The sequence below is a fragment of the Onychostruthus taczanowskii genome, unplaced genomic scaffold (genome assembly GCF_017590055.1).
Source record: "Onychostruthus taczanowskii isolate IOZ18803 unplaced genomic scaffold, ASM1759005v1 scaffold30, whole genome shotgun sequence".
Lineage (NCBI taxonomy): Eukaryota > Metazoa > Chordata > Aves > Passeriformes > Passeridae > Onychostruthus > Onychostruthus taczanowskii.
This window is the reverse complement of record NW_024500350.1, coordinates 6,531,023-6,601,511: the sequence shown is the minus strand read 5'-3', so window position 1 is coordinate 6,601,511 and position 70,489 is coordinate 6,531,023. Positions and strand designations below refer to the sequence as shown.

The 70,489-nt window shown below is 48.0% G+C and overlaps 2 protein-coding genes across 3 annotated transcripts; one reads left to right on the top strand and one right to left on the bottom strand.

Moving 5' to 3' along the window:
* Nucleotides 1-16,458: 16,458 nt before the first annotated feature.
* FAM20A (FAM20A golgi associated secretory pathway pseudokinase) lies at nucleotides 16,459-39,059 on the top strand. Its single transcript, XM_041409386.1, has 12 exons — nucleotides 16,459-16,489; nucleotides 20,966-21,161; nucleotides 27,230-27,414; nucleotides 28,944-28,994; nucleotides 29,834-29,912; nucleotides 30,961-31,053; nucleotides 32,498-32,613; nucleotides 34,496-34,676; nucleotides 34,971-35,080; nucleotides 35,331-35,412; nucleotides 35,491-35,550; nucleotides 38,422-39,059. Exons 1-12 carry the CDS (start codon nucleotides 16,459-16,461, stop codon nucleotides 38,684-38,686), a joined length of 1,449 nt encoding a protein of 482 aa, XP_041265320.1. The 3' UTR covers nucleotides 38,687-39,059.
* Nucleotides 39,060-42,671: 3,612 nt separating this feature from the next.
* PRKAR1A (protein kinase cAMP-dependent type I regulatory subunit alpha) lies at nucleotides 42,672-59,312 on the bottom strand. 2 transcript variants are annotated; one of them, XM_041409124.1, is made up of 12 exons: nucleotides 59,193-59,312; nucleotides 58,195-58,258; nucleotides 55,911-56,089; nucleotides 50,662-50,835; nucleotides 49,948-50,039; nucleotides 49,702-49,763; nucleotides 49,164-49,210; nucleotides 48,481-48,639; nucleotides 47,990-48,050; nucleotides 47,604-47,725; nucleotides 46,941-47,022; nucleotides 42,672-45,174 (listed from the first exon to the last, which is right to left on the bottom strand). In XM_041409124.1, the coding sequence occupies exons 3-12, from the start codon at nucleotides 56,085-56,087 to the stop codon at nucleotides 45,002-45,004; spliced, it is 1,149 nt and encodes a 382-aa protein (XP_041265058.1). In that variant the 5' UTR covers nucleotides 56,088-56,089; nucleotides 58,195-58,258; nucleotides 59,193-59,312; the 3' UTR covers nucleotides 42,672-45,001. The 2 variants fall into 2 exon arrangements, with proteins under 2 accessions (XP_041265058.1, XP_041265059.1); XM_041409125.1 differs by lacking the exon at nucleotides 58,195-58,258 and having other exon boundaries at nucleotides 59,193-59,282.
* Between the last annotated feature and the right edge of the window lie 11,177 nt (nucleotides 59,313-70,489).

Sequence of the window (70,489 nt, the reverse complement as noted above, 5' to 3'; positions counted from 1 at the left end):
GAGGCCACAGGACCATGGCATGATCGTGTCCATCAACAGCTTTACACCCCTCCCACAAGGAGCTGGTGGTTTCCTTGGTAGGACATATGAGCATGTTGCACCTCTGTTTCATTTCCTGCTGGGTGAATATGACCTGTTTTGTGGCTGGGCAAAGTAAATAAACTCATTATTCAATCCAACTTGCCTGGATTTTTATTTTCCCTTTCTCCAGTGAGCCCTGGGGACACTGGGAGGAGTCCAGGCAGGAGAGGGCCAGTGGGCTGCAGACCCCAGGCAGGATGATGTCCATGGGGACTGTTGTTGTGTTTGAGGGTCCCCAGGACGAGGGAAGAGATGAGAATCTTGACTCCATGTTTCAGAAGGCTGATATATTATATTATATTATATTATATTATATTATATTATATTACATTATATTACATTATATTACATTATATTACATTATATTACATTATATTGTTATACTAAAACTATACTAAAAAGAATAGAGAGAAAGGACTATTATATTATATTATATTATATTGTATTACATTATATTACATTATATTACATTATATTACATTATATTGCTATACTAAAACTATACTAAAAAGAATAGAGAGAAAGGACCCATCAGAAAGCTAGAAAGGAATGGAATGAATAATAAAAACCTGTGACTCTCAGATAGTCCAACACAGCTGGACCGTGGTTGGTCATTAAGTAGAAACAACTCACATGGACCAATCAAAGATGCACCTGTTGCATTCCACAGCAGCGGATAGTTATTGTTTTTCTTTTCCTCTGAGGCTTCTCAGCTTCTCAGGAGAAAAAAATCCTGGCAAATGGATTTTCATAAAATATCATGGTGACAGGAGACAGTGCCAAAGCCCACAAAACAGAACAGGGAGAGCATCAGCCAGGTGAGGATTTATCAGCTTTCCAAGGCTAATGCAGGTATTTTCCACTGGACAAGTCTCTCCATGCGTCCCCAAAGAATCCAGCCCACGAGTCCTGGTCCTGGTATAAACCCGGGGTTTCTGGCTGCTTGTTGGAGATAACACATCCCAGAGTAACCAAATGCAGGGCAAGCAAGGATATTGCCCTTGGATCTCTCCTTTTCAAGAAGAAAACAAGTTCATGGTGATGTAACCAGAACGTGGCCATTATTTGCCATTGAGCTTCGTAAAAATGTGAGGAAAGATTCCTGCATTTCAATTAAGTCCTGGGAGCAGAAAAAAGTGTACCTGGCTAGACTGCAGAGAGATGAACTCATTACTTGATCCATGTCTCAGGCTTTTGCCTGTTTTCCTCTGCAACAGAACCATCAGCTTGGGCTGCAGACAAGGGCTTTAAAAAGCAAATAATCCTTTCCAGAGGGCCAGGCCAGCACAATTCCCACATGGCTGGACTGGGAGCCCTGAAGCAACCACGTTTCTAGGGAGATTGATGGGCAAACACTCCCAAATCCAAAAGGGCAGAGCTCCCCAGCCCGGGGTGTCAGGAGGGAGCTCACTCCAGGCTCTTCCAGACAGCTCCAGCAGCTGCCAGACTTTTCCATGGATTGTCCAGGTCAGATTTTCTGCTGAGAGACATCCCCAGCCTGAGCTGCCCTTTTCATCCCAGGAATGCACAGCTGGGAGAGTGAGGCCGAGCTTCCTCTTGCAGGACGTGGCTCCAGAAGTGGGGATTTGTGCCCAGGCCATGGAGGCCAGGCTGGGATCACATTTTGGGGTCATTTTGGGGTCACATTTTGGGATCACATTTTGGGGTCACACTTTGGGGTCACATTTTGAGATCACATTTTTGGGATCACTATAGTGGATATTTTTGCCTACAAAGGAGAGGACTGATGAGGACTCCATTTTATCAGAAGGCTAATTAATTACTTTATTATACTATATTATTCTGTACTATATTACATTATATTACATTACATCTAAACTGAATCTGCCAAGCACTTCATTGTATTTTTTTGTACTGAATTTTGTGACTGTCTGCTGACAGTTCCAACATACACACATGGATTTAATTGGTTAGTGAATCAAAACACTCACACTAGAACTTAATTATTAATTTTTTAGGTAAACATTCTTCTACAATGTATTTTACTTGTGAACAAACACAGGTACAGTAAATGAGATAAGAATTGTTTTTCTTTTCTCTGCGGTTCAGAGAATGTGAAACCCAGAAATATTCTTGGGAAGAATTGCGCCTTGCTTTTCTCTGTGAAGAGAAATGTGGCTGCAGATCACATTTTGGGGTAATTTTGGGATCACATTTTGGGATCACATTTTAGGATCACATTTTGGGGTCACATTTGGACTCAGGCTACACAGGATGAGAGGGATGGGCAGGTGGGAGGTGCAGACACCTTGAAGAATTGTGCCTTGCTTTTCTCTGTGAAGAGAAATGTGGCTACAGATCACATTTTGGGGTCACATTTTGGGGTCACACTTTGATAGATTTTAGGACATAAAAAACAGAAGAGGTGCAGACACCTTTGGGAAAAAAAAATACAACAAAACCCATCTGGAGTTTGAACACTGAAGTAAAAACAACCTAAAGCCTTGATCTAGAAAGATTTTAGGACATTAAAAAAAAAAAAAGAGAGAGCAGTCACCATCAGCCTCCTCTCCCCCAGGCCCAGCTGAGCAACTTTCCACAGTGGGAAATATTCTCAAACCCTCATTCTGTGAGCATCAATGTCCCTCTCACAGTCAGATTCTGTGACTTTGGGCTTGACAAAGACTCAAAAATCCGTGTGCTGCCATTGCTCCCTGTATGATGGGGCTGCAGCAGGCAGATCTCATGCCTTCAGGTGCCAGCTGATAATCCCAGGTGCTGGGAGGAAATTCCACGTGCTTCCTGCTATCATCACACAGGCAGATCCACGAAGACCCCTCCCCAGCCAAATGGGTTTAATCCCCAGTGAAAGATATCTAAAGCCTTAAAGTTAAGCATTTTCTCATTGTTTTTTTCCTCAGCATTTTTAACTTAATAACTAATTACTTGAAGTTTGCAATGTAGCCTTTTTTATCTAATTACTAATCCCAGGTGCTGGGAGGAAATTCCACGTGCTTCCTGCTGGCATCACACAGGCAGATCCACCAAGACCCCTCCCCGGCCAAATGGATTTAATCTTCAGTGAAAGATATCTAAAGCCTTAAAGTTAAGCATTTTCTCATTGTTTTTTTCCTCAGCATTTTTAACTTAATAACTAATTACTTGAAGTTTGCAATGTAGCCTTTTTTATCTAATTACAAAATATTACTTAAACTTATGAAAAAGAAGGAAGAAGGATTAGTTTTTGTTTTAACAGTTTTGTTTTATATACATTATTACATTTTAAAACTAAACCCTAAGTTTTCTATTTTGTGATATTATACATTCTAATTAACTACACGCTTGTAATTTTAGTGCTATTAATCAATTTTGAAAGTTTATTTATGGTTTTAGGTTAAATGGGAGTCTGTCAGCACAGAAAGTTTAAAATTCTCAGCATTTAGAACCCTAACTTTTTGTCAGAATTTCGTGGAGTGAGGCACAAAGGTGGCCTAGGATGGCCCAGCATGGGGCAAAACACAAGGAGCTGACAAATCTGGGCAGTGACATAGTTCTTGCAGGGAAAACTCCCTGGAAGCTGGAATAGCCACGAGCACAGCTCTGGGAGCCACAGAGGCTCAGCCTCACCCAGCGCTGCCAGGGCTCCCTGCCTTCCCCATCCTGCTGGGGAGAGCCTGGCTCCAGCCCCATGGGCTGGCCACAAACCCTGTCTGCAGGAAGAGATGTGTTCACAGAATCACAGAATTCACAGAATCACAGAGTCACCAGGATGGAAGAATCTTCAAGACCATGGAGTCCAACCCAGCCCCAACCCCTCAGCTGAACCCTGGCCCCCAGTGCCACATCCAGGCTTTGTTAAACACACCAGGGATGGTGACTGCACCACCTCCCCGGGCAGCCATTCCAGAACTGTATCCCCCTTCCTGTGAAACACTTTTTCCTGATATCCAACCTGTATTCCCTTGGTGCAGCTGCAGGCTGTGTGCTCTGGTTGTGTCAGTGCTGCTGGAGACAGAGCCCAGCCCCAGCTGAGCACAGGCACCTTTCAGGAGCTGTGCAGAGTGAGGAGGGCACCCCTGAGTCTCCTTTTCTCCAGGTGAGCACCCCCAGCTCCCTCAGTGGTTCCCCACAGGGTTTGTGTTCCCAGCCCCTCTCCAGCCTCCTTGCCTCCTCTGTTCAAACCCTCATTCACACTGCAGCCACAGCACACAGATCAGGCTTTTTGTCAAACAAATCCCATTCCAAGTGGCTGGCAGCACAGGGAAATCTGCCATGGTGCTGCTTTGAAGGGTTTACAGTTCACTGCAGCACTTTATAGCTGCTGTTGTTTCCATGAGCGAGGCCAAGAGAGGCTGTGAACAGGAAGGAATTAGGCACTCATGCAAAGACCATTAAAGTCAAGGGGAATCTTTCCATTGACTCGAGAGGGTTTGGCTGCCAGCCCTGGATACCAGGGTCTGTTGTGGGGGATTTGGAGCAGGAAATGGGAGCAGGACTTTCCAGGTTTTCTCAGCATTTCTTATGGAGTTTAGCACAGAAGGTCTCTGTGCCCATTTTCCTGCATGTAAATTAAGAAGTGACTGTTCCTCCAAGGTGCAAGACCCTCACTGACCATCCTGGGCACCTCCTCTGCCATTCCTGGGGTGGCAGATCTAATACCAGATGGATGGGAGGAGCACATTCCTATGGGAATTCAGATTTCTTTATGGGTCCTGACACATCAGCCCCTGATGCACAACCCACATTTGGTGTGTCAGTCCAAGAGGCAAAAATGCCATGAACCCAAAGCTTCAGCAGATCTGAAAATCTTGTTAATCCCAAACTCAAATTCCCACTGGGGATGAAGCCCCCACTGGCATCCAGAGTCACTGATTCCAGCCCTGCCTGCTCACCAACAGCCAAAGCTCTGCACAGGTGGGTTCTGTCTTTGGATAGAGACCAGGAAAGGCACCAAAAGGACAGAAGATCTGAGCTGCCTCCACTGCTACAGGCATGATTGCCTCAGGTTTGTTCCAGCTCAGCCTTCTCAAGGCTTCAGGCAGAGAAACAGGGATCTGACCTGCACCTCTGGCAAAGGATGCTTTCCAAGGAATGTCTTCCCAGGCACTCAAAACTGCCAGCACAGGAACCACAGCACACTCCAGGAAACTTCAGACACTTACAAAATACACGTGGGACCCGAATTTCCTGCTCAGAGGAGCAGTGGTGCTTCTGTGGGCTGGCAGGAGGAGAAGTGGTCAGGTGAGCTCAGTGCTGTGCCAGGTGCAAGTGTCTGCAAGCCAGGGCAGGGGGGAATTGGCACTTGTGAAGTGCTGGGTCATTTTCTGCCTCAGCCACTCCCTCATTCCAGTGCTGGTGAAAGCAGGGAGAACATTTCTCCACCCCTCATGCCATGGGAAAGGTCAGAGCACAGCTCCAGGAAGAGCAAAACAAGGAGGGTTTGAAGCTGGCCAGCCCTGCTTTCCCATCAGCCTGGGCTGTGGGTGCACAGGAGAAAACATCCAGGGGCTGGAATTGTGCTTCCCACTCCTCCTGGCCTGGGAGTGTGCCTGGGAGCAGAGCAAGGCTGCAGAGGAGGAGTTATTCCAGCCACAGGCTTAGGAAAACCTCTGCTCCTGGCAGCTGCTCCTTACCTGGGCTGGGTTTAGGGAAACAGGGGTGAGCAAGCCCTGCTGCAGCCTTCAGTGGGAAATGGAGGGACAAGGGGGTGCTTGGATGCAAGAAACCCCATCACACAGTGGGGAGAAGGGAGGGTGGAGGAGGAAATTCATCCTAAACCCAAACCAGCTTGGTGACCCAAACCAGCTCTGCAGAGCCGAGCTCTGGCAGCAGACTCCTGGAGCCAGAGAGGACAGGAACAACCAAAAAACTGATTTTGGTGCCTGAAAACTGATTATGAGAAAAGCCACAGCTTTTCTCCTTCCTGGAGCCAGAGCTTTTCTTCCTCTTGGAGCCAGAGAGAGCAGGAACATCCAAAAACCAATGGTTTTGGTGCTGTCAGTGTCCATCCAGTGGGCTGTGGACAGGGAGTGTCACCTTTCTGAGATGACACCCAGGAGTTCCCCCCAGCCTGGAGGGAAAGGCCAGGAGGGGCCTTTTGCTTCCAGAGGGATGTGGGTTTAGGAAATGAGCTTTTCTCCCACCTGGAGCCAGAGAGGACAAGAACATCCAAAAAATTTATTTTGGTGGCTGAAAACTGATTTTGGTGGCTGAAAATTGATTTTGGTGCTGTCAGTGCCACATCCAATGGGCTGTGGGCAGGGAGTGTCACCTTTCTGAGGTGACAGTGATTGACTCAAGAGCCATGTGCTGACCCAAATGCCCTCTCTGGAGGGGAGTGCTCCCTTGGGAACATCCATCCCCACCCCAGGAGTCCCCACCAGCCTGCAGGGAGAGGCCATGGGAGGCCAGGAGGGGCTTCCAGAGGGATGTGGGTTTGGGAAATGAGCTTTTGTCCCACCTGCTGGGAGTTCACCAGTTGAGAGGGCTGAGCTGCCCAGTCTGGCAGGAACTGGGGGCTCATTACACAGCTGAGGTTTGGCACCAGGAGGTTTCTCCAGCTCCATGTGCAGGACACTGAGAGGCCGTGGCAGCAGTTCAAGGAGGGCGGTTTTGCACACTGCATTACCAAGTCTAGACAGTGCTGGAGCCCTGGAGAATCCCTCTTCCCTGCTCTTCAGCAGCCAGCAGCATTCCTGAAGCTGGGGAGTGTTTCATTCCCCCATTCACACAGACCCTTCTGCACCATGGTGTCCCTCCAAAAGCTCCAAAGCTGTGCCTGGAAAGCAGAACTGCCAGCCCTGCTGACCACGTGCCAGCATCACCTCCTCTTGCACCAAACCCTGCCAGGCTGCTTGGAGGAAGGAAATAGGGAAGAAAAAAAAATTTAACTGCCTAAATCCTATATTTTCATTCCTACCTGGAATGAAAGCAGCAGCTTTGGAGAAATTTTTGAAATATTTGCTTTTAGCTGGTTTTATTCCTCTCTTTTTCCCACTGGAAACCCAGCAGGCAGGACTCCCTTCTCCATTAACTGAAGCCCAAGAGCTGCTCATCAATATCTGCCACCAGCCCAAAGGGAGCAGGAGACCTTCTGAACCTAACCAAACACTAGAAGTGATTTTAATCTATTCAAAGATTTCTTTTGAATAGAAAGAAATAGAAATTCAGGGCTGTGAATTCAATTTGCAGAGAGCACCTGTGAGAGAGGGGGGATGGTTTGGTTTTGGTTTTTTTTTTTCCCCAGGAATTAATATTGCTTGTTTGAAACATCTTTAACTGTGAAATGCACTTCCATGAGTTGAGGGACAATTTGTGCTGGGATAACATTCCAGCAGCTCCCAAAACACAGCCTGGGGCAAGGCTGGGGGAACTGGGATAGTGGTTTTTTGGAAATGGGGGTGAAATCTGGGCAATTATTCAACTGAGCAGGCTGCAGGAGGTGCAATGGTGAGGTCTCAGTCATTCAGCAGCAATTCAAAAGAAGAAAAATAGGAATATAAGAATTATAATTATAAAATGAGAAAATTCTAAGAATTATAAGAATGTATAAGAATTACAATATATAATAGGAAAATTATAAGAATTATAAGAAATTATAATAATTATAATTATGTAATAGGAAAAATACAAGAATTGCAAAAATTAGAATTATAGGAAATTATAATAATTATAATTATGTAATAGGAAAAATAGAATTCCCAGGCTGCCTGTGGCAGCACAGGGAGCAGGCTGTGCTCTCCCTAAGTGGAGTGATAAGTGCCCAGGATCAGTGTGAACACATGCCAGCTGCTGGGGAATCATCTCCCACTTACAGCAATTACCAGGGTGTCCCAGAATCCAATAACGCAGCTGAGAAGAGGAGCATCTGGTGGTGCTTGTCAGGCACAGGGAGATGAATCTGGGTAATAAAGAAGGGTGATTTTTATCCCTTGAGTCATCATACACCGTTTGGCACTGGCTGTGTGTGATTCCTCCTGCCTTGGTGGTTTTCCTGGGAGGAGATGAGCTGAGCATCCTTCCCCAGCAGGGATGAGGAGCTGCTCCATTCCATGAGCTCAGCATCCTTCCCCAGCAGGGAGAAGGGGCTGCTCTGTCACCGTCATGTTTTTTGGAAAAATCCCTTCACCAGGATTTCTCTCCTGGGAAGCTGAGAAGCCTCAGATAAAAATGAAAACAAGAATTATCTGATTTGCTTCTCCTGTGTTTTGCTGCTTTGGAATGTGGTTTGGACATTGTTTACCAACAGGTAACTGTTTCATTGGTGGCAAGTGAATTGTTTTTACTTATTGGCCAGTTGCAGCCAGATGTGTTGGACTCTGGGGAGAGAGTCAGGAGTTTTTATTATTATATTTTAGCTTTCTGTCTGTACCCTTTCTGTATTCTTTGGTACAGCATTCTTTAATATAATACAGTAACATAATAATAAATCAGCCTTCTGAGAACATGAAATCAGATTCAATCATTTCCTCCCTTTGATGGGGGACCCTGAAAATACCACACTGCTCCCTTCCATGAGCTCAGCATCCTTCCCCAGCAGGAGGAGGAGCTGCTCCCTTCCCCTGCCCTTTCTCTGCTGATGCAGATCCCAGGTGCTGGTGCCCCAATGCACCCCCAGACACAAATCAACACTTCACAGCCCCCAGCAGCTCCTCCAGCCTGAGAAATCACCAGGTGAGCCCTTCCCCCAGCACTGAGCTCATCCCCTCCATGCTGCCAGCCCTGGGAAAAGCTCCACAGCTCCAGGTAAGAGAATCAAAAAGTCCTGGAAGGATTTGGGTTGGAAGAGACCTCAAAGATCACCTCAAAGATCACCCCTGCCATGGCAGGGACACCTTTCATTGTCCCAGGCTGCTCCAAGTCCTTCCAACCTGGCCTTGGGCATTCCAGGGATCCAGGGGCAGCTACAGCTGCCTGAGAATTCAATCCCAGCCCCTCACCACTCTCAAGGGAGAATTTATTCTTAATATCCCATCTAGACCTGATGTCTTTCAGTGTGAGCCCATTCCCCCTGCAATTCCTGAAGAAGGGTCCCTGCAGTCTCCACACTCCTCTCCAAAAAATCCACCCCAATTTCAGATTTAAAAGACAAGCAAGGTGGTGAAGCAGGGAAGGTTCCTTCCCACTTAAAGCAACCAAAAAATAATCCCAGTGCAGAGGGAACACTGGATTACACAGCACTGATCCCATCTAGCACAAACACACGGCTGAACAGCTCCTTAAAAACACTCCATGGATGATTCCTGGAAGTAATCGCCAGCAAATTTTATTCATGGGAAAGCACAGCAGAGCTGAGCTATATTTAATAGTGGAAAGAAGATAAAAGTAATCTCCAAAGGTCTGAAAATGCAGACTCTGTGCTTGGATAAACTTCAGTGCATCCTCATGCAGTAAATGCCAGCACAGCTCAGGGATGTTTTCCTTGTGTGGGCAGCAATTCAGGGAATATTTGGTTTTCAGATCAGAAGCAGCCATTAAAGCATCTTTCCTGAGCTTCTTTTCACCACAAGCTGAAATATTTCATGCCATAACTGGAGAGGGCTGGAGGTTTGACAATTCAGAGCTGTGCAAGGGGTGGCAGTCCCCAGGCCAGGGCCCTTCCCCACAGAGCTGCTCTTCATTCACAAACGAGTTCTGCTCGCGTTTTCCTTCTCAGAGGTTTCTCAGACAGCGCTGGGAACATGAGCTGAGGGAGAGCAGCATGAAGAAAAGTCAGTGAGCAAACACTGGGGACCCTCAGTGCCACCAGATGTCACTCACTGGGACCACGTGCACAGGGAGCATCCCAAACCTCCCACCCTCCTCAAATCCCCTGCCAGGAAAACTTCCAGAAATCTCCTTGGAGAATCTGCTCCTTCTTTCCCTTCCATTTGCCTTTGGGGTTTTTCCTAAAGCAGAGCTTTTTCTCCCCAAGTAACTTTTCCTACAAAGCTCTGAAAAGAACCACGGCCAGCATCTCTTGCGGCAGCAGCACCCACCTAGAAAGCCCTGAGTGGCCCCATAGTCACCCCAAACACTCAGAGTGTCACAATGTTAGCACTGAATCATTTCACACGTCGATTTTTATGTAAATTGGTGCTCACTGTTTACTTCTGGTAAGATTAAAATGCTTGGCATCAGCTCTGGCTTTTCAGGGCTGGGAATTCAATTTGCAGAGGGCACCTGTGAGAGAGAGGGGTGTGGTTTGGGTTTTTTTTCTCCAGGAATTAATATTGCTTGTTTGGAATATCTTAGAGGCTATGAAGCAGTCATTCTGGATCATAGCTTATTGAAAGACAAAGGGTTTTTTTTAGAAAAAATATATTTAGAGTCAAACTCACCTTATGCCTTTCAAGAAGCTGCTGCTTTTCTTCTTAAACCTTTAACTTTGACCCTTTCTGTGTTTAAAATCTGCCTGTTTTTGTCCCCAGCTCCTGAGTCCTCCTTCTAGTGCTTGTAGCACAGAGCTACAGTTCTATCAACTCCACAAAATGTTCTTTTAATGTCCCCACGGGGACACATTAAAAATGGGCTTTAAAGTATGAATTTAATGACTTGGGATAAAATTGAGTTTGTGTGCAATATCTGACTCTGAAAGTCTGTAAATATTTAATTAATTCATGCAGGGAAAGAGGGAGGAATCCAGGCCTTCCTTGGGCACCCCCAGAGACTGGACTCCACCTCCTCCCAGGACAGCCCCTTCCAATGCCTGACCCCCCATTCCTTGGAGAAATTCCTCCTGATGTCCAACCCGAACCTCCCCTGGGGCTGCTCAAGGCCATTCCCTCTTGTCCTGTCTTTCTGATGTCCCTTTCTGTCACTGTTAACACGAGAAGCTGCTGATGTGAGATCCCCCCAAGAGCAGAGAGGAAGGAATTCCCAGCCTCCCACCCTGGCCATGTCCAGCCCTTCCTCTCCACCATCACCACGTCCCAGCAGGCTCCTGAACACCACAGGGCTGTGGCCAAGCCCAGAGCTATTTTTGCACTGCTGAAGCCCCTTGGAGCCTGTGCCAGCTCCCACAAGAACATCCAGGATATAATGGGACAAGCTCAGGCCAGGCAAAGAAAAGTCAGTTGTCACCTTGTTTTCAAGGACATTTTGCAGCTTTCTCCTACTTAACTGTGTCTCCAGCTAAAGCCAAACGTTGCCACATGAGCAGAAAATTCCAGCCCTCAGGAGATGTGGATCCTCAGGGACCCAGCAGAATGACAGCAACCTCAGCTGTAATTATTGCCCTGCAATCTGCATGTCATGAATAAATTGGGAATTCAGCAATAGCTGCAATCACTACTCACAGTTTGATGGGGAAGATGGGCAGCAATTGAGTGTGCTGGGTAAATATTCATTTTTGATCTTTCCTTGACAACAGACCCTTCACATTTGTCCTGTGGAGGCCCCACACAATAAAAAGAGGGATGGAGTGCAGGGCCTGTCCTCTGCACCCCCCAAAACTTCTGCACTCATCAGCTGTGCTGGGCAGAAAGGTGGGTAATTTAGAAAATGAGAAAAAACTTTAACCACAACTAAAACTGAGGCTTTTCTCCTCCTGTTCTTTGAGCCATTTGGTTCACAGATGTTTTTAAGAGCTCTCAGAGAGTGGCAGTCAGAGCCAACAGGACAGCCACACCATAGCCAAGAGGAAAACTTGCTGTTCTGAGCTCATTTTGGGTGCATGGACTGAATTTTGTGCAGTGAAAAACACCAAAAATGGTGATTTGGAAACTGCAAGAGGCCCCATCCAACCCACACAGCGCAGTGCCAGGCTGGAGGAGGAGAACAAACACCCCTGGCACCTCCAGATCTGATGGAGAAGGTGATCACTTCCAGCTATCCAAGAGATTTCTGCTCATCAGCTGATTCTCTCTGTAATTTATTTTTGATTCTGGAAGTGCTGGAGCCAGCTGGTGCCTTCCCTGAGCTTGATGCCTTGTGCAGGCTGGCCTAGAACAGAGGTTGGACAGAGTTACAGAATAAAGCAGGGATTTATTCAAAGGATCTCCTCCATGGATCCACCTTGGGCAGCACAAGAGCCCAGCCAGAGCTGCACCCAAGATGAACCCAAATGGTCCCAAAATGCACGAGCGCTCACGGGGTCTCTCCCTGGGATCAGCTCTGCTCCATGTGCACATTGCAGTTCATTGTCCAATTCCAGCTTTAGCCCATCCAGTCCCATCCTGCTTGTTTTTCTCTCTCCAGCCCACGTTGTTTGTGCTCTTGGGCTGAGATTTGGATCATTTGTCCTTGGTGCCCAGCTGGAGCAGGAATTGTTTTGTCTCCCTGCTCTGTGCACAGAGCTCACCATCCCCTGATGTGAACCCAGACCCACAGACTAAAGCAGCACAGAACCTGAAACACAGAAAATCTAAACCTGAGGCATCAAGCTGAGGCAGCTCAAATCCCATGAGGGAGGTGCAGACCAACCTCAGAGCCTCCAAAGAGACTCTTCCCATGGCAGAGACAGGATCCCACTCTGCTGAGCAGGTTTGGGGCACAGCGAGAGCCAGGGGAGGTGAGCCCAGCAGCCCTGCCAAGGGCAGCTGCCTCGCCCCTGTGAGCCCAACCTGTCCCTCTCCCACCCCTCTGTGACCTTCAGAGATGGCCCAGGGTGACCCAGAGGAGCACCTGGAGCAGCAGAAAGCCAAGAGACAACTCCAGCAGTTTGCAGGAACAGCTGGGCCTTCTCTCACTGCCAATCCAAGAGTTTCCCTGATGGATTCTTATATAAATATTACATTTAATATTCAATATTAAATAAACATCCCCACACATCAACAGCTCCACCAGGCAGGACACAAATGACGAGGGTTCCTCAGCTTTTTGCTTCCCACCATCACAGAAGCCAAGGGCAGCCTGAACAAATCCTTCTCTGTGGTTTTTGCACTCAGCAAATGACCAAAGGCACCCCATTGGCATTGCCTCTGGGTGAGCAGCAAGGGCAGGGGATGAAAAACACAAGGACAAGCACAAACCCCCCCTCAAGAGCCCTTGGAGCTCACTGCAGAAATGGGATTCTTTGGAAATGGCTTGAGCTCCAGCTGAATCCACGTGTGAACAGGAATTGAGTGGAATAATTCACTGTGCACTGACTTTCACCACAGGCCCCAGGACTCAAATCCATGTTCTTTCCAAATGACTGTAATTTCCAGCCCATCTCCTCTGATGAGGAACACAGCCAGCCTGAAATTCCCCCACGGCACTTGAATAAATACTTTAACCTGAGATATAATTTACTAAGATTTAAATGTGAGCTCAGGAAGATCTATTTCTGCTGCAGGAACTTGTGCTAAAATTGGCACCAGCTCTCTCCAAGGCTTTCTCCATCCAGCACACTGGGTTTGGGGGGAGAAGTCTACCTGTGTCCTTCTCCATGGACTACAGAGGCTTGAAAATGTGGAGAGAAACAAGGTCAGAGATGTTTTCCACTCCTGGAGGTGCCAGGAGAGGAGATCAGGGATTAAACAGCAGGACCTGCAGCCCAGGATCCCCCAGGTCTCACTCGTTGGTGGCAAAGGTTCAATAAGGAAGGACAGAGCTGAAAAACAGCTGAATTTTCTGCTGAAAAGAGACCCCCTCCTTCTGAGCCCCATTAAAACTATCCTGTTTTATTGCTTCAAAAGGAGTTTCCTGGTGTGAAATGAGATGAACCAAGCAGAACTGACCCCTAGAGCAGCACTGGAGGGCAGCTTCAGCCCAAGATCATTGCTCTGGCACAGGAATTCATGTTTAACATGCTGGGGGGGTGGATTTTACACAAAGATATTTGAACCTCCATGGGGTCTCAGCGCCATAATTCCATTTAAATTTGATCTGGACACAGGACTGTGCTGAAAACAGATATAGAATACTCCCAGGCTCAGCAAGAATTCTGTTGCTAATCCAAGGGATTCATGGATTCTCCTTGGTTTATGTTCTACTGGTGATAAAAACCTCAACATTGGTGCTGCTTCCCAATGAAGTGAGAAAACAGGAAGGAAAGTTGCTGAGCAGTTGAAGTCTGAGTGGTTTGGTGGTCAGAGAGCCAGAGGAGGTGGCAGGTGATCAGTCTGTGTGATCAGCCCCATCCTGCACCACATCCAGCCCAGCACCTTCAGGAATGGAGCTGTTGCTCCCTCAAGGTCCTTCCCAGCTCCTCCATTGTTTTTATTGTTTTCTTTCTTAGTTAATGCCACATTTATTGCAGAATAAGCTGTTGGACAATCCCCTACATGAGCACTGTGCTCCAAAATCGTTACTTTTATTACCCAATCCTGTGTGCACAGAGACAACCCCCAGAAGAGTTATTGCCACCACTTCTGTGGCCAGCACAGAGCTAAGGCTAAGGTGACCCTGGTGACAGCAGAGATTAATAGGGGCAGGAAAGGGAAAAACAAACACACACTATAAAAAAAAAAAAAAAAAAAAACAACAAACCTCTGGAAAAGCTGAGCAGGACAGTGGTATCCCAAAAGCTGCCTGGGAAGTGGAAGGATCTTCCCCTTTGGCTGACATTGTGCTCACACACACCTGACCACTCTCCAGTTTGCTTTTGACCATCCCAATTTATGTGTTGATTAACAATTTCCACTCTGGACTGAGGATGAAAGGGCTTTTCCCCTCCCCTCAGTACAACAAACACTGAAAAACAGTTTGGGATTGACACGTCCACTTCCTTTTCTTTCCCTGGAAGTTCTGATACATGAGGGCCTTTCCCAAAAATCAGGGTGTACAGAGGTGCTGGAATACAACAGTGGAGGAGGAGGAGGAGAAGGGGAAGGGCAAGAGAAAAGAGAAAAGAGAAAGAAGAGAAAAGAGAAAAGAGAAAAGAGAAAGAAGAGAAAAGGAAGAAGGAGAGGGAAAGGGAAAGGGAAAGGGAAAGGGAAAGGGAAAGGGAAAGGGAAGAGGAGGAAGAGGAGGAAGAGGAGGTAGAGGAAGGTGCTTTCTCCTTCATCTCATAACTGACTGACCCCTTGGCACTTCCAGTGCCATCCAAGGTCCTTCCCAAACCCTGATCTCACCCACAACGTGCCCCAGGATGCACAACATCCATTCCTCCCTCCTTCAGCAGTTCCACTTTATGTTCCCACCAAAATTCTCATTTCCCAGCCTGGGTGTGCCTGTGCTTTCCCCTGGGATGAGATGGGCCCTTGTAAGAGCAAACAGCACCCAGGATTGTAGAATTTCTCCCTCTAAATCATTGAAATCATTGTTCCTGCAGACACAGAGGAGTCAGGCAGCCTCCTCCATGGAGGGACACAATGTTCAATTAACCCCTGAGGCAACTCTTAGCTACTGGAAATTAATGCTGCTCTTCTCTTTGGAGGATTTGCTTTTGAGGACAAAGGTGTCCCAATGTCCATCACAGCCTGCCATGCCCCAAAACTGGAGATTGGCTGTTTTCTTTTGTGGTCTGGATGAACTGGTGCTGGGCTGAGAGCTGGAAGTTTGGGATCCATCTGTGATTTTCCCATCACTGGAAGGAAGCACAAAGCCCTTCATTTTCTCGTGCTTGTACACAATCCTTGTCTCATCCACTGTCCAGATTTTAAATTATTATATAGGGAGTCCCACCCCAGCCCTCAGTGGTTTTACTGAGAAAGTGGTGGTCAGAGGAGTCGTTTCAAGATTTGGAAAATGTTACAGCAGCTTCAGAGAGAGGTTCAAACCCTCTGCCCTGGGTTTGGGACCTGGCCCAGCCAACAGTAAAGGGAACATCTGTGCCTCTTCCCAGCCCTTCTGCCTGCTAACAATAGACAAATAAAATAATAAAAGCTCCTCTCTTCTTTATTTTTTAGAATAAAATAAAAACCCTCTGCAAACAATCTGCATTTTATCTTCTTAATGGCTCCAAAGCCTCCACTTGTCTACAAAAACAATGTCACTCAGCAAGGGTTGAGGAATATTCCTTTCAAATGGTGCACCAGCTGTCCCACAGAGACTACACCACAGTCAACTACCAATAAAAGCAATTCCACAAACTAAATACTCATTAAATAACGTGTGCGCGGAGCCCGGGTCGTTCGCCAACGAGGGATGGGATTTGCTGTAATTTAACCTTTAACGGCACCAGAGGGCTGTTCCCGTCTCCATGGCAGGGCTGGCTCCAGCCAGGAGTCCATTGGAGAGGGATTGTTTTGTTTGTGCTATCTTGGAAATCAGATCCTATAAACTCAGCACAGGCTGAGCTCCTGCCCTGCTGGCCAAAACCCCCTGGAGTTGCTCAAGAGGTCGGCGCTGCTTTCCGGTCAATCCCAGCGTGTCCAAGACAAACAGCCCTGTGTCATCTGGGCTCCATGTCATCCCAGCTCTTCAGGGACTTGCAGGTCACCCTTTTCCACCAGCTCTGCCTGCACAGAGCTTCTACAGGCTCCCGGGGTTGGTGTCCACCCGTTGGATTTCAGACAGGAGCGCTGGGAGCGCGGCAGAGCCTTCCCAGCCCCACACACCACACAAGGGCTCATGACTCGCCCCATCCTCCTGGAAGAGGATGGTTGGTGTTGAGATTGACCATGGAAAGCTGCCATAGCTCCCCAGGATTTTGCTCAAAGCCAGCTCTAGGGATGCTCAGAGGGAAAGAGGGAGGGGGGACGCAAAGGCGTGCTGGAGGCCCCGGCACACAAGAGCAGCTCGCTTGGACCATTAAGGTGCTTTTCTCTTGTTTGTGCTTAGCTGTGCAAGTTCACTGCCAAGAGGGAGAGGATCCACCCAGATTCCCCAGCCCTGAGCAGCTGGGAGCTCGCTGAGGCCAAGGGATGAGCGTGGAAGAGCAGCCAGGAGAGGTGGATGGGAGGAGGGAAATGAAACCACTGATGACAGCTGCTGCCAGGGATGGGGAAGTGTTAGAGGTGTCATGTCTGGGGCACCTCTTCCCTTCTGCCTTCCCTGTCCTGTGGTGAAGGAGCCTCCTGACTCATTCCCTCTTTGCTTCTAAACATTTCCTTTTATACCCTATAATTGCATTTTTGTACCAAAAACCCTCTGGAGTGAACATGCTTCTTCTCTCAAGACTCCTCTCCAATGTGAGTGGAGAGACACTAATTGCTCTGTCAGGGTCTCCAGGGCTCTCCTCAGTGTTGTTAGCTATCAAAAATGTGTTCTTAATTTGAGCACTTGGTCCAAATATTTCATTTTTAATTACAAGCTGAGACAGAGCATGAGACAGCCCAGAGCAACAACGAGAGCTCCTCCCACCAAGCCAGCAGAGACTGGGGGGCTCTCACACTGTCCTGGGGGATAAAGCCCCAGCCCTGGGGGGGGTCAGGCAGAGGGGAACCCCCTGTGAGAGGGGGAAACAACCCCAGCCCTGGCATGAGGCTGTGCCCAGGGTGGGAGGTGCTCTTTGGGGAGCATGAGGACAATCAAAACAACCACCAATATCATCATCATCACCACCATCACCGCCATCACCACCATCACCATCATCACCATCCCCACCATCACCACCTCCACCATCACCATCACCACCATCACCATCATCACCATCCCCACCATCACCACCTCCACCATCACCATCACCACCATCACCATCATCACCATCCCCACCATCACCACCTCCACCATCACCATCACCACCATCACCATCATCACCATCCCCACCATCACCACCTCCACCATCACCATCACCACCATCACCATCATCACCATCCCCACCATCACCACCTCCACCATCACCATCACCACCATCACCATCATCACCATCCCCACCATCACCACCTCCACCATCACCATCACCACCATCACCATCATCACCATCCCCACCATCACCACCTCCACCATCACCATCACCACCATCACCATCATCACCATCCCCACCATCACCACCTCCACCATCACCATCACCACCATCACCATCATCACCATCCCCACCATCACCACCTCCACCATCACCATCACCACCATCACCATCATCACCATCCCCACCATCACCACCTCCACCATCACCATCACCACCATCACCATCATCACCATCCCCACCATCACCACCTCCACCATCACCATCACCACCATCACCATCATCACCATCCCCACCATCACCACCTCCACCATCACCATCACCACCATCACCACCATCACCATCGTCACCATCACCACCACCATCACCACCACCATCAGCACCACCACGACCAGCACCATGCAGGGAGAAGATGGCCCTGCTGCTCTGAGTCCCAGCTGGACCAAGAGCAGGAGCAGAGCTGCAGGGCTGCTCCTGGCATGTCTGTGCTCTTGTCAGTGAAGCAGCAAATGCAGAACTTGACTCCTCCAGCTGATCTTCTCCTTTCCTTTGTGATGCTGTGTAGCTGCCTTGGTGTTTAATCCTGCTAATTAACGGCAGTGAGAAAGGGATAATTCTCATCTCCTCCCTTTTGCAAACATGACAATCTGCAGGGTGGGACCAGGGCAGCTCTGCAGCATTTCAAGTGAAAAAGACAAAAAGCAGCAGACAGAGGCATTTACCTTTTGGCAAGTCCAAGGCGTCTCTAAGGAAGATGGGTTTTAAATCCATACTGTGTGAAAGAATTTAAATTACATACTTAAAACTCCAAATATTGTAAGTTGCGTGTCTGGAAAAACAAGAGGAATATCCTTTGTTTATTAAAGAATGACTTTGAAAAGGACCTGGCTGGCTTCTATCTGAAATACAAAGGAAGTATTTCTTACTCTGAGATGTCATCATACATTTATTTAAAGCTTTAATTATATGTTTTGGGACATCATCTACGCCTGAACATTCCTGCACTGCAGTTGTCTGGAAGAAGGAGCTTTTTTTTCCCCCATCTTTAAATAGTAAATGAGGCAAATTATCTCATGGTAATTCCAAATGGTAATTTGGTTCCGCTGGAGCTGTCAGTGGCCTATCAAAATAGTATTTCCAGGTTAATTTTAGGAACACATCCACCCCTTCCAGCAGGCTGGGATGAGTTCTGCTGAGCCCTGGGGTGGGAAGTGATGCTCACCTGCAGCCCAGGGACCCCGGCTGGGCAGGAAAAGCCATGAACCAAGAAAGCAGAACACAAGGAGATGTGTGTGGGACAAGCTTCAGTGGCATCCCCCTGCTCCAAGGCACTCCAAGCCATGGATGAGAAGGGAAGCATCACTGTGGCATTAAGGAGCACCACTGAGTTGTTCTAAATAATAACAACAGTGATTTTGCATTGCAGCCAGTTGGGAGCTGGCAGTCCCAACTGCTTTGGGAAGGACTGTAGCACTTCAATTTATTACAGATTAATGGGATTGATTTATTATTTTTTTGTTTCTTTTTAATTAGCTTCATTAAAAGCCAAACAATCTTCCAGCAGAGCATGCAAACAAGAGGGGCACGGGCCCAGGCACTGCTGGTTCCTGGTGCCTTTGTCCAGAACTAGCGTTGCAAACCAGGGAAGATTTATTAATGGTTCCTGGGAGAGATTAGCAATGGGGAAACAGCTCAGGGAGGATTAGGAGCCAAGCAAGTATCAGCCAGTTTTTGGTGGAGTGTTTGTCAAAAGTCGTTCTTTGAGCTTGAAGTGAGTCTGTGGGTGTCCTTCAACAGGGTGGTAGCCACAGAGCAGGGCTGGGGATTCATCTGGGTTTGCTGAATCCTGGGGTTCAACTTCATCTGGGCAATCTTTTTAAAATAAGTTTAAAAAATAGAAGAAGACTCCTATTGTTAGTCCCAGGCTGTTGCTTCACCTCGGGTTTATGATGTCAGTGTTTGGGGGAGCTGCCAGCTCACCTGGCCTTGGAGGGGCTGAGCACCAGGGTGTCCCCAGGCAGAGTGTGCAGCTGCAGCACACCCCCTTTGCTCTCCCCTAAGCCATCTGACAGTGAGCTGGCACTCATTTCCCCCTGTTTACACCCAACCTCATGTCCTGAAAGCTCTTTTTGTCCTCCTGAGAAGGATCAGCTCTGTGGCTTCCCACCCTGCAAACGCCAACCCAGCACCTCTGAGCAGAGCCCCTGCCTGCCCGCCTTTCCAGTACAGCACCCTAAAATTTCCCCTCTCAACACCTCATGTCTGGTCTGGAGCCTGAAGGGATCCAAGTGCAATCATTTTACCACTTTTGTCCCCAAAGGGCACAGAAGGGGGGCACAGCTGGTGTCCCCAAAAGCCAAGCAGTGTGGGGAGCACACCCTCTCCTCCCCCTGATCCTTGCTGGCCACAGCAGCACCAGCTGCGGTTTGTGCTTATAAATCTTCTGTGGAAAACACATAAAATTTGGTATTATGAAAACAATAAAAAGAAATTCAGAGCAAAACACCCCAAACCTGAAATCCAAACTCTTCAAATATCAAAAGACTGAGCAATTTTGAAACTGCATTTCTAAAGGAGAGTAAGAACCGTTTGTCAAAGACCAGAAGACCAAGAGGACGGGTGAGTTTGAGGTCCCTGCAGCAACCACGCAGCCCAGGGGATTGTTTTATCCCTCTTTCTGGACCAAAAGAGCACCTCGGACATCAGCAGAAGCTCGGCCAGCAGCCCCTGCGATGCCGATTTGCTCATTCCAACCCCTCCACCCCAGCGCTGGCACTTCCCAGAGCCTCCCCTCGCCGCGCTGCGCACCGCACCGAGCCCTGCTCCGGCCGGCTGAAAACAAAACCGACTTCTCCCCTTTCCGCAGTTTATTTTCCGTTCTCCCTTCAGCACAGGGCCGGAGCCAGCCCAGTCTGGTCACGCTCCGCCAGTTTCCCCCCCGCTCCCCTCCCCTGGCCGCTCCCTCCATCCTGTCCCTGCCTGGGCTGCAGCCGGGCTCTCCATCCCGCAGGATGCTCCCAGCCCGAGCTCATCCCCACGGGCCAGCGAACTGCAGGGAGCAGTTCCCTCAACTGCAGGGGTGATTTTTTAGGAATTAAGAAAATAAAAGCGGCCTCTGAACCATCTGCCAGCCCCAGGAGGGGCCGCAATCCCAGCTGTGGGGGGACAGAGCCCACCGGGTCCTGCCCGCAGACACCAGAGGGGTTCGAGCTCCCCCTCCCCGTTCCCACACAGCCCCCGGCACCCTCCAGCGGCTGCCAGAGCTCTCTCCGCACCGACTTTCCGCCTTCGGGAGCGGGGACGAAGCCCCCGAAGGAGCCGGCGGGGGCGGGCGGGGGACCCGCCACCTGCGGCCGGGCCCCGCCGAGCCGCTGCTGGGCGCCCGCGAAGCCCTGCGCTACTACCGGCGGAAGGCGGCTCGCTGGAACAGGTGCGTCCCGCGGCCGCGGCACCCCGCGCCCGGCACCGCGCGGCCCCCGCGGGGCTGGCTCCAGGGCACCGCGCAGGACACCCCCTTCCTGGGCATCTCCTGGGCACCTCCTTCCCCGGCACCCCCTTCCTGGGCTTCTCCTGGGCACCCCCTTCCTGGGCATCTCCTGGGCACCTCCTTCCCTGGCACCCCCTTCCTGGGTTTCTCCTGGGCACCTCCTTCCCCAGCACCCCTTTCCTGGCTATTTCCTGGGCATCTCTTTCTTTAGCACCACATACACCGGCGTCTGCTGGTACTCCCTTCCCTTCCCGGACATCTCCTGGGCACCTTCTTCCCCAGTTCCCCCTTCCCGGACATCTCCTGGGCACCCCCTTCCCGGACATCTCCTGAGCACCTCCTTCCCCAGCACCCCCTTCCCGAATATCCCCTGGCTACTCTTTTCCTGAGTGCTCCCTTCCCGGACAATCCCTGTGTGGGGAGATTCTGGTCACCCTCCTACCGGGCACCCCTTGCATGATCCCTCGTTTCCTGGGCATCTCCTGGGCACCCCATTCTTGAGTACCCACTGCACTGGCATCTCCTGCCACCCCCTTCCTGCGTGTCTTCTGAGCACCCCTGCATGGGCACTCCTTTCCCGGATATCTCCTGGACACCCCTTTACTGAACACCCCTTTCCTGGGTTTTCTGGGTTTCCTGGGTGCCCCTTGCATGGGGACACATTTCTCTGGCATCTCCTGGGCACCCTCTGCATGGTCACCCCCTTCCCTGGCATCACCTGGGCACGCCTTTTTTTGGACCCCCCATGCGTTGGGATCTCTTGAGCACCCCGTTCCCAGGCACCCTCTGTGAGTGCACCTCCTGCATCCCCTGGGCACCCCCTGCACGGGTACCCCTGCCCTGGAATTCCCTGGGCACAGTCTGCCCAGGCACTCCCTGTATGGGCACCCCCTCGCACCCTCTGTCCAGACACCCCCTCTCAGGTACCCCTCCCTTTCTGGGCAGCTCTCCTGGGCACCTCTGTCCCTTGGGTGTCCCCTGGCACCCCCAGTCCGGCTTGCCCCCCCATTCTGGCTCTGTGCCCTCACCCTCACCCTCCAGCCCCATGGGCAGGGCTGAGGGGCTCTGCTGGGATGCTCCTTCCTGGGGTGTCTCCCACCCTGCTCCACTGGCAGAGCCCCAGAGAAAGGGACCCCCAGCTCAGAGCCCTCTTCCTGCTGCCTCTCCCAGCCCAGCAAGGAGGAAACTCCCTCATCCCCTGCTCCTGGGGTGGGACTGTCCCTGCCCTGGGGGGACAGTGACCCTCAGCGCCAGCTCCAAGCACTGATTACCTGCACCCTGAATCCTTGATCTAACCCCCCTTCCACGAGCATACAGCACCCCACAGCTGCTCCCTGCACCCCCAGAACTTCTCCATTCGTACACAAACTCAGATACAGCAGAGCACAGAGCTCCCAGCGTGCTGAGCTCACGGCATCACCTCACCCACTGTCCCCTCTGTGGGACAGGACACCTGCAAGGGGATGACAGCATGTCCTGGGCACACCCAGGGTCCCCTGTCCTGGCACTTCCGCGCTGCCCAGCTTTGGTTTCCAGCATGGGAGCAGCCCCCACCCCTCCCATTCCCTCTGTGGTGGTTGCTGAGCTGCACAGGCAGGATTCCAAGCTCCTGCTCTTTCCACTTCCATGCCTGTTCCTCCTGTTCCTGTGGAACTCACCCAGTGCTGGTTCCACATGCGGTTTGCTGGAGGAGATGATAGGAAGCGATAATGGAAGGAGCAGAGAATGATCTTCATGGCCTGAGCAGCATCAGGGTCTGGAACCACCGTGGGGCTCAGCCAGGGCCACCCCTGCCAGGCTCTTCCCTGTCTCCAGTCACTCTGGATCCTGTTGAATCCTTTGTCACAGCACTTGAAATCCATGGCTGCTGGGTTTGAGTAGCCCTGGCTGTGCCACAGACCCACCTTAGGTGCATCTTCTCAGAGCTGAGCACTGCCTGCTGAAGACATCAGGATCTGGGTACCAAGGTGGATGTTTCCCAAGCAAAATCCCAGTGGGAACTGGAGATTTAAACCAAAGCAGCTCATGGCTTGATGGCACCATCAGAAGCCCTAAGCACTTGCTGGAGCCTCTCTTGCAGGACAGTGAGAAGTTTGCACTCCTCACTTTTATTCACCACGCTGTTAAAAGATGGAATTTGTGCTGCAGCCATGGCTGCATTTTGCCTCCTACCCCAAGGTTTGGCTGTGGTGTGCCTGGGATGAACGTGGTGATGCCATTTGTCCTTGATTGACTTCACTTTGCACCTCCAGGAAGGGAAGAAAGCAGAGTATTGATTATTCCTCAATCACTCTGAAATAAAATATATGATGCTCATAAATGGGTGAAACCTCCAGAGCGCACAGGCTGAGGTGACACTGCTCCTGCAGAAACCTGCCAACAACCATCACTGCTGCAAATTGAACGAGTAATCAGGTGGCACTCGCCAGAGCTGATGGATTTTATAAGATTGTTAATTTGCTGTGGGCACAGAGGAACTTCTGCCTCACCAGGAGCACTGCAGAGCCCGTGTCCTGTCTGATGTGGCCAGGGCAGGGTCCTTGTGGGACTCGGGAATCCATGGCTCTCTCCCACTGCATGGATTCAACCAAGCTGCTGCCTGCTGCTGCTGAGGACTGAAGAGCAAAAAGTCCACAGCAGCTCCCCATGCAGAGCCAGGCAGCAGAGGCTCAGGCCTGAGTGTCCAGGGGCATCCTCTCCCCAGCATGGCAGGATGACAGCACATTTCTCCATCACCTGTGGATGTGAGTGTTGGCAGAGCAGCTTTGGGAGCAGCAGGATGCTCCCCTGAGTAGGACAAGCTGCAGTTTAACCCTGCTCCTCCAGCACAGCGTGTCTGCCTTCATTTCTGCAGCCAGATGGACATCAGCTGGACAGGGGTTCTGCCAGCTGGAGCAGCCCCAGGACACGTCCTGTTGGGACAGCCATGGCCAGAGCGTGTCCTCCTCCATGGTGCTCCCTCCAAACCAGCTGCTGCCCAGCCCTGTCTGCTCCAGCACCTCAGTCAGGACCAGCAGCTTGACTGCAGGATGCAGAACCAGCTGGGGAGACTGATGGAGATGCAGGAAGGAAACAGAAAAACAACAAAACATCCACACCTCTTCAAAACAAACAAACAAAAAAAAATCCCTTAAAAACTCCAGAGCTTATTTTTATCCTTGAAGGAGCAGCTTCAAAACCCCAAACTCAGGATGGTGGTGGCCTGAGCAGTGTCACCCCATGCTGTGCCTCCCTGCCAGCCCAGCAGAGAGCTGAAAGGCAGGGCAACCCCGGGGCTATTTATAGCAGGGTAGAAATGAACCCTGTTTTTATATCATTATGCCCTTTGCAGAGATCTGTTTTTTTCCAGGGAAATATTTCAGGAATCCTGAAGGAAGCAGGGAGGCAGAGAGAGCTGTATTTTGGGTTGAAAGGCTGGGAAGGGACTGGCTCAGCCTGGGCAGGGACCGTGTGGATGCAGGGCTGGGATCTGCCTCCCCTTGCATAACCACTGCATTTTTTTCCCCCTCAGTAATCTCTTGCTCACCCTGGGGGAACAGCCTGTGTGTATGGCAGGCAGGAGAGCAAATATGGTAAAATATTCGGGCAGCTTCCCTAGGGAAAAATCCTGAGTCATTCCTGTCCATGGCACTGCGGTTTATCATCCCTGGCTGTGGCAGGGTTAATACCTCATTTATTAATTAAGGCCTTATTAATGCCTCATTGAGATTGTGCCTCACTTATCCACAGGAAGGGCAGCAGGCTGGGGGTCAGGGCACTTCTGCTGGAGCTGATGGCACTCCAGGGCCATTTCCATGTGCACAGGGAATTTTCTGCCTCCTGAGCAAAGAGCTGGTCAGAGAGGGAAGGGCTCCAGCTCCCTCTGACCATGCACACGTGGATTTCGTGCTGTGGCTGGCCCAGTCCAATGGAAAGACAAACAGACTGGGAGAGGGAAGAGGCTCCCACGAGCTGCACATCCAGCCTGTCTCTCCAGCTCCTAGAGGTTTCCCAGGATACCACTGTGTAGGAAATGGATTTGTGGGAAATTCTCAAAGCCTGACAGAAGGCTCACATAGTATGTGTCTGGATGTAAACCTTGAGATAAGAAATGCGGGCTTAGAAATACTATGGAATAAGACATTATTGAGAGAAAAACAAGTTTCAAAGGATAATATTGATACACTGTTATAAGTGTCTTAAAGCTAATCATCTAAAATTACTCCTCAGAAGTCTTACTACCATGTATATTTCGTACTTTTATTTTTCTAAACTATCTACTTTTATTTGCAAGGCTATCCTTTAAAACTTCTTTTTAGCTCAATTTTTCTCTCAATAATGTCTGTCTTATTCCATAATATTTCTAAGTCAACATTTCTTATCTCAAGGTATACATACACATACATACTATGTAAACCTTCTATCAAACTTTAAGAATTTTCTACAAATTCATTTCCTGCACCACTGGAACAGCTCTGGGAAGGTTCAAGCCCTGCTCACAGCCAGATTAATCACACTGCTCAGCCTGCTGGGTGGAGAAGGGTGATGGAAAAACCCCAACCAAACCCCCGCTGCTGGGCTGAGCAGGGAAATAAAGAAACCCCCAGCAGTCAGGAGCCCTTTCCAGCCCCCAGTGCCATTCCTGGGCTGATAAATGCCTCAGGGCATGGTCAGACCTTGCTGCTCAGGCTCTGGATGGGGTCTGGCCGGGCATGTGGCACTTCCCCCCTGTCCAGCCCCTCCATGCCAGCCTTGGTTAATGTCCTACTCCTTATCAGCCCCCAGCTCCTGTTTGCTTTCCTGGATGGATCCTGGCACTTTCAGTGCAAACTGAACTTCATTTTCCCTTTATCAGGACTGGCTGCTCCGTACATGGGCTGGACAATGTTAATGAGAAACCAAAGCTCAGTGCTCTGCTGGCTGCAATAAGTGACCTTGCAGTTCCACAGCCCCAGCCTTGGGGGTCTCTGCCACCCTTGAGCAAGAAATGACACAGATTCACTCAAAGGCTGGTTTGCAGAAGAGTGTTTAATACAAAAAATCCTCTCTTTTATAGACAGATTCGACTTGATTGGCTAACTAACAAAAACATCTTTCTCACTAAAAGTCCCTGAAAAGAACAGAAAAAACAGAGTAGGAAAACACCACCTGCAGATTGTACTAACAAGTTATCATCGTTTTTCTACAACTCCCTAAAAAAGTCTCACAAATCCACTGTGAGAAAATGAAGCCTGTTTGCTCACTCTCTGACCAGGCTGTTGCATCCACTGGTCTCAAGGCTGAGGGAAATGCTGATGGAGAGGAGAGATGCTTTTGGGTTATTACTGAACTTGAGAAGCTCCTTCAGCTCCACCTGCCAAAAAAGGGTGGGGTTGAACCTTGATTTTTAGAGATCATGGGCAGGATGCTGCCACGTGACCTTGTAGCATCCCTGCTCACTGTGAATTTGGTCACAGAGGCAATTTGTAGCTTTTAGTGATTTTTTTTTCCTCCAACTTCAGGGAAAAATCTCTCTCCGAGATGGTCAGATGTCACCGTGATGTTTCCTGGAAAAATCCTCTTGTCCAGCTGAGAAGCCTCAGTTTCTCCTGTGTTTTGCTGCTTTGGAATGTGATTTGGAGATTGTTTTCCAACATGTGAATTGTTTTTCCTTAATGACCAATCACCGCCAGCTGTGTCAGACTCTGAGGAGTCAGTCACGAGTTTTCATTATCATTCTGATAATCTTTCTGATACATCTTCTGATGTATCTTTTCTTTTTCTTCAGTACAGTTTTAGCATAGCATTATAATATAATATAATATAATATAATATAATATAATATAATATAATATAATATCAGCCCTCTAAGACCATGGAATCAGCTTCATCTCTTTCCTTGTCCTGGGGACCCTGCCAAAGACCACAGCCAGAGACTCTGACCGTCCCCTGCCTCAGTTTCCCCGTACCCACCCCGCGCTCTGCTCCGGGCGCCCTCCAGCCTCGGAGAAGGAGCTTTTCCCCGTGCTGACGGCAGGTCGCCTCTCTTGCAGGAGACACAAGCGGTACCGGCAGGAGCTGAACCTGACCTCCGCGGCGCTGCCGCTGGCGCTGCGGCCCGAGGCCGGCTGGCTGCGCTTCCAGCTGGGCATCAGCCGGGACGGGCTCTACCCGCGCTCCAGCCCCGCCGTCGGCGCGCTGCTCCGCGACCTGCGGGAGCTGCCCACCGTCAGCGCCGGTGAGCGCCCGCCGGCCGCGGCTGCGGACCGCCTCTGTGAAAAATGCCTGCTTTGTGACGGGCTTTTCGCGAATCTTAAAAGGAATATTGTGTGCGGTGTGTTAGGAAGTTATGTGTTATTAATTTTCTCAAGTAGTGTCTTATGTTATAATATAAAAATAGGAACTGTGTATGTGGGATGGTTTTTTATTAAGAAAGGAATGGGGTACTCGCACCAGGCAGCAGTCACAGGACACCTAAATCTTTCAGAGAAAGAGAATTTATTGCTCTTTTAGCAAAAGAAACAAACTTCTTCCCATCTTGCTCAGCCATGAAGATGCTGTTAGGATTAAGAGGAAGAAGTTGATGCTGACCACAGAATCCTTTGTTTGAATGGAATTTATGCATCATGTATGAGGTGTATGAATATGCAACAGGCTATTGCTTTTAAGGGTTAATTCTCTGTTAACGGGTGTCCTTTTTCGGGCTTATTTTGCCCAGAAAAAGGTACCCAGACTGTCCGTAACTCTTTGTTTCTTGTTGTCTCATATTGTCCTAATCCAAATTGTCCAAATTTTTATTACTCTAATTATATTACTATTTTTATAACCATTTTATTACTATGAAACTCTTAAAATCTTAAAAACAAGTGACTGCCGTTTTTCACAGCTCCTTGGAGCCTGCCAGGGGGTCAGCAGCAAGAGATGAAGCCTGGCGTGCAGCCCCACATTTCTCTTCACAGAGAAAAGCAAGGCACAATTCTTCCCAAGAATATTTCTGAGATTCACATTCTCTGAACCTCAGTGAAAGGAAAAACAATTCTTATCTCATTTGCTGTGCCTGTGTTTGCACAAAAATAGAATGCAATATGGAGATTGTTGACCCAAAGTGATGGTGTTTTGCTTCCTTGGCCTGTCAGGGCCAAGTGTGTTTCAGGACTGTCAGCTGAGAATTGTCATTGTGTTTGTGGGTACCAGGACAGGGGAAGAGATGAATCTGACTCCATATTTCTTAGAAGGCTGATATATTATATTATATTATATTATATTATATTATATTATATTATATTATATTATATTATATATAAATATTATAATATATTATAATAAATATTATAATATATTAAATATATAATTATATTAAAAATGTTATACTGAAAAAAGAGAAAGGAGACATCAGAAGGCTAGGAAAGAAAAGGAATGAATAATAAAACCTGTGGCTCCTCAGAGCCATCAGATAGTTATTGTTTACATTTCTTTTCTGAGGCTTCTCAGCTTCTCAGGAGAAAAATCCTGGCAAAGGGATTTTCATAAAATATCACAGTGGCAGACAGTCACGAGATCAGTGCAGTTGTGTGCAGAGTTGAGTGCTTGGCAGATTCAGTTTGGATGTAATGTAACGTAGTGTAATATAATATAGAATAATAGAGTATAATAAAGGCCTTAATTAGCCTTCTGATAAGATGGAGTCAGATGCAACATTTCTGTCCCCTTGTTGGGGATGCCTGTGAATGCTGCCCTGGGGTCTCACTGCTCCTCCTGCCCTTGCAGACTACAGCCAGGATGAGAAGGCACTGCTGGGAGCCTGTGACTGCAGCCAGGGTGAGTGTGGCACTCGGGTCCCCATGTGCATCCCCAGCTGCTCCATCCTCAGCTCGGCCAGGGAAATGCCAAGCCAGGCTCTGCTCCCTCCCATTAACCCAGCAGAGGCTGGCATGATAGAGCCTGGACTTATTCCTGTAAATTATTCCTGTAAAATGAGGGAGTCCAACCCAAGGGCCACGTCCACGCTTTTTTTAACACCCAGGAGTGGTAATGCCACCACTGCCATGAGCAGCCTGTTCAGTGTGGGAGTCAGGACACCAGTACAGCACTGGTTTCTGCTGGGGAGGGAGGAGAAGGTCCCCAGGGGGATGTAACAGAGGGGCTGAAGGGAAATGTGCTCTATGGCACAAGGGGGAGAGGAAAATAAATGGGAAGAGAGAGAGGGGTGTAGCTGGACGGAGTGATGGGATGCACTCATGGGGCTGGAAAGCCGGGTTGTGATGGGGTGTGTAACTGGGGTGTTTCCAGGAGTTAACACCCCATTTCCAGGCAGTTAACACCCCCTTTCCCAGGAGTTAACATTCTCTTTCCAGGCAGTTATCATCCCCTTTCCCAGGAGTTAACACCCCATTTCTCAGCAGTTAACATCCCATTTCCAGGAGTAAACATCCCAGTAGTTAACACCCCCTTTCCCAGGAGTTAACATTCTCTTTCCAGGCAGTTATCACCCCATTTCGAGGAGTTATCACCCCCTTTCCCAGGAGTTAACATTCTCTTTCCAGGCAGTTATCACCCCATTTCCCAGGAGTTATCACTCCATTTCCCAGGAGCTAACACCCCATTTCCAGCAGTTAACCCCCCATTTCCAGGAGCTAACATCCCCTTTCCTCCCCAAGTGGTGAAGCCCAGCGGTGTGCACCTGAAGCTGGTCCTCAGGTTCCAGGATTTCGGGAAAGCCATGTTCAAGCCCATGAGGTAAGGCCAGCAGAGCCCCCCTGAGCCCCTGCAGTTCCTTGGCATGGGAAGGTCCCAGCCACACCTTCCCTGTCCTGCCCTCCCTACCTGGGCAGCTGAAAAGATTCCATTATTTTTCCTTATTCTTGGCTGCTCACACCACCCAGGAGCACACGTGGATAAACAGCAGTGTTCCCACACCGCTGTTGATGTTGGAAATTTCTCAGTTCATGGGTGCCAGGTGGAGAAGGACCCTGGGACACTTGTTCTCCTGAGATCTTTGCCATGAGGGACTGCTCTTCCCCAGCAGATTTTGGGGTTTATGTTGGTTTTCCTTGGATTCCCCAGAGTGTTTCCAAGAAACAGCCATCAAACAGGGGAGTTAAATTGCTTCTGTTCATATTTGCAGCCCCTTGGGACTCTTCACATCTATTCCCTCTCACTTTACTGTCCATGTGTGACAGAGCGGCTGCCAGCACGTGGGCTGGCATAATAAATCCTCACCCAGAGGGCAGCCAGCTCCTCTCCCCTGGGTTTCCATCCATCTCTGCCCAGTGTCCACCAGCTCCTGGAGGGGAAGGAGAGCATCCATGGCCTGCTGAGCCAGGAGGGCTTTCCTGTGTCCTACCCCCTTTCCCAGGAGTTCACACCCTATTTCCAGGAGTTAACACCCCCTTTCCCTGGAGCTCACACCGCATTTCCCACTGTGTGACAGCCAGAAAATGGAATTAAAAGGAGCTCCCACCTCAGGGATAGGAGAGCATCAGACCTGAGCCCTCCTCTGCCTCCGGGGGGGATGTGACAAACACCATGTGCAACTTTGTCCTAAGGGGGTCTAAGCTCTTGCTGAAGCAGATTTAAAGCCCCAGTCAGCTCTTCTGCCTCCCCCAGCCCCCTGGCAGCACCAGGGTGCAGTGCTGCTCCCTGGCACGCCGGGTGATGGCTCCAGCTGGGCACTGAGCCCTTGGGCTCTGACCCTGTCCCTGAGCCCACCAGCTGTCCTTGTGCCACCACTCAGTGTCCAGGCTGCCCAGCAGCTCGGTTAGGCTCACCCCCTGCTTTCTCCCAGGCAGAAACGTGAGGAGGAGACTCCTGAGAATTTCTTCTACTTCGTGGACTTCCAGCGGCACAACGCCGAGATCGCCGCCTTCCACCTGGACAGGTAGGGCTGGCCCAGCCTGGGCTGCCTCCTGCTGCTCTGCTCTGGCCACCAGAGCTCTGGGAAAAGCCTGCAGGGCTCATGGGAAAAGGGGAAAAAAAGGGGGAAAGAAAGAGGAAGGGAAAGAGGAAGGGAAAGGGAAAGGGAAAGGGAAAGGGAAAGGGAAAGGGAAAGGGAAAGGGAAAGGGATCCTCCAGGAGATCCTCCTGGCTCTCATCTGACACCCCAGAGTCAGCTTTGTCTTGGCCACTGCATGAGAGCAGGTGCAGTCCAGGCTGGAACAGGTGAGATTCTCACCTGGCTGTCACACATTGTCCCTCCCCTGCATCCAAGTGCCAGTCTGAGCTCCGGGTGCCCTGCTGGTCAGGGAGGCACACACTCCATCAGCAGTCAAGGTGTGCTTTGGGTTGATAAACTGCAGCAATGCAGTTTTAAGCCCTGAGATAATGAGCAATTAACCTGGCACCTCTTCCCAGCAGGGTGTGTGTTTAATAAAATCAAAAATACTCTTCTCAGAAGATGAAGGCAGCAGACTTTCTCTCCTCTGAACACCAGGGGAAGGTGATCTCTGATGGTCAGGGTGGGTGGGGATCTCCAGTTTCCATGGGATAAGCAGGACTAAATTAAGTCCTGTAGCTCAGACTCTGAGAAAGGGAACAAAGGGAGCTGAATTCCCTTCCCAGTTCTGCCCCAACATCCTCACAGGGACTCTGCTTGACTCAGCCACCACCACCTCGCCCCTGCAGCTCCACTGCCACAAAAATGAGGCCAGACTGCTTTTGTGAAGTGCTTTGTGGTTTTTAGAGCTGAAAGATGCTGGATAAAAGCAAATATTTTTTTTCTCTCTCGACATTGCTCAATAAGTAGCAGGCTAAATCCTGTTCTGTGCCCAAATCCCAGGAGCAGGGGGCATTACCCAAGGAGCCAAGCAGAGCATTAGCCAGTTCTCCCCGTGTTACTGACTCAGCAATCAGCAGCATTCCCATTGACTGCCAGGAATGCTTTCCTGCCCCAGGCCCTGAGGTTTTTAAGAGAATTTTTGAGGAATTAGCAGGGCATGAGTGCCTCTGGAGGAGGGGGTGCCTCCTCAGCCACGTTGTACCAGGATCAACATCTTTGCTCCGTGCCAAACCAACATTGTAGAAGGGTCTGAAGGGCTGCTCTGGCCCTTGGAGGACCCTGTTGTGTGCAAAGGGTGGGAGAAACCAAGGCAGTGTGAGGGAAAGACAGGAATGCTGGAGAACATCCAGATTGTTCCAGGCAGCAGCTATTAAAATACCCAAATTGAAACAGAGTTGTATTTTGGCCCAGAGGGGTTTTTGCTGGAAAGAATCTGGCTGCAGCAATCCAAAGGCTCCTGGTTCACTGCTGGAAGGGGCAGGGGCAGCACCTGCCACCCCCGGGTGCAGCAGCATCCCTTGGCACCAGCGCCTGTCCCTCTGTGCAGGATCCTGGATTTCAGGAGGGTGCCACCCACGGTGGGGAGGCTGATCAATGTCACCAAGGAGATCCTGGAGGTCACCAAGAACGAGGTCCTGCAGAGCGTCTTCTTCGTGTCACCAGGTGGGCATGAGGCAAATCGTGGTCCCAGTTGTCTTTAAGGGCCCTTCACACCTAACCCAAACCTGTGGTGCTCCGTGGTGGGAGGAAGGGCAGGGCTGCAGGAAAAGGGCCTGCAGGACTCGTGCTGTGGTGCAGAAATGAAATTTTTGGGTTAAATGTGCACAAAGACATTGTTACAGCAGAGGTTCCCTCCAGCTGGAGTCATCTACCAGATCTACTCATTTGGGCTTTTTTACTTCACCATTCCCTGAGCAAAGGACCCAAATCTATGATTTGGAAGCTTGACATCCATGGCATGGATGCTTTGGGGTTTACCTTGTTTTTCCTTGGATTCCCCAGAGTGTTTCTATGAAACAGCCATCAAACAGGGGGTACTAAATTGCTCTGCACTCATTTGCAGGCCCTTGGGCCTCTTCCCATCTGCTGCCCCTCACTCCATCCCTGCCACAAGAAATAATCGCTGTCCCACAGTGGGGAAATGTGCCAGCAGCTCTCTGGGCACAGAGAGAAACACAACTTTGCCAGGCATCATCCTGGGGAAGGCTGTGAGAAGATCAGAGAAAAGAATAAGAAACAATTCTTATCTTCACTTGCTGCACCTGGTGTTGTGAACATGTAGAATGCGCTACAGAGATTTCTTTACCAAAGGGTGGTTTCTTACTTAGCCAATGCTGATGGTGTTTTAAGTAAAGGACCAATCAAACACACCTGTAGCAAACTAGTCTACAAAATCAATGGTTTCTTAATAAAGAAAGATCATCAGCCTTCTGTAATACACAGAGTCTCTGTAACTTCTTACCCAACCAGAGACCCACTACAACGAGAGGGAAAGGCTCAGCCCAGGCCACCTTGCACCCTGTGGGAATCACATATCCACTGAAGAGAGAGAGACACAGGGTTTCCCAGGATTTTCCTGGGCTCTGAGAATGCTCAGAGAAAGAATTAAAGAATTAAAACAATTCTTACCTTAATTTGCTGCGCCTGTTGTTGTGCACATGCGGAATGTGTTATGGAGATTGTTTACCAAAGAGGGATCTCTTAATTGGACTCTGGTGATTTATTGATTGACCAGTTAGGTCAGAGCTGTGCTGAACTGTCTGGCAAGGGCTGTGGGGGTCCCGGTTGTTGGTTTTTCTGGGTCTGGATTGAAAGCACTTGCTACAATAGCTCCTGTTCAGACTCAGGTGTTTATTATTTCTTATCAGTAAAACAGTCTCACTGCCATGAGTTTGGCAGCTTTTCATTAGAAGGCACAAAATGGCCAACAATCTCTTGTTACAAGGTCTTTTAAGACTAAAGTATCCAATTAAGAACGGACACCTAGATTATTTCCCCTTTTAACCCAATAATTGATCCCAAAGAGCCCCAATGTGGACTTTTATGCCCAATTACAAAATGCCACCCAAACCCAAGAAGAAGAAGGAAGAATAAGCATGAAGGAGAAACCCAGGACAACACCTGTGCCCTCCATCTTGCTTCCATCCACAACATACTAAAAATCCCAAAACCTGAATTTCTCAGCAAGTGATGCACCTCTCTATAATCTATTTCACACTTTTGTGGGTTCTAGTCTATCTTGAAGTCTAGGAAACTTTCTCCATGAATGAGGGTCAGAGTCAGAGCTCTCCTGGGGGGTCAGGGCACCCCAGAGCAGGCAGAGAAATATTCCCAGTGCTCTGGGTTTCTACAAAGGGCGATGGGTTTTTCTTAGGAGTATAGTGTAGTATAAAATAATAAAGCAATCAATTGCAATAAAGCAATTGATCAGCCTTCTGCAATCATGGAGTCAGTGCACATTATTCCCCGCTTAGGGGTTTGCTGCCACAATAGCATCCTCCTGGAGATCACAGCCCCTTCTCCCTGTTTTCTGCTCTCCCCCCAGCCAGCAACGTCTGCTTCTTCGCCAAGTGCCCGTACATGTGCAAGACGGAGTACGCCGTGTGTGGGAGCCCCCACCTCCTGGAGGGCTCCCTCTCTGCCTTCCTGCCCTCCCTCAACCTGGCCCCACGGCTCTCCATCCCCAACCCCTGGATCCGCTCCTACTCCTTCGATGGAAAAGAGGAGTAAGTGGGGAAATGAGGCTGCACCCCGGATCTGCATTGCAGGGCACGGACACACGGACAGAGCTGCAGAAATAACCCAGGCCAGGCTTCAGGGAGCCCATAATTAGTGTAATAACTAGTGTAATAACCCTTAAAGCCTGGGCATTGGCTGTGTTTCAGTTCCAGTCTCCTGCATGCACAAGGGGAGATTTATTTCCTCCTCCTGTACATCTTCACATGGAAGATGGGTGTTGGAGTGTTTTTGGGACGTGGCGGAAGCAGCTGGGGGTGTCTCCTTTTCTGCATCTCCTGCAGGTGGGAAGTGAATCCACTCTACTGCAACACAGTGAGGGAGATCTACCCCTACAGCAACAGCAACCGGCTGCTCAACATCGTGGACATGGCCATATTCGACTTCCTGATAGGTAATGGTGGAGGGAAATAACCCTTCCCCTTTCCCTTCCCCTTCCCTTTAGAGGGGCTGCTGTCTCCCCACAGCCCCTCCAATGTGGGGGCACAGGGGAGCCCCCAGACCCACCCCAACAAAGGGAAAGCAGCACTTTGGGTACTTCCAGCATGGCAAACAAATACTCCATGCAGAACTGAAAGAAATCTTGGGATGATTTATAAAATTCCCTGCAAGGCAAGCTGTGTCCCTCTGTGTGGCCTTTGCAGGGAACATGGACCGGCACCACTACGAGATGTTCACCAAGTTTGGGGACGATGGCTTCCTCCTGCACCTGGACAATGCCAGAGGGTGAGGCAGCGGGAGGAGGTGGGGAGGGTGAGGAGGAGGAGGAGGAGGGCAGGCTCTGAACTCTGCTTCACCCCCCAGGTTTGGGCGCCATTCCCACGATGAAATCTCCATCCTGGCCCCGCTCTCCCAGTGCTGTGTGTAAGTCCCAGCTGCAGCTTCCTTGCCAGGAATGTCCAAGTTCCTGTTCCTGCTGTCACTGGGGAGGTCACCGTGGCCTGGCTCCCTCCAGCAGCTCAAGGAGGACCCTGCTAAAGCCACCCTGGATGCTGGAACATGGGAATCACGGTGGAAAAACATCCACTGGCACACCAGGAGATGTTGTCCAATGGATCAAACCTTTCCAGAAAGTTCTAACAGCCTTTCCCAGCCCAGCAGCACGAGGTGCTCTCAGGAATCACAGAAATCTCCATCCAAAATCCTGGTGGAACTTTGATGCATTTAATCAAGCTTCCTCTTCTCATGGCATGAAGGAGAAGCTCATAATTAACCCTATGTTCCTCCTTCATTAATTCCCATAAACCAGCAGCTGCAAGTTAAATTTAAGAGGCAGAAGCAGCTGCTGTTCCCTCGGGTTTGTCTTCAGGAGACGTGGAGCCTTTTTCCTTGCTCTACCTGCTCCTTCTCTCCCTCAGGGTGGTAACTGCACTCTCCCCACACACCTTTAATTTCAAGAACTGTTATTTGCACTCAGCAAGTCTTTTAATTTCTAATTGCAGGTTCGTAGGGAATCCTTCTCTTCAAATTTTGTGCAGTTTGAAATTAACTCTGCCTCTTAATTTGACCGTCATACCATAATATCCACAGGTCACAGCATTCCTATTCTTCCAGATCCACCTCCCAGAAACTCCTCTTAATTTAATTCAAGGCAGTGGTAAGAGGACCTGAACAACTTGTCATAAGCAAACAAGGGCCAGGAACAGCATAAAAACAACTCGTGCTGCCTGAGGAAGACACACAAACCCTCATTTCCCACAAGAGCCGATCCATTTGGAGTGGGAGAGCTCCTAAAACCACTTGGGAAGGAAGGGAAGAGGTTTTGCTTGAGTAAGCACACAGAGGCCACAAATTTCAGCCTGCCCTGACCAGCAACCTGGACTCAGCCCACCGAGTCTCCTCCTTGCTCCGACACCAAGCTGAGCCATGTGAGCAGGGAAGCTCCTCCAGCCAGGAGCACAGGGATGCTGAGAGCAGGCTGTTAAACACATCCACCTTGTTCCCAGCTGACTCCTGCTCCAAGCCTGGCTTCCAGCAGATTTGAGTCTGTTTTATCTGCCTCTCCCAGCCTGACCCACACGTTGAAGCCTGCAGGTCTCCTCTCCCAGACAACGAGTGGCACAAATACAGCCATACCACGAGATGGTCCTTTCCCTGAAAGCATCAAAACCCTCCTGGAGGCACAGCCAGGCCTGGAAGCAGCCCCAGTCAGGCTGCTGAAGTCCCTGGAAGGCTCGGGGTGAAAGGTTCAGCAGTCCAGCCCAGCCACAGGGTCACAGCCCCCATGGGAGCATAGCGGGGCTGGCGGCAGCGTTTCCATCTCAGCCCTGTCTGTGCTCTGTTTGTTTGTTGTGTAACTGTTCCAGCACTCCATCAGCTGCTCCTCACGGGTCACACCAGCCCTCTCTCCACCTCCAAGCACTGCTGGGACCAGAGCAAACACAGCTGGTGTTTACCCACAGCAGCTCCCAGGCCGGCCCTGCCTCGAAGGACAGCGCACAGATGCTCGTTCACATCTGCTCTGGGCACAGCCTCCCCTGGCAGCAGCAGCACCTCACAGCTGGGCTTTAAAGCTTCCTTGTCAGTCCTCACACTTGATCAATTGATTATTTTAGGTTTTTCAGGAATATTAATGCGGGAAGGTGATGCCTGGCCCTGTGGAAGCAGCATCTTCCTTCCCTTGTGCCACTGCCCAAATACACCTTGCTCCACACACACTCCTGATTAGACTGGATATTAGGAAAATATTTTCCTGGAAAGGGTGGTAAAACATACTAGTAGGGTAGTAAAACACTGGCACAGGCTGCCCAGGGAAATCATGGAGTCACCATCCCTGGAATTTGAGTGATCTGTGGATGTGGCACTTGGGGTCGTGGTTTGATGGTGCTGGGACAGCAGTTGGACTTGATGATCCTAAAGGTCCTTTCCTACCTTAGTGATTGTCACCAACACCTGGAGCAGCCACAACCCTTTCCCAAACAACACATGGCCTGTTGGAGCTGCAGAGATCCAGATCAACATTCCCAATGGATGCCCTGGATAAACAACAGCCTAAGAATACAAATTCTTGAGCAGCCTAAAATGGATCTGACTTCACCTTTTTCCACCTGAAAAATCTGACTGGGCTGAATCCAAATGGTTCCATAAGCATGGACCACTTTGTTTCCAAGATTCAAAGGGCAATAACTACAGCCACTGATTTATTTCAGTATTATACACGCTGAAGTCAACACATTTCTGCTGAGGATTAAACAAATGATTTCAGAACACTTCATTTCATGCCCAGAAGCATTCCAAGATTGCAGCTTTTCATCCCATTTTCTGTCAAAGTAAATCACATTTGAATCTCAGTACCCCCTAAGGTGAAAAGTCACAGTTACATCAGTTCCAGGAAATATTCCCTCTTTTTGCTCAGAGTTTTGACAGAAGATATTTTCTCATTCATGTCTTTTCATTTACCTCCCCCTCTGCTCCCGTCTCATAAATGTCATCCTTGGGGAGATGACACCACCCTGCAGGAACCTGGGGAACTGGGTCATCTCTGACTCACTCACTACTGAGAACTTCTGTCATGTTTTTCTCTCTGCTGACAGAAATTTGCAGTACAAATACTCTGGGAAAACAAAGGAAGAACTAGAGGTTTCTGAAAAAAAAATTCATTACCTTCCAAAATTAAAATTATAGAACTTTTGATCCTAATTTCTTTAAATTCCTCACCCATCTCTGCCCTGCTGCTGTCAAGGAGCTCAGCTGCTCTTGCTGGGAGGCATTAATTGTTGATTTGTTTTTTTGCAGAATAAAGAGAACGACGTTGCTGCGCCTGCAGCTCTTGGCAGAGCCCGAGTACCGGCTCAGCGACGTGATGAGGGAATCCCTGCTGCAGGACCCCCTGGCCCCTGTGCTCACCGAGCCCCATCTCCTGGCCCTGGACAGGCGGCTACAGCTCATCCTGGAGGCCGTGGGCAAGTGCATTGACACCTTTGGAGAGGCCACGGTGGTGGCCAACGACACCAGGCAGCCCCAGAGCCCTGCAGTGCACAGAGCCAAGCTGGACACTTAGGGCTCAGAGCCAGGAGAGCCCTGCCAGGCAAGTGGCAGCTCCAGCAAGTGCTCATTTCCACCCACAAACACTCACGGAGACTCTGAGGGGAGATGGCAGAAGATCAAGAGTCCCACCGGGCTCCTCTGCTGGTGTTTAAGCAGAGCTCCCGTGCTCGGGCAGTGCTGCCGTGGCTGCAGCTGATCTCTGCACCCTAAGCACAGCTCTGGGGTGGAGAAGCTGTGATCTCCAGGTCTGGAGCTGGCTGTGCCCTTGGGAGGCTGAGGGAACGCCTGACCTTGGTTTGCTCAACCTCCACAGCGGCTTGGTCCTGCTAGAGAAGGACACGAACTCGACCCGAGGGTGAGGGTTGAATAAAGAGATGCCAAGAGCATTTTCCTCTTAGTAAGTCTTTGTTCTGTGGCCAGGAGTGTATATTTGAGAAATACCTGCCCCTGGCACAAGACAGGGCATTGGTCTAGCTTGGCCACACCAGAGGGCATTGTGAGAAACACAGTAAAGGTAAGAAGACTTTCAGAAAGCTGTGAAAGCAGGCTCAGAAACAGAAGGAACAAAAAACCTCAGAGCTAGCTGCAGCTGCAGGGTCTGAAAGTAGAAAAGTTACAACAGTACAGCAAGCAAGGACATGAAACAATAGTTTGAGTTTTAGGCTTGGCTAAGATAGACCTTAAGGCATTACACGTGCTCACTGTCAGGAGCAGTGTCACCCCAGCCCACAGCGACCTGTGCATGTAAAGCCTCACAGGCACTGAAAGCACTGCCCTGACCTGCCTGAAGGGCCAGTTTGGATACAGAACACAGGCAGGTCTGTGTTGCCTTAGACCCCAAGGGAAAAAACCCACACTAAAAAAAGCATCCTGTAAATCAAAGCACTTGAGACACTGGACTGTATTTACAATTCAAGAACCCACCCATTTCTGGGGAAAACGTTTTGCTAAAGTCGGGGGAATCTAACTCAGGTCATTTTAAAATAATTTTCTCCTCATATCTTTTACAGTCATTTAGGCTGTCATAATTAGCTGGAAAATAGAAACTGTTATCGCCGTCCCTTCCCCTCTCTCCAAGTCTGTGCATTTTGAGGAGATGTAACAGAAACTGGGGACCAAAACAAAGTGTGGGGAGGGAGTTTTCGTGGGTATTTCAGTTCCCTGCTGACCTTTCACCTCCCGACAACGAGGTTTTTAAGAATAACTGGATTAGTGAAGCTCTCCTTAATAGCTTTTTCCTTTAACTATTAGGAATTACTACACTGAGCCTTTTGGCAGCCCGGGGAAAGTACTTGAGAACTCTGTTGATAATTTATCATCCTTAAGAGGGAAAAGAAAGCCAACAAAAAACCCACACCATAACCAATCTACCAGAAACTCCACAGCGGCTTGGTCCTGCTAGAGAAGGACACGAACTCGACCCGAGGGTGAGGGTTGAATAAAGAGATGCCAAGAGCATTTTCCTCTTAGTAAGTCTTTGTTCTGTGGCCAGGAGTGTATATTTGAGAAATACCTGCCCCTGGCACAAGACAGGGCATTGGTCTAGCTTGGCCACACCAGAGGGCATTGTGAGAAACACAGTAAAGGTAAGAAGACTTTCAGAAAGCTGTGAAAGCAGGCTCAGAAACAGAAGGAGCAAAAAACCTCAGAGCTAGCTGCAGCTGCAGGGTCTGAAAGTAGAAAAGTTACAACAGTACAGCAAGCAAGGACATGAAACAATAGTTTGAGTTTTAGGCTTGGCTAAGATAGACCTTAAGGCATTACACGTGCTCACTGTCAGGAGCAGTGTCACCCCAGCCCACAGCGACCTGTGCATGTCACACAAAGCCTCACAGGCACTGAAAGCACTGCCCTGACCTGCCTGAAGGGCCAGTTTGGATACAGAACACAAGCAGGTCTGTGTTGCCTTAGACCCCAAGGGAAAAAACCCACACTAAAAAAAGCATCCTGTAAATCAAAGCACTTGAGACACTGGACTGTATTTACAATTCAAGAACCCACCCATTTCTGGGGAAAACGTTTTGCTAAAGTCGGGGGAATCTAACTCAGGTCATTTTAAAATAATTTTCTCCTCATATCTTTTACAGTCATTTAGGCTGTCATAATTAGCTGGAAAATAGAAATGGTTATCCCAGTCTCTCCCCCCTCTCCAAGTCTGTGCATTTTGAGGAGATGCAACAGAAACTGGGGACCAAAACAAAGTGTGGGTAGGGAGTTTTCGTGGGTATTTCAGTTCCCTGCTGACCTTTCACCTCCCGACAACAAGGTTTAAGAATAACTGGATTAGTGAAGCTCTCCTTAATAGCTTTTTCCTTTAACTATTAGGAATTACTACACTGAGCCTTTTGGCAGCCCGGGGAAAGTACTTGAGAACTCTGTTGATAATTTATCATCCTTAAGAGGGAAAAGAAAGCCAACAAAAAACCCACACCATAACCAATCTACCAGAAACTCATTCTAAAGTAACCTTTAAGTTAAACAAAAGGCACCTACAGCACTGCAGACCTTCTAAGGGTCCCCAAATCCCTGCACAAAAGCTTCCAGGCAGCATTTTAACAGGATCCAGCAGGCTGCTGCACCACCACCAGCTGTGTCCCATGGGCTGGAGTTTTGCCTGACCTAAAGGGAGCTCAGTGACACCAAGTGCCTGGATGATGCAAGGAAGGAACAAAGCTCATTTGGCCACAGCTGTTTGTCACAGGGGATTGTGCTGGTGCCTCATTTAACTCCACAGTAATCTGATAATGCACCTGGCTCCAAACTGCAAACCCACGGCAGAGGTGCAGTTCTGATCTGAGTGTGTCCTACAGTGCCCATTTGTGTTGGAGGAAGTTTGGAGTGTTTCCTAGTGAAGAAATTCCTCCAATATTCTGAGGCCACAAAGGTGAGCAAGAACCCCACATAAACCCCACCAAAAACCCCACTCCATGCTCCTTTAGTCTCTCCCACATGGTGGTTCAGACAAGTCCTTGCATTTCCAACTTCTCAACAGTCTCAAGCAGATTCTTGACCTTTTTACTCTTGGGACTTCCAGATGTTTTTACTCTTGTGGGCAGAGAACAGATGAAAATACGAGGATGTGACTCCCTCTCAGCACTTTGCTCTGTCGGTTATTTCTGTCCAGAAGAGTGAATTCCCAGAGTTTTATCTCCCTCTACCGGTGACTTTGTGCTCTCCCCACACAGGACAAACCCAGAATTAATTCCATCTTTTGCCATGGAATGGTGACTGTTTGCTGCTTCAACAGGAAGCACATGGCAACAGAAGATAAGCTTAAATTTAAGTTGTAATTATAAAGTGTGTATTTATAGTTATAAGGCTGGAAGTGGAGGGTTTAAAGTTTCACTTTAGGTAATAAAAGTTCTGGTTTCAGCCTGTTTTTTTCAGTGGAGGGGACTGGTAAAGGGAGGGCAGGTGAAGGAAAGTAACCCATGGATATTTAAATGGCTGGTACAGGGTTCTTCTTACTTTTATTCTCCTCTGCATGACAGATACATTTTTACTGGACCTTCAAAGCTGGGTGACTCAGCTTTCTTGGAGCTGGCTGTAAAACACATCCAAGTCTGAGCTGCTTCAGGTCACTCTTCAAATTGTTTTCCTGCTTCACCACAGCTGGAAACCCCCCTTTTCCATTTCCCACCACAACTTACTCATGGTTATCCATCCCATGCTCATTAAGGGGTTGCAGAGATGGGAGCAGTCAACTTAGAAATCCAAAAATCATGGCTGGGCTGGGAATGAACACCTTGGGAGAGATGAAAGCTGCAAGGAGCCAAACAGGACACAGGTCCAAGTGCAGAGGAATTCCCAGGCTGGCACGTGGAGGCTGAACTCTCTCCAGGCTCCAGGGGGAAGCCACGACCTGAACTCACCCCTCTGGAGTTTACACCAAGCTAATCCATTAAGCTGCTTATTTTCTGCTGCCTCATTCATAACACATCCTCTAAAGCCAAAGGAAAACACGACGTAGAGGCAGGGAATAAAATAAAAGAGGCTGATTGCATTTAAGAATTTAAATCATTTTATTGCTTTACCTGCCATTAGGACAATCTATAACAAAAGGAATATAATATAATATATTAGCACATACAGTAAATCAGACTTATAGAGTCAGGTAACAATACAAAAATGGTCCTCTGGTTGACTATAGCTTCCTAGGGCAATAGACTTCATCAATTTGCTGAAGATAGACTAGCAAAAAAGTACTTCTAAAGCCCTGAATGTTAGCTAAGGCAAAACTATGCCAATTGTGGTTTCAAACATATTGAAATTGCACACAAAGGTAAAGCTATAACTGTGTTTAATATTTAACTCAGACTTAGCTGATTTATCTTAAAATCTTGTAGGTAAAACTACAAAAGGGAGTAAACAGCAAGCTAAAAAGATGCAGTAGTGAAACTTGATTAGAAAGCCTTATATAAAAAAAATGTGCATTTTTTTGTGGAGCTCTAACTGGTTTACACAGTTTTTGGTGCTTTAATGTAACACAAAACACATATGAAGAAAAAAACCTGCAAGAGTCAAAACTTAAGAAAAAGGTTTTACCAAAAAAAAAAAAAAAAAAAGGTAGCATTTGTTTATTCCTTAAGGACTCTGGCAGAAATCCTCTATTCAACATCTCTTGAATAGAGAACTCAAACCACAAGCATTTCAATCCCCTTCCTGGGATTTCAGTTTCAGAAATACCCTGAAACCTTTTGTAAAGGCTTGATACTTTCAGTATTATTCTGCATGAATTAGCAGACTCTTCCTGATTCTCTCCATGCCTGGGAAAACGCTGGATTTGCATCCACTCCACCTCAGAAAGGAAATAAAACGAGGGCTCCATCGTTAAAGTAGTTGCACAACAAATGCCAAACTGCTTGCTGTCACTCCCAAATACAAACCTATGCTACTTGATATAAATTACAGTTTAAAGGAAACCTTAAAAATTGCCTACAATTATTGAACCGTGGAATTCAGTAAAAACTTTTGGGAAGTCTTGGTGAGCACAGAGTAATGGAACACAAAGCTGGGAAATACTGAAATACATTTAAGACTCCGCAACAGATTGAACTTGGGGGGAAAAAAAAAAAAAGGATTAAATAAGTGTGGTGGAAATTCCATAAGCAAGAAAAGAGAATGCACCTTTTGGCTTTGAAGTAGATTTACAGTGAACCATTTTTAAAATGATGAACTGACAGCTCTAAAAACTTAAAACAACTGAGTGCTGCAGGAAAGTTCAAACACTCAGTTTTTTTGCCTCACATTCTGTACCAAGAATAATGGAGCTCTACAGACCAGCAATCTTGTCACCTGCAACTGATACTGGCCAAAACACACAGCATTTATTTCCCCTGGTAACAAAGGGTCACTTGAACTGATGGTGATTTTTTTAAAAGTCAACTGAGGATTAACAGAACAATTCACAGGGAAAATCAAATGTTTGCTTTCGACTTCTACACCAATCTAAGCACTCAAACAGTACTAACAGCTGGACAGCTGCACCATTCTTACACCAATCTATGTACTAGAGACCAAAGTCAGGCATTTCATGGAGCATTTGGTTCTTGCCACTTGGAACAGGAAGAGTTTTAAATGGCAAATCTATGGCTGGAGAAAGAACAAGTGGAAAAGATCAGTTGCGGCAAGTCAGCAAATGGATCAACAGCTGAAGTAGTTCACCAGAACTAGTAACCTGGAAAGCTTTTGATTTACACTTGACAAGAACAGAACTAAGCAATCTTAAACCAGCAGACACAGGAACAATTATACTGGTAAATTCCAACTGTGGCTTTCTTAGCAGCTGATGCCTCACGATTGAATCTAGGATTACAGTACCCAGAAAATGAAAACGAAACCCAGAAAACCCCAAGCCCCAAGAAGCTCAATTACAAGGGTAGCTCTCATGTGAAAAGAAATACAGCAGGTGATGACCACAGCCTTAAAATCTGTCCAATAATTTGAGAAACACTTTTAAAAGAACTTTTTTTTCCTCCCTTTACTGTCACCTCCTCATTCTATGGCAATGGCGTGGTGCCAGGAGGTCTCTCCCTTGCTGAGCACTGGCCTGAGTTGGACACTGGTGACAGAGAGAAGCAAACGTCTCCACTGAACTTTTTCTATTAATTTAATGGGACAGAGAGCACAGAAATAATATGCTCTAAATTAATGACAGTGCCATGATAAGCAGTTTAATTTTTTTTCCGTTTTTCTTTTTTTTTTTTCTTTTTTTTTTTTTTTTTTTAACCGGACAGGAAGCTGCAAATGCCAGTGGTGATGTGGCTCTGCACAAGGGGAAGGAAGCAGTCTGCATTCGTGAAGCATGGCTTGGACAGGGAGGAGGGTTTCAGACAGACAGTGATACAAAACTGTTGTACTGCTGGATGTTCCTCTTGAGGATATCCGAGCAGGGGCCCAGCACGCGCTCGAACCGGGGCCGGTCCAGCTTCACACATTTCAAGGGGCCACGAGCCACGACCGTGGCAGCTCGAGGACGGTTCATCAGCAGAGCAATCTCACCTGGGACAGCAGAAACAGGCAGCAGAGTTACCAATCAATGGGAAAAAGAGGCAAAGAAATGACCCTTCTCCACTTGAAATTGCAGAGAAGGTAATTCAGGCTTTAGCACTGCTCAGAACAAGTACCTAAGTAATTACATTAAAAGCAACTGTGAAGGTAGTTTAAAAAAAATACCTACTTGTTGATTTTGTAATTAAAGAGCCTGTCCACATTAAAGTCTCTCTGAAAAAAAAGCCTAAAAATTTTCAATACTGTGTCTCTTTGAGAAAGGTCATGTTTCAATTCACAGTGTCATTTTCCTAGCCAACAAGTAGTTATTTTTCTAATAGTACTGCTCAATTCGGGTGTTTCTAGGAAACTCAGGACAACAAGAGCATGGTTTTGAAGTAAACAAACAAATAAAACATTCATGCACCAGACAGAAGCCTTTGACCCATTGCAGGCCAGCATCAGAACTCTGACTTTGTCATGGGGCTGTGGAAAAAGAGCATTTTGGAGTCCCACTGGATCCCATTTCTTAAGTTTTGCACAAACATGCCAAAAGCTTTGTTTCAACTGCTGAACAGCATTTGGAAATGAAGTTTTCAACAAGTCCCTGTTATCAGCAACAGAAACAACCCCTAACATTCCTACAACAAGCATGGAAGAAACCAGAGCAGCAACTCTGAGGTTTTGGTTTTGGACTTGAGCTCTGTCCATGTTCAGGACTGAGGAAAGAACTCAGTGTTCCTTGGAGAACATTTTTGCCTGCATTATCAGAAGGGATGTTCCAAAGAAATGAGGAAAACTCTTCCTCTGTGCCCAAACTCCTGAACTCAGCAGCTTCCAAAAGAGAGGCTTGCTAAAGAATAAGGAGGTTCTAAGACAGAGTTAAACCCCTGAAAGAAAGGTCTGCAGCACCTGGACACAATGACTGTGATAATACTTCGTTTTAGAGTGGGAAACTCAAGAGAACACAGAGGGAAATACCAGAAAATATGAAATGACACAGAATGATGTCTACTCCTAGATCCTGAGCCAAGCAGGCCTTTGGGCAGAACCCATGCACTCAAGTCCATCGTAATTCAGGCCTTGCAGAGGATTTGCTGCTTACATCATCTACAGAGCTGAAAACCTGGACAACCAAAAGGTTTTAGCAAGAGCAAAGAGAGGAACTACCGAAAACATGAGAAAAATGTTAGGGGTTTTGAGAGGGAGGGCTGTGTTTAACCACTAAAGAGCAGGCTCTGACCAGGTTCCTTTCCGACTTGGAGACAGAAGGAATTTTCTTATCTTACTGCTGTCTTCAGCTGTGTAATGAGTGACTACAAAGACAAACCCAGGCTGCACAGGGAAACACAGACAGAAAGCAACAGGCTGCAGAACAGGAAATTCTTGTCAGGCATGAAGGAAAAAGCTTCTGCACAACAAGGCTGGTTAGACAGAGAATGAAATTGCCCAGAGAGGCTGTGGGATCTCCATCCCTGGAGACACAGGAAACTCAGCTGGACACAGCCCTGAGGAATACGATGTAATTTAGAAATTTAGCTCTGCTCAGGGCAGGGAGGTCAGGCCAAATCATCTTTTACAGTAAAGTAGCATGGAACAATCACATCCTGTGTGCACGCCTGAGTGCCAAGTGACTCTGATACTCACCCAACACTGAGAGCAACCACAGGAGCCCAAAACAGTAATTAAGCAAATCCATCTCATCTCCACCATTGACACAGCACAGACAAAATGGTGACAGTGGTGTCTGCAGCCACAGTTGTCACAACAGAACTCACCAAAGTAATCAGAAGGTCCCAGTCTGCCCACTTCAACAAACTCCTCGTTTTCTGACCGGCGCTGTAACACTGCAGCTGTGCCCTTCAACAAACGACAGCAGTCACACAACTGCAATTTCCAGCATCACTCCAAATACTGAATGTCACACAGAATCAGCTCCTTTGCAGAAATAACTGCTAGGATGCCTCAGCTGAAAAGCCACTTCTCAGTCCTTGCACAGTTCACCTAACTGCTGTATAAGAACAACTGCTCCTCTCCTCTCTAAGCATGAGACATCTTGAACATTTACATATCTACAGCAGTGACTTCTTCCTGGTTTTCCTCAGAACAGTAGAAATATTATAGTATGACTAGCAAAAAAACCCAGAAAAAACACAAACCACCAGACAGAACACTAGTAAGACATTACTAGCTATCCAGAACATGTCTATACTCTCAGAAAGATAAACTGCTTTCAGTCAGAAACTTGTTACTTTTTTTCTGGAAGTATCATTGTGAAAACAGCAAAAGTAAATCCCAGTTATTGCATGTCCAGCAAGATGATGTTTCTTTAGTGATTCTCTGGAAGTACTTTCTTATGTTTTGTTCTTCTCCAAGTGCCTGCTTAGGAACACAATTAAAAAAAAGTCAAGTTCTGAGCTTTTAATTTTGAGCTTGCTTACCTCCAAGATAATGAAGAACTCATCTCCTGGCTCTCCCTGGACCACAATCTTCTGCCCATCCTCAAATTGTACCGGCTCCAAGGCATCAGCCACAGTGAGACGCTCCCACTTGTCCAGAGATTCTGCAGAGTTAAGAGTTCATTACTGGAGTGTCTTCTCAAGGCACAGATTACACCTTCTGCTCTGTATTTATACAGAGGTCACTGTATTTCTGCCTGCATTTGTGCATCAGTGATCAGGACCTGAATTTGAGTTATTTTGGATTGATGCAGAGAAGTAGCTGTGATGAGTTACCACAACAGCCTGTAATCATCATAATGCTGGGTAACAGCTTCATGACAATGTGGCAACTGATTCCACTCCAAAACAAAAATCTGCTCACTTACCCAATATAGATACTTTACTAAGGAATTTCTCATACATATTTCTCTTTCTCAAAGTATTTCCCTATAAAAAAAAAAGGGAAAGGACACAAAGTAAGTTTTCTTTCTACTCTAAATAAAATTCCAGACACAAACAAATTTAACCAGACACACGGCGTTCTGTCTCACAGACCCCAAACCCACAAGATGAAATGTTTTGAAATTGAGTTCTCTCAGTAATATTCCAGTTGAGCAACATTCCTGAAGTACTCAGCATTTATTGCAGTCTTATTACAGTCTCAGCTCAGTTTAATACTGGCATTGTTTTGCTCACTAATGCAAGATTCCCCCCCCTTGCCTGTGCCTGAGAGATGCACGTTGAGTAATCAGCTTTCTGATTACTGAGCAGACAGCAGGATTTGGAATAAATAACTCCAGCAAAGGACAGGCAGAAGGACAGACACCCAGGATACATAACCCCCAAAGCATAAATCCAGGTTTTGAGGGCTACTTGCCATCAGGATCCTTCTGTAGCTGTCCCTGTCAATGCCCCACAACTTGACGTTGGTCTTGGCTTTGACGGTGGCAGCTCGGGGGGTGCCGTAGATGAGGGCGAGCTCTCCAAAGCTCCCACCCTCACCCACACTGGTGGCCCACTCACTGTTCACGTAAACCTGGAAGGCAGAGCATGGTCAGACACCCCTCAACTCCCTCTATTCCCTTGGGAGTACATGGAAATTCTCACATCTGCACTAAGGTTGATCATTTCAGGGTTTTATCAATGCTTCCAACCCCAGCACAATTTGAATTTTCATTGACAAAGGGATTCTCTTCTACATCTCATGCACAGACTCTACACAGACTCCTGAGAAATAACATCTCAACAAGGTCTGTGTCATAAAGAGCTGTGAATGAGCTGGGCTGGAAAATAAAAAGTCTGGTTGTTCTTAAAGCTTGCCCCACACCTCAACTCCACCCTGCATGCTTAACACATCTGTATTGTGTCCAAATCATTCCTTTTCAAACTCAGTCTGTGCAACCAGACTGAGCTGTTAGGGGGCAAAACAAACTTCTGTAAGTAAGAACTTAAAATGAGCAAAGCTGCTAAAGGCAGGGTCTGTAGAAGAGGCCTACAAATATCAGAGTACTCTTCTTCTAGGAATGAACATATCATTAATAAACTACCAGTAATGCTTACATCCATTTCTCCTTGATCAACAACATAGAAGTTATCACCTTCATCACCTAAAGAAGAGAAAAAAAAAAGTAAATATACACTAAACTGAATATACTTAGAAAGAACTGGCATCTCTGCCAACTTCGATGTTTAAACTAAACAAGGTTGGCAAATTTTTGCACAGTTTGCAGGGTGAAACATCACATTTTGCTGATTTCACACTCCTCTCAGCCCCCCAAAAGGGGACATTTACTGGTACTCAGGAGATCAGCAGCAATTCCAGGATTACTGGAAAGGCCAACCAGATGCATAAACTGACATAACATTTCTACAGAGTCATCAAAGGACCATATTCCAAGAGATAATCTCTGCAAAAAAGCCTCATCCTCCTCCAGTGGCTCTGACTCCTCACTTCAGTATAAAGTGCTTCTGGGAACAAAACAAGAAATCGTGTGGCTGCAGTGAGCCTGTTCTTATATTAAAAAATAAACACAGAGCACTAGGCCAGAGCCAGCTCCCCATCCCCAAATGACTCCCCAGAGCAAACAGTGTCACTTGCCTTGCTGGATGACAGTCTCTCCTGCGATGTAAGTGACGGGGAACATCGCATCGAAGATGTCACTGAAGGAGAGGACACCAAATCACACAAAAACCTGCACAACTCCACACATCTGTACCCCCAACCCATCAACAACGCTCCTGGAGCTCTGTGTGCTTCCCCTGGCCACTGCAGATTTGTGACACATTTAGCTCTTCTGAACTCTGCCCTCCCACAAACCTTAACCCCACCAAGACTTCCTCCTACCTCCTCTCATTATCATCAAGATGGGTAAACAGCACATTCTTCTCAATTGCTTTTGCCAAAGCAGCCATGGTTTTATAATCCTTTGGAATAACCTAGGGGAGGATCAGAGAAAGGAAATGGTTAATTTTTCACATGAAAAATTTCTGCATTTCCCATGGTAAAAAAACAACTTAAATTGCTACAAAACACCGGCTGAGTTTTTCCATTTTCTTTCAAGCACTATAAATACAACTCCAAATATAGTAAATGTTTACAGACAGTTTGAACACAAGGAAAATATAATTTTGTATTATTTTATGCAACTGGAAAGCATAATTCCATGTTCAGTTTTTAAGTTTTTTTGCAGGAGGACGAGTATCTGTTCAACCTGTGCTTTCCTGGGAACAGCAGCAAGCCTGCTCTGCCATTAGGCCAAATGTTGTTGCAGCTGCCAAATAACTGGAAGCACATTCTATATATCTAAATATATGCACATCTAAATATACATGACTTCAAAGGGAACAGGTCTAAGTAATGCATGAATGGTTTAATTGCATGATGGGTTATTCTGTCCTCCAGTTAAACAGGCACACACACAGGTCTGCTTTTTACAGCAATTAGGACATAACAGGCTCCAGGAGCTTGGTGTTATTTAATGCCCTGGATAGAAGGTGGGTTCAGATAGACTCTTGGATTGTGGATGTAATTCTGAGCAAGGTTTAAGAGTCAGAGCACCTTTCTAACATAAGAGGCAGCATCCTCTTCTGTGTAGACTTCTGCACTGATGGCCCCACGTCGTGATCGGTATTTAACCACAGGGTTGAGGGGGGGAGGAGGGGAGATCTCATCCTCCCGGGAGTCGGAGCGAGAACCAGACTTCAGCTGATTCAACAACTGCTTTGTTTCCTCCTAAACAGGAAGGAAGACATGTTTGTGTCACATAATCCAAAGGGAAAAAAAAAAAAAGCAGTGATGTATCATGTTGCAGCCCAGCCTGCCAACACCAGGGAGCTTCCTGTGTACCATTATTCCCACATTAAGGCAAACAGGAGACTGCAGCATCTGAGATCAAAGGCCTTTCAAAACACGTGGTAGATGTGCCTTTCATTCCTACCAGTCACATCACAATGATGTTTATTTTATTGAGTTACTCTTCATTTATTAAACTATTGGTGTGAACAAGTTGATTCTGGTTTCTGCCAGCGTGTTCAACAGGTGATGAGGACATTCCTCAAATGCTGAAGGCACTTCCCCAGCTACAAACCCCCAATTCCTCCCCTCAGCTGCGAGGTGTTAAAGCCTTTTTGGAGTTGAAAGACAGAGGAGCAATTCCTCAGAAATCCATGCTACATGAGAAGCTTTTGAAAGAGGTTGAGTCATGGACCAACTTGATACTCATTAACCAACATTTATTTTGGGAGAAAGAAACATGAACACTGCTTTCAAAAGAGCTGGAGGAAGGATGCTAGAGGCCTAAGTGGGATTTTTTTTATGCAAACCACATGCAAACCTTGCACAAGGTTACTTGTTTTCCTTATTTCTTTCAGTTACTTATTGTGTTGTAGTGATACTCTAGAAGAGCAGGGTACTTACAATAACATAAATTTTAATTAACTTGACACACAGAAATTTGATTCTTCGAAAGATTCACCTCAATCAACTAAAATCAGATTAAAAACAAAACAGCCAACCCTGGAGTCAGAGCACTGACATCAGAACAGCTCAAATGACTTTCCCAGTGTTAGGAAACGGGTTTGGGACATTCTGTAAAAGAACAAGGACTCATCTGTTCTCCCAGAGCTCCAGCCCTTGTAAAAGTTGGGTTTGTCCAGTGTCCTTGATCCCAGCTGGGCAGAGGCTTTGGAAACAACACCAGCCCGAGGGAAGGGCCATGGGATGCCCATTCCTGGGAGTTTCCATTGCTCCTCTCCCAGAGCCAAGGAGCTCCACAGCCTCACGTTTCACTTCCTGCTCTTTGCCCATTGATCAAATGGTGCCACATTTCCCAACCATCGGAGCCAAATGTATTTAAAACTCATTTCTGTCCTCTGATTTTAGAGGAATGAGTCTCAACAGAGATGAAATTAAAAACAGCCTGAGCAGTAGTAAGTGTTTGGTGTAAACTGCCTCATCATCAACCACAGAATGTGTTTGCTCACATACAAAATACTTAACCCATCAAAAAAGACACTTTTTAAATAAGTGAACATCAGCTGCTGGGTTTTTTCCAGTATCAACATAAAATATTAAATATTGTGATCAGAGATTGAAGCACTTCAGCAGCATTTAGTGAGAGAGTTGTTATCAAAACACTCTTCAAGAGACTCCTCAAGGCAATGCCCCGCTCAGGGAGAAGGAAACTGCACTAACACAAAAAATTATAACTGGTAACTTCTGTCTGACCCAAAATTTAATATTAACTTTTTTTTTTTAGAATATTAAGTAGGGGATGTACACAGAAACAAGTTACATGTGGGTAAATAACGTATTTATTTAAAATACACCTGTTATTCTAAATAGTCCACACACACTCAGCAATACGATTCTCCCTGATACAAATCATGGAATAGAACCATAGAATGAGGTTAGAAAAGACCTCCAAGATCATCAGCTCCAAACATCACCATATCAGCTACACTATAAATCTCCAGAGATTCATATTACACACTGCCAGACAACCCTGTGCCACGACATCCTATAATCTCAGTTTCATCTTTTTAACAGACACCTTTTACAATATCTGACACTAACCCCCATTTATTAAACCAATAGATCAGAGAATAATTACAGTAGGACCTGAAGAAAGGGTGGCAGTTGTTATTCCCAGATACCTTTGGATTTAGCCATTGTTTATGAGGAAAACCTGTTTAAGTCTAGAAGCTCCTCACATTAAACATATCATGGATGAAGACACCCAGTTTGCTCTGTACTCATCAGTATAAACATTGCCAGGATTTGAGAAAGATTTAGGAATAATCTATTTATTACATCCAAGTGTTGATCTGTCTTTCAGCTGATGAGGCAGTTCACAATTTTCAGTGTCAGTCACGAACTGCAAGCCTCATTTTTCCTGACAAATGACCAATGTTTTTTAAGTCCACTTCAATTATTCCAAGTAACACTGAAGTGATGACGCCTCACATACTCAGATTTAAGTCTATCAGCTACTGAAGAAGACCTTCACATTTTCAGAATTATGTACACTATAAAACCTGCTAATTGTCATTGCACCAGACACAGTCTCAACTTCCTCTGGTTAATCAGTATTTAATTTATATCAGATTTTAAAAACCCCAAACATTCAGAAGCTATAAAAGCATTTTTAAAAAAGCTCTGCCATAAATTCCCAACTGCACAGTATATCCTCCTGAACTAGCTTGTTTTGCAAAAGAAACACTTTGGAAAATGGGAAAATATTCAGATATCTGAGCAGGGCAGGTGGTAGGGAACAGGGACAGTGACTACATGTCCATCACACTTCCTAATTCCAGCTTTCTGCAAAGCCTGATGTGCACATAACTGCATCACACACAATATTTCAAGCATGCACTTCTTCCAGAGGACAGGCATGTCCAACAGCCAGGATTCACCTGCCAGGCTGCAATAATGATCTCTACATTAAATTTCCATAGCTCAAGCTGCACAACACAGCCCAGCACTGGAGAGCTATTACAGCTTTTAGCAGGTATTGCTATTACCACACATGTTCGCACAGCAAAGAGAACAGAGGCCAGATAACAGATAAAATAAAACCATTTATACAATCAATGAGTAGTAATTAGATCCATCTAACAGCTTTCATAACCCAGAAGAGGACATTTGAATTCCTACAGTAGCTGTAACCATCTTGGAGGCAGCAATTTTAATGTTTCTGAACAGAAATTCTAAAGCATGTTTAAATTTCTTCAACATGTTTTAATAACATGACAGTGAATCAGCTCTGTTTGTGTGCAGTGGAAGAGATGACTTGTCAAGAGAATGAGAGAGAAAATAGCAAGCTCACTTCAGTCTTCAATGGTGTTCCTTCAAAAATCAATCTCATTAAAAAAAAAAACTCAGGTTGAGATACAGTCAGAGAGGAAAATTCAGAAAGCACATTGAAAAAGTGCTCTGCTTTATTACAGGTGTAAAAGACACGATTCTGGGAAGTGAAGCAGAGTGAGTTTCAGGCATTTTTGCTGTAGCAGAGCTGAGGACTGGGCTGGAGCTGGTTAATAACGTTGCTGAGCATTTGTGCTCTCCAGACAGGGCTGTCAGGAGTTTGCTGCCCAGCACAGGATGTTCACTGCTCTGTTACCTGAGAGCTGGGCAGGTACCACAGCACCTGGGTAAACTCAGCCAGCTGAGTGGGGAAACCACCCAGGGGAAGCTGCAGCAAGTCTGAAACCCTAGGAGGCAACAAAGAAATGCTCCAGTTTCACTTGCAGCTACAGCTGCACTAGAGGGCACTTGGAAACCATGAGGAGAGACCCCGACCAAAACTGTGAGAGCACGTTAAGGGGAAAAAACATTACCTAACCAGTTTTATTTTCAGCTTCAGTGTAGGCTGACCAAGCACACAGAGAGCCAATGTGCACCAGAATAAAATCATCAACTTATTCAATTCCAACATCCATGTCGTTAAATTCAGAGTTGGACTCGCTATCTTGCTAAAAAACAAATTAACTTCCTAAATACTGCATGTTGACCATAAATCCACTAAACAAAAGCACCTAAATAATCCCATTTACATCCCCACATATGGATTGGTTTAGGATTTATTCTAAGCACAGTAATGCTGTTTACTTGGTAAAATTTTGTCTATAGATACCTGTGGTGATGTTTTAAAATTCCCAGCCTAGCAGTACCTCAAAACTCAAGAATTCAAGGAGGGGAAGGACTAATTGTAACAGGCAGGGACAAGGGATTTTTAAGAACCTCATTATTCACTGGTTTGCTGCTGATACACACAACCAAAAAAAAAGTCAGAGCTCTTAATTTCATAGGCAAAATGTTCCCCAAATAAATTACGAGTTATAGCAGGTAGTCTGCACCCCTTGGTCATTTTCTAGTATTTATCCTGAACACTTCCATTAAAATACAATTTCCACAAGACATATTTATGATCTCCAGTGTTAATTTCCTTCTTCTTTATATCAGCAATTAGTAACTCACTAGAACAAAAAATAAATATCTAACTGCCTTATACAAGTACTGAGAGCATCACCTGCAAACGAGTGCTGCACAAGGTCACAGCTGCATTATTTACTAATTCCATGTTCTGAGTACAGTTGCATCCAACCTTTCCTCTGTGCAAGCTTTCAATCTTCCCATTCCCACTGCAGCTCCTTTTCCTACCTGCTTAGATTTCAATATATAAAATTAACAGGTCAGATGAGTGTGAAATCACTGTTTCAACTCCGAATGCTTTCCATTCCCAAGATCCTAGAATGCTTCCAACAACAACAAAAACACCAAAGGGACCTCAGGACAAGCACAAGAGGGATACCAACAGTGAACTCCCAAGAGAAGACAGACAGGCTTGCTCTTCCAGAGATCTGCAATGCAAATACTTCCATTTGTCTTCAACTAGGCCTGGATAATACCACTGGCACCACTTCTGTGCTCTAGCCACATTACTGGAAATCAATATAAGAATCCAAATGCCCTCAGCAGCATCGAGCAAGGTCAATCTCCAGAGTTCTCCAGCTCCAGACACACCCATGTATGCTGTGTACCAGCCTCCATGAGTAAGCACTGGGCTGGGATCACACCTCTATCCCAGCTGGATAAGTCTCCTTGTCACCTTATGGTTTGACCTACAGGCTTTGGTACGACAGAGGTGCACAAACTACTGAAAAACAGGAGCTGTTTTCCAAAAGCACCGCTTCCAATTTCAAACAGTCAACACAACTGATCAAATCTGCAGCTCAGCCCCTAAATGACAAAGATACATTTCAATAGAAGTTGTTCCACCCTCCTTCCCTCCCATTCTGTGTTTTTACCTTCTCCAATCTCTCAAAGTACTCTCTGATGAATCCCATGGGTCTTTCAGGTCTCACTGTGCACAACTGCACAATGCAATCCTTCAGCAGCTGCTGGATGTTGTGTTTTTGGATGTAAAGCTCACACTCCCGAAGGCTCCGCTCCTCCTCGCTGCTGCTGCTGCTGGAAGCTGCCATGGCTGAAGGCAACAAAAGGAGGTTAAAAAATACATAACTACTGAAAACAAAGATGCTGCTGCCTAAAACAAAGTTATGCTGTTTTATCTTACTGATACCACAGCAAAAAAGCACCTTTACCTACCAGAGCAGTAACTAAGCTAAAGAAAATGATGGGAACTTATTTAGCACCTGGAAGGAAATCAGAAATCAAAACTCTGAGGGCTCTATGGCCACAGACAGAAAAGGAAAAGCTGAGAAAGCTTCAACAACTCGAGTCCTGTGGGTGCTCCAAGTCAGGGAAGATCCCACCTGAACTTCCTGCTGCTTGAACTGAGGATTTTGTAGGACTGGAGGCTCCTGTCAGGAGCTGCGTGGTCTGTGTGGGGTCACGGGGATGGACGAGGGCCAGGAGAGAGGTGGGTGGGAGCTGGAAATGTGAGAGGCCAAGCACGACCAGCATTCGGAAGTGAAACATGCTCAGGCTGAAGGCAAAGCCAAAATGTCAGGGCAGAGTTTGCTAGCGGAAGTTATGGATTACAGGCATCACTCCTAAAAAGCTCCTGTGTAATTTAAACCTGCTCATACCTCATCACTTATTTCATGGATACACTGCAATCCAAAAATACCTCTGCAACTGTAAATAATGAAGAGTACAGCTTTAAACATCTGTTATGATGCCAGGTTTTCTAAAGACTTCAGCTATGACACTTCCAAAAATGTTCTTAAGCAGATTTTTCTCCCCTTTCAAGTTTATGCTGGGCTTCCACTTCCAGATTTGGGTAGCACAGGGTATAGGGGGGTTCTGTGAGAAGCTGCTGGCTATGTCCAACAGAGCCAATGCCAGCCAGCTCCAACATGAAACTGCCACTGGCCGAGGCTGGGCCACCAGTGACAGTGGCAGAGCCTTTGGGACAGTGTATCTGAGGAGGGAGGAAAAATGGCTCCTTCAGCCAGACAGAGGAGTGGGAATAAATGGGAAAAACAGCCCTGCAGCCCCCAGTCAGGGCAGGAGCTGCTCCAGGCCCTGGAGCACGGATTCCCTTGCAGCCTGTGATACAGCCCCTGGAGACCAGGGAGCAGAGATCCACCCACAGCCCCTGGAGATCCAAAGGGGAGCAAAGATCCACCCACAGCCCCTGGAGATCCATGGGGGAGCAAAGATGCCCCCACAGCCCCTGGAAATCCACGGGGGAGCAGAGATCCACCTGCAAGCCCTGGAAATACACGGGGGAGCAAAGATCCACCCACAGCCCCTGGAGATCCAAAGGGGAGCAAAGATCCACCCACAGCCCCTGGAGATCCATGGGGGAGCAGAGATCCTCCTGCAGGCCCTGGAGATCCAGGGGGAGCAGAGATCTACCCACAGCCCCTGGAAATCCACAGGGGAGCAGAGATCCACCTACACCCTGTGGAGGACCCCACACTGGAGCAGGGGAATGCACAGAGTGTGACCCCATAGGAATCCTGTGCTGGGGTGGTTTTCTGGCAGGAGTTGTGACCATGGAAGGGAAAGCAGGCTGGAGAGCAACCTGCAGGAAGGATTGATTGCAGAAGTCCATGGAGGACTGTCACCCATGGGGAAGGTGTGAGCAGTCTTCCCCTGAGCAGGATGGAGCAGCAGACACAACATGCAGAGAACTGACCGCAATCTCCACCCCTGAGGGGAGGGGAGGCAGAGAACATCAGGAGTAAAGTTAAGGCTGGAAAGAAGGGAGAGGGCCAGGAAGATGTTTGTAAGATTTGGCTTTATTTCTCATTATCCTACTCAAATTTAATTAGTTGAATTTATTACCAATTTCCCCGACTGGAGTCTGTTTTGCTCATGATGGCACACGGTGAGTGATCTCTCCCTTATCTCAGTCCAGGAACCTTTCCTTATATTTTCCTTCTGTTGCTGAGTTGAAGAGGGCAGTGATGGAGCAGTTTTGGTGGGTGCTTAGCATCTAGCCTGGCTCAGCCCCCCACAAGGTTATAAAACCATTTTAAAATACATTTTTTACATGTACAGGTATATAGACACACATTTCATGTCATTTTTTTCATAAGAAAATTAACACCATGAGAGCTAAAAGAAACAGGAAATAATTTCTCAGGGCATTTTTGGATGAAATATAAAGAAAGTTACCTGGTACAGGGAGTGTGGCAACAGCTTATTTATATGCAGTAAGATATGTTGATCCCGGGATCAGCTTTTGAAAGGGAAAAAATGTATTCAGTCAAAATAATTGTGAGAAATGACAAGTCACTGAAGTCACATCACGGGTTTCATCCTGCTGAGGCAGCAGCACGAAAAGCCAGGGCACAGAGGCAACACAACAACGTGCCCCTCCGAATTCTGCTGCTGGAGATTACAGAAGGCTTCGAGTTAATAAGGAATTACCAACACTTCACCTGGGTGATTGTCACACTTAATCCCTGCTCAAGGACACGCACACACACACGTGCATTGCGCGTTGCATAAACACAAAGCGTGGCCTTCCCCCGGGCTCAGAAGGCGCCCGTAAGTTCTCCAGTTGCTCCCTTTGTTTTGCCAGCCCGCACGGTGAAGGTCAGCGCTAATCAAGCGGCCCCGGCGGCTCCGTGACCGGCCGCACATTGCGCTCCGGGAGCGGGCAGGGGCCACGCCAGAAGGGCAAGACCGGAGCAGGAAATGCGGTATCACGGGCAAAATGAAAACTCCGGTATTTATTTCTACAAGCCGTTTTTTCCGCACATTCCCAAAGCTTCCCCGAGCTGCCCAAGGCGTGGCTGCCCCGCCCAGCCCAGCCCCTCACGCAGCGCGGAGCTGCGGCCGCTCCAGACCCGGGGCCACCGGGGAGGCACCGACCCCGTACCCCCGGGGCGGGGGACGCGGAGCCGCGGGGCCAAACCGGCCCAAAGGCCCGGAAGCGCCGCCGGGCCCGGCCCCACAGCCCGCGGGGCCCCCTCGGACGCTGGCCCGAGAAGGCGCCGCTGTCCCCGCAGCAGTCCCGGAGCCGCGGCCACAGCTCCGCTCCCTCAGCCGGGCCGGCCCCGCCCCAAGGCCGCAGGCTCCCGCTCCTCGCCCGTCCCGCGCGGCTCTCGTCGCCCCCAGCCCTATCACTGACCCCGGGGCCGCCCGGCCGCTGCCCCCGCCCCGCTCACCTGCGGCGGCTCCGCCGGGACCCCCCGCCCGTCCCGGCCCGGCCGCGGCCTCGCTGCAGCGGCGGCACCGGAAACCGACCGGCCGGACGGGCCCCGCCCGCCGTGACGTCAATGCGCCTCGCTCTCGCCCGGGCCCGTCGCCGCGGTAACCTTAAAGGGGCAACAGTGGGAGCGGCGCGGGCACGGGCTGGGGAGCGGCGCGGGAGGAACCTGTGGCTTTAAGGCGCGCGGGGCTGGCGGGAACGGGTGGGGGGTGTCCCCTGAGGGGAGCGGGATCCCCTGAGGGGAGCGGGAATGGCTGAGAGGAGTGGGGAACTTTGAGGGGAGCGGGAATGGCTGAGAGGAGATGGAAACCCTGAAGAGAGAGGGAAGAGCGAGAGGAGTGGGAAACCCTGAGGGGAACGGGAATGGCGAGAGGAGAGGGATCCACAGAGGAGCGGGATTGGCGAGAGGAGTGGGAAACCCTGAGGGGAGGCGGAATGGCGAGAGGAGTGGGAATCCCTGAGGAGGGAGGGAGTAGCGAGAGGAGTGGGAAACCCTAAGGAGAGGGGGATCCCCTGAGTGGAGCGGGAATGGCGAGAGGAGTGGGAAACTCAGAGGAGCCAGAATGGCCGAGAGGAGATGGAAACCCTGAGGGGAGAGGGATCCGCCGGGTATCAACTCCACACCGACACGGCCGCGGGTGCTGGCAATCCCCGGCCTGGAAAGGACCCGGTTAAAACATCAGAGATTGTTATAGGTGGAGGGAAATAAACGATGTTGAAGTTTGGCAAAGATTTCACTATACTCTATGTAAATCCGCATGGGAATTAATTCATGTGTCTTTATGCTGAGATGAGCCCTTTGACTCCATTCACTTTGTCTGCTCCAAGCTGTAAGAAATCATTTAAAGGATTTTTATATCCAGGCTGTGCTGGCATGGGCAGAGCACATCTCTGGGCTTGGGGAGGAGAAATGAGCCCTAAAAATGAGCCCTGAACTGTGTGTTTGCTGATCTTGCAATACAGAACATAACTCAGCTTTTTACTCTAATGTTACATCATTTCAGCCAGCACTCACTTGTGCTTAACCTTATGTGGGAGAATCACGTAATGCACAGTGAAAATGACTCTCAATAGCAACAGTTTAATGTATATTTTGATATAAGAAGAAAGTGGTGTTTGTGCAGTGACACACAAGCCATCAGGAACTACCTGCTGAGGGGTTTCTTGTTTATTAGCTCTTATATTAGAGAAATAAAGGGTCATAACTTGGGTGTAGATCTTGGGACCTGCAATTCCAACAGACCAAGTCCAGCCCCTGAGCTCACATTCCCCAAATCTTTGATAATTTCTGTCTGATCTGGATTAATTAGAAGCCAGGGTCCAGGATGTTCTGACATTAAGCTCAAAGTTGGGACTTTTACAAAAAATACAAATAAGAGTAATTAATATTTGTGAAACACTCTCAGAGCACAGCATTGAAATACCAAATTACTTGCTCACCTGGTTATAGAACAGTTCCTTCTGTAACTCAAAACTACTGGAACACCACAAAAAATCATCTGCATTCCCACCTACACATTTCTTTCTCAGCTTTTTACCTCCCCTTTTTTCTTTATGAGCTGCCTGCTAGTGTCACATCTCACTGCTCCTTGTTTGGACAAGTCCTGGTGCTGTTTTGGGATAGATCCCATCTGGAACACCGTGTGTAAAACCTGTTCTGCAACGTCCTCTTTCTTAGGGAAACAAGTAATCCTTTGTGCTTGATGCAATCCCTGCTGGAGTCCTGGAGCCAGGAGGAGGGGAACAGAACCAGCTTCCAGGAGGAGTCTTGTGGAGCCACTGGACACAGCTTCCCCCAGTGAGTCAGCACTGGTTATCTCTCAAAGTTAAATCACACTGCCATGAGCTGATGCTCCTACATCCCCACGTGTTAATTCTCACACCACCGAAGACGTAAGGGAAATTAAAAGCAAACAAAGCCCTGTCCCATTTGGTCTGGTCTGAATTAAAGTCAGATCCTGGTCTTAACCATCTAATTAAACATTCCCGAGTAAATAACTGGCATTACCGTCAGCGCTATTCCCACAACTTTGATTTCAAACAACTTTCTGCATCAGTTTCTCATGGAGCAATCTGCTGCCCAGGGCTGTGGCTGCTGGAGAGCAGAGGAGAGCTCAGGGGGAAAGAGCGTGTGAGCCAAGGTGGGAAATAAGAGCACAGACGTCAGCCAGCCCTGCTGTGTGCGGGGAACAGAAAGAGCTGCTGGAAAGGTCAGTGACAGCCAAATTAACAGTGCCTGCGGGGTGCTGCACAGGAGCTGCAGTGCCAGGGGCTTCTGCTGAAGGCACCACCCAACTCAGGACCCTGTTCTGTGACAGAGAGTCCTGGAGCAGCCTGGGGTTGAATCTAAATGAATCAAACAAGTGGCAGATTGAAGCAGCCCATGGTTTTGTCACACACACAGATTTAGGTGTTAAATCAGGCATGCTCGTCATCCGTGAGGTACAAATGGGGTTTCAAAGGGGCAGAGCACAACCTGGAACACTCCTGATCGGTGACTGTTGCATGTGTGCTGTCTTGGGGTGGAGAGAATGGGGAAAGAAGAAGTTTTAGTGGCACAGAAAGGTTTCATCCACAAACAGAAGCTGCCATTATCTCAAACAGCCCTGAAATCGACATCAGAAAATCAGGAATTAAAACCTGTGAGCTCTCTGTGGACCATGAGGTGCCAGAGGTAGAGTTCACACTGTATCCTTAGGGCTTGGCTCCTTGTATTTTGTTTAAGCTTTAACTAGCACTGAAAATAACCCTCTCTTACTGCTGCACACCTTGGCTCACAGCACCACACAGTGATTCGTAGGAAGATCCATGGATTAGAAACCAAAACACACAAAAATATATTCTTTTTTTACAATAGATTATTTGAGGATGTCTGGATTCCAGGTCAAACTCTGGATGTTGACAGCTTTCAGTGTGACACTTCAGTGTCCCCACATGCAGGGACAGAAGGACACTTGTTCCTCAGCAGTGCAGTGTTTGTCAGGGAGTCTGAGCCTCTGGATGAATTTTACAGTAAAATCTGTAAAATTTACAGTAAAATTACAGTAAAATCTGTAAATTTGCCACATGAAAGTGATAAAGAAACAGAGCAAGGAATTGATATGATCCAAAAAGAGTCTGAAAGACAGTGCTTGAACTTCCTGCTGTAACCCCGCATGAGTCATGGGCTCAGAACCCCTGTGGACCCTGAGGTGCTGTGTGGAGGCTTCGGCCTGGCTGACGTCAGCTGTGTGAAACAGTCCCCAGTGCAGAACCAGTTTGCTATGGGCACATCCCAAACCATTTCCATATGTTACTTTGAAGAAGAAAATGACTGCTAAGACTCAAAACAGAGGAAGCAAGTGCCAAGAAAAAAATGCCCTGAAGTGGCCAGATCTAACAGATAGACCAGTGGGGGAATCCATCTCCATGTGCCAGACGTGCCTGCTGCAGCACAGCCCGTCAGACTCCCAGCATGGCTCCCAGCTGGAAGGCTCCCAACACCCAAGGGGCAACACTGGGAACATTTTACCTCCTGAGTCAGTGCTGACGAGCTCAGCGTGAGGGAGGCTGTGATTATCAGAGCTCTGTCACACAGCTCTCCTGTGTTGGCTGAACCACAGGCTCCACATTTTGAAAAAAACAGGATACCCTGGTTAAATTCTGACATTGATAATGGTGCTCTTCCTGCCACCCAGCCAGGTTGAGCTCAGCATTCTCTTTTCTAGCCTAGGGAGTTCTGTCCTAGATCAGTGATTAACCTCCACCTCAACAGCAGGGCAAGAAGTCTTTAAGCAGCCTGCTGACAATATTTATTGGGAACTCTTTGCTCAGGTGTCTCTGCACTTCAAGGACTCTCCTTCTCCTCAGCTCCATGAGAACAGGCATTAATGCAGTAGCAAACAGTTCTAGGTCTGTCCCACGAGACCTGGGAGATAGAAAACAGTACCTGAAGTGGGACAAAAAAAGCCCCTGCAAGGCTCATGCCTCCAGAGAGAGGGAAGGAGATGGGAGAGCAGCAGGTCTGTGCCTCCTGCAGTTTGGATGTCAGCAGGCTTTGTTCTGCATCATTAACTTTAAACAACCTCTGGGCAGCCTCAGCAGTTCATGAACTGCCCATGCATCTGCAAATGTGATTCTTGACTTTGAGATCTCTCTGAGACAAACCAAATTAAAGAGCACTGAGATAGTGTGCAGCTACTGCCCACTTCTTTCCGGGAATGCCTGTGAAATACTCCCAGTGTTTCTTTTGTAACAGAATGTAAATACCCCCATTGGAAAGAATCCTCAGTTCTTGTGCTTTTAACACAGTCTGGGGAGAGCTCCCTCTCCAAGTATCATCTGGGACACAGTTCTCCTGCAAGATAAATGCACACATAAAAGCATTCAAAACATTTGAATTTGCTTATGTGCTTTGCTCTGAAAGCAGGTGGCAAAGTAAACACATTGGTCAGATCCACTCTCCTTGGTCTGGACTGACATCCAAACAATGTCTGGACCAACATCTAACAAACTGGCTACAGAATCGAGCCATTTCTGAGGCAAGTGCTGCCTCCCTCCCCCCAAGATAATAGAGCATTTTCCCAGATGGAAGGAACCCACTTGAAAAACAAAAGGTCTTTGAAATGTCAGCTCAGGCTTGCTTGGCCCGCTGTGTGCCCACAGGAAAACGATAGAGCCTTTTTTCATTCTCCAGCTGTAACACTTACATCTGAAGCAGCAAGATGATTAAGAATTGCAGGTCTAGATTCCTGCTCTCCTACTGATTTCCAGCCTCTCCTGTGGAAGTCATTTAGCCTCACTCTATCTCCAGCACAATGAGGATAAAAGCACTTTCTGGGCTAGCACGGATCCAAGCTCATGAGAGGTTTGCATGCTCCAATAATGGGGATCAGTAACTGAACTGCTTGAACAAGCTTCAAGCCAGGCACAGGAGAACTGATCCAGTGTGGCTGGCAAAAGAAGTCAGGACATGGCATCCACATGGATGGAGACTCCCTTGGCTCTGTGGGCACCACAGTGCTGTGGGCAGTGTAGGTACTGCCCTGCATTCTCTGTTTGAACTCTGCTGTTAATGCATTTATTACACCAACGTTTTGTGCCACTTCTCCTCCAAACCCCTCCTTGTCTCCTCTAGCATGGAAGAGGAGAAGGTCCCCCAGGTGATAAATCTTCCGTGCTAAGAGCTTGGGCAGTGAGCCTGCCTCTCCCAAAGTTCTCCCTCCCAGCTGCTCCCTGCTCTGCTCACACCAGGCTGTGTGGGAACCCAACGTTCCTCTGGCTGTCAGGACCTCCATGTGTTCCCAGTCTCCCTCTCACAATGCAACTTGTTCTGATCTCTCACGTCAGAACATTTTTTGATCTTTAGATAATTACAGAGGAATTACAATTTGTGCTGTATCCAAGAGTTAACCAGTTTTAACCCCTTTGCTCTCTGTGGTACAGGTCTCTTCATTCTCAGCTGAAAACACTCCAAGACTCCAGAGTCCAGTGTGCACCCCAGAGAGCCAGGAAGATGAGCCACCCTTGGCCTGTGTCACTGCTGTGAGTAGTGTCAGGCCCCCAGGGAGATAATCCATGACCAGGGCAAGTGTTATGTCCTAATGCTACTTAGGGAAATGAAGCATTTCCAGAGCGAGGACAAGATAAGGAGCATTAATCCAACTTACAAGGAAATGCAACATGCAGTTGTGAGCTCTCCCCTGACCTCATCAAGCACGTCTGCAAGGGCTGCTCCCAAGCACAGCTCCCTCCCTGGCAGGATCAGGGATAGGGTCAGCACGAAGGAACAAAGCTCACAAAGCCTTGGTGACACCCAGACTGGTTGTGGAGTCGGCCATGACTGCTCCTGTTCTTCCCTCACCCTGGCTGATGCCAGTGCCAGCACACAGCTCTCAGGGTCCCCAAGAATCTTTCCCAATTTCTCTACCTTAAACAGAGGGCAATGAATTCCCTGTGCAGATGGCAGACACATCTCCCCTGTGCCCCCCTTGCCCTCCCCACTCCATGTTAGAACCTGTCCAGACAATTTAGCAAGACAAGTTAGTCTGCTGGTGACTCTCACAAACATGTGTCCATTGGTTTTTACTTTCCCACATATTTTATATTTAATACAGGAATCATGATATTTTTAAAAATGGCTTTGAAGTGATGACTTCTGTGACAGCTGCATCTTGTGATCAGGATTCTTCCAAACTCAGAATGGCCTCTGACAACGAATCCAGCTCTCTGCCTTCTTCTCACTTTTCCATTGCATAAGAGAAAAAAATCTCCTTATGTGCCCTGACAGAAACAATGAGTAAACTCATCAAAGATGAGGAGAGTGCAGGTATAAACTCCACTTTCCCTTCTCTAGCATTGCATTAGCAGGGCTGCTCAACCCTCTCTGATGTCAGTGCTTCTTCCTGCAGTGGAGGGGCAGGGAACCCATTGGATAATCCAAGGAGCAGGAGTGAGCAAACCCACTGTAACCATTGGATAAACCAAGGAGCAGGAGTGAGCAAACCCACTGTAACCATTGGATAAACCAAGGAGCAGGAGTGAGCAAACCCACTGTAACCATTGGATAAACCAAGGAGCAGGAGTGAGCAAACCCACTGTAACCATTGGATAAACCAAGGAGCAGGAGTGAGCAAACCCACTGTAACCATTGGATAAACCAAGGAGCAGGAGTGAGCAAACCCACTGTAACCATTGGATAAACCAAGGAGCAGGAGTGAGCAAACCCACTGTAACCATTGGATAAACCAAGGAGCAGGAGTGAGCAAACCCACTGTAACCATTGGATAAACCAAGGAGCAGGAGTGAGCAAACCCACTGTAACCATTGGATAAACCAAGGAGCAGGAGTGAGCAAACCCACTGTAACCATTGGATAAACCAAGGAGCAGGAGTGAGCAAACCCACTGTAACCATTGGATAAACCAAGGAGCAGGAGTGAGCAAACCCACTGTAACCATTGGATAAACCAAGGAGCAGGAGTGAGCAAACCCACTGTAACCATTGGATAAACCAAGGAGCAGGAGTGAGCAAACCCACTGTAACCATTGGATAAACCAAGGAGCAGGAGTGAGCAAACCCACTGTAACCATTGGATAAACCAAGGAGCAGGAGTGAGCAAACCCACTGTAACCATTGGATAAACCAAGGAGCAGGAGTGAGCAAACCCACTGTAACCATTGGATAAACCAAGGAGCAGGAGTGAGCAAACCCACTGTAACCATTGGATAAACCAAGGAGCAGGAGTGAGCAAACCCACTGTAACCATTGGATAAACCAAGGAGCAGGAGTGAGCAAACCCACTGTAACCATTGGATAAACCAAGGAGCAGGAGTGAGCAAACCCACTGTAACCATTGGATAAACCAAGGAGCAGGAGTGAGCAAACCCACTGTAACCATTGGATAAACCAAGGAGCAGGAGTGAGCAAACCCACTGTAACCATTGGATAAACCAAGGAGCAGGAGTGAGCAAACCCACTGTAACCATTGGATAAACCAAGGAGCAGGAGTGAGCAAACCCACTGTAACCATTGGATAAACCAAGGAGCAGGAGTGAGCAAACCCACTGTAACCATTGGATAAACCAAGGAGCAGGAGTGAGCAAACCCACTGTAACCATTGGATAAACCAAGGAGCAGGAGTGAGCAAACCCACTGTAACCATTGGATAAACCAAGGAGCAGGAGTGAGCAAACCCACTGTAACCATTGGATAAACCAAGGAGCAGGAGTGAGCAAACCCACTGTAACCATTGGATAAACCAAGGAGCAGGAGTGAGCAAACCCACTGTAACCATTGGATAAACCAAGGAGCAGGAGTGAGCAAACCCACTGTAACCATTGGATAAACCAAGGAGCAGGAGTGAGCAAACCCACTGTAACCATTGGATAAACCAAGGAGCAGGAGTGAACAAACCCAGAGTAACCCTTGGATAATCCAAGGGGGAGGACTGAACAAACCCGCTGTAACCCATTGGATGATCCAAGGAGCAGGATTGAGCAAACCCAGTGTAACCACTGGATAATCCAAGGAGCAGGATTGAACAAGCCCGGGGGAGGCACTGCCGTGTGCGGTGCGATGCTGGCCCGGCTGTGTGCCGCCTGCTCGGGGCACCAGATGGCAGCATTTATTGTCTGTCTGAGATCCTAAACCAGCCACTACTGGCACTTCAGTGCTCGACACCTCGTGTATTAAAGCTCCTAAAGGTCGGGGTGCAGCCCGTTCCTCCTCCACCTACTCGATACATTCGGGAAGGGTAACAAAAAAGAGCAAAGCAATGTCTGGGCCACCCCTTCCTGCTCTTTCCCAAGGAAAAAGTGGTTTCTTTGCTCTTAGAAACACTTGTTCTCCTTATTACACATTCACCTTTTGCCTGTTTATCCCCTACAAGGCTGTAGTCCCTGAACAGGCTCCTGGTTATCAGGAATTCCAGTGAAGGATATAAAGATATTTAACAGATTTAGCTCTGCCAAGACCTTTTTATTTTCCTGTAGCAGATTTAAAATACCAGACCTATCAGTGAGAGCAGGCTTTATCTGAGAGGGAAGAACTTAGCTGGAATTTAAACTCTGAGCCTAAAAGCTCTCAAAACCCTTCCCATGTGGAATGGCAGCACACAGGATGCCATGGGTGGGAGAGGCCCTTGTGGACACAGCACTGGTTTCCCAGCTTCTTCACCTCTGTTTCTTCTTTAAGGCTTCAGTACAAACACCCAGGGTGGAGATCACAAACCAACATCCCTCACACCATGTTTTCTGCACTGGAAAACATTTAAGATCAAATGGTCACACTCTGGACTGGGTTTGGAGTTGATGACTGAGTTGAGGTTGTTACTGTCAATAGTTACTGCAGTCACAGGATTGTCAGGAAAGGGAGGCCAATTCCTGATATATTCTTCCCAGCAAACACATGCATCAGTACAAGGACTGTCCTGGTAGCTGGCAGGGCTCTCTGCTGGCCTTGCCAGACCATTTTCCCCAGGTGTGACATATACTCAGATCCCAAGAAATGTCTTGGGATTTTACTACTACCCTAATTACCACCTCCCTCCCAAGCTGTGTTCCTGAAAAATCACTTCAACTATTTCTTTATGTTTGAGGCACCTGACACACCTCATCTCTTTACCAGAAATGATGCCTTGTGCAGGCTGACCTAGAACAGAATAAAGCAGGGATTTATTCAAAGGATCTCCTCCGTGGATCCACCTTGGGCAGCACAAGAGCCCAGCCAGGGCTGCACCCAAGATGAACCAAAATGGTCCCAAAATGCACGAGCGCTCACGGGGTCTCTCCCTGGGATCAGCTCTGCTCCATGTGCAGATTGCAGTTCATTGTCCAATTCCAGCTTTAGCCCATCCAGTCCCATCCTGCTTGTTTTTCTCTCTCCAGCCCACGTTGTTTGTGCTCTTGGGCTGAGATTTGGATCATTTGTCCTTGGTGCCCAGCTGGAGCAGGAATTGTTTTGTCTCCCTGCTCTGTGCACAGAGCTCACCATCCCCTGATGTGAACCCAGACCCACACACTAAAGCAGCACAGAACCTGAAAAATACAAAAGCTAAACCTGAAGCATCAGAAAGACTCACAGTTTCCACCCAGAGCACCCCAGCTTCTATTTCACACCCAGCACCCAACTGCTCCAACGTTCCAGAGTACAGATCCTGAGATTTCCAAGGGCTTCACCAACACACAGAGGCTTTTCCAGCCCGAGGAGCAGCTTGCCCTGACCTCCCACCCTTCACGGTGACATGGCTGTACCCAACCTCTCCAAAGGCCACCCACACTTTTCTTGCTGCAGCAGAGGACAAGAACTCCCTGTTTGTGCCACCTCTGCTGATCAAACAGCCTTTGCAGGCAGTGAGCTCAAAGGAGGATTGACCAACATGCTTGCATCAGTCAAACTGCAAAAATAATTGTGTTACCCAAGTCTCGGGTGCTTTATCAAGGTTTCATTTTAAAACCATGGTGATTGCCCAAGCAGCAAACATCCAGCTGTTGCTGTTGCTCAGAAACTGTTTTTTTGGTTTTTTGTTTTGTTTTGTTTTTTTTTTTTTTTTTTTTTTTTTTTAAACACAAGGCAATGTCTCCCTGGCTTTGTTTGTTGGAGGGCTTTGTTTTGTTTTTAAATTTTTTTCCTGCTCCACAACCCCACTTCCTGTCTGACATCCCTGTTTTAAAATCAAACTGTGCTGATCCACAGGGACAGTTTCAGGACATTCAAAAACAGCTTTTCTAGTTCATGTTTGGGTTTTATTAGAACTTCCCACTAGGCCCCTTGGAAAAGATGATTTCCCCCCAAACATGATGTTTTGAAAATTATTGCCCTGCAGTGTCACTGATGTGCTTTGAGTCCTAGGGATGACCCACCATCCACCTCCCTCCAAAATGGTCTTTTGAAGATCTGTCTTTTCCTACTTCCTCCCCAGAATCAATCCATCTTCACTGCTGCAGGCTTCCAGCTCCCTCACAGGGGAATATTACAGGCACTGCAAGGCCCCCATGCAGCAGAGGGGGATTAATCCAGGCAGATATATGTGTCCACATGGAATCTGCCTCACGGAGATGGTATTGCATGTGCCTCTTTTTCCAAAAGTCCTGTGGTGCACGTCAAGTGATCTGGGCCCAATGACTTCAGCCCTCACATGAGGATTACTCATCTAATTAGGGGGTTTGCAGGCTCTGCCCCGGCAGAGGTTTCTGTGCGCCGGTAATGTCACTGCACTGACTCCTGGAATATTTGTCATTTAGCGACTGGCTCGGAGGTTTGTTTTCCTTTCTGTTTTCCCCGATAGATATGACCTCCCTACGGCAGCAGCGGTGTTAAGCACAAACGCCGTTAGCTTTAGGATGTCAATGCTGTAAAAAGACAAAAACTCTTCAAAGCGCTGTTTAGCCAAGGAAGTGGAGAGGCGGACTGACTTCTTGTCCGGTCAGCGGTGCCACTATCACTTTTCCCCGCCCCATCCCCTCGCCCACGCCTTCCCTGGGGCCACCCCCGGCCCCTCCAGCAGCCCCTTGTCGCCGTGTCCCCCCGGCAGCACCGCTGCAGCCGCGCTCCGCCAGATGCGCTCCCAACATCTGCCCGCGCCCGTCTGATGCAACCACAACATCACCACGTGGCCACGCGCAGCTGTTCCGCGCCGCCAGCCAATGGGAGCCGGTTCCGCCACTCCGGGGGGCGGGCCCGCCCCGCCTGCTCCTCACCCCATAGGTCACCCCGCGCGTCCATCAGCGGCCAGCGAGCCAATGGGCGGCGGCACCGCCCGTGCGGCGGCGGAGCG

What these genes read in the sequence shown, in the direction of transcription:
- FAM20A (XM_041409386.1), top strand. Translation starts at nt 16,459, where the DNA reads ATGACTCGCCCCATCCTCCTGGAAGAGGATG. An exon ending in AGCCTGTGACTGCAGCCAGG is followed by an intron (nt 28,995 to 29,833) that starts GTGAGTGTGGCA and finishes TTCCTCCCCAAG; the next exon opens with TGGTGAAGCCCAGCGGTGTG. An exon ending in CCGCTCTCCCAGTGCTGTGT is followed by an intron (nt 35,551 to 38,421) that starts GTAAGTCCCAGC and finishes GTTTTTTTGCAG; the next exon opens with AATAAAGAGAACGACGTTGC.
- PRKAR1A (XM_041409124.1), bottom strand. Translation starts at nt 56,087, where the DNA reads ATGGCAGCTTCCAGCAGCAGCAGCAGCGAGGAGGAGCGGAGCCTTCGG. An exon ending in CTGCCTCTTATGTTAGAAAG is followed by an intron (nt 50,040 to 50,661) that starts GTGCTCTGACTC and finishes ATCCTCCCCTAG; the next exon opens with GTTATTCCAAAGGATTATAA. An exon ending in AGTTCTTCATTATCTTGGAG is followed by an intron (nt 47,023 to 47,603) that starts GTAAGCAAGCTC and finishes CGTTTGTTGAAG; the next exon opens with GGCACAGCTGCAGTGTTACA.